Below are 72089 nucleotides of genomic sequence, written 5' to 3'. Positions count from 1 at the left end.
CCTTATCCATTTTCATAATGTCTTTTTACAAGATGCCGTCTAAAGTGGTTAAAGAAATCACCAAGATTCAAGCCAATTTTTTATGGGGAGGGGCGGTTGAAAAAAGAAGCATTCATTGGGTTAGTTGGAATGAGGTGACTTTACCTTACTCTAAGGGAGGTTTGGCTATTAAGGATATAAAAGATTTCAATTCGGCACTTTTGAATAAATGGAAATGGAGGATAGCACAAGAAGGAGGATCATTGTGGCATGAGGTGTTAAAAGCCCGTTATGGAGATGTGTGTATGCATGCTTTTACCGGTGGAGATGTTTTCAAGCCTACTTCTTCTTCTTTTTGGTGGTGCGACTTACTAAAGGTTGGTATTTCTACTCCGTTCCAAAAGGACCCTTTCTCTTCCAATTGTAGTTTTGTCGTGGGAAATGGTTTTACTACACCTTTTTGGGAAGTATTTTGGTTAAATAATATTTCTTTGAAGGATAATTTTCCGGATCTTTTTGAGCTTTCGTCTCTTAAAAAAGTGTCCGTTGCGGCTATGGGAGGTTGGAGAGAGGAGGAATGGTTTTGGGGTGATCTAGGAATTTCGGAGGAGGAAGTGGTGGAAGCCGGTTTAGAGTCGGACTTGGGAGTGCTCCGGTCCCTCCTTGAGGTTTATGGGGGGTTGAAAGGTGGTAGAGATTCCGTGTGTTGGAGTCTTGAGTCGGAAAAAATGTTTTCGGTAGCTTCGTGTTACCACCGGTATGTTTCTTTTCGTACTCCGTTTGGCCCATCCAAAAGGTTTGAGGAGGCTTTGGAAATTGTTTGGAAATTGGAGGTCCCTTATAAGATTAAAGCTTTTGCTTGGAGGCTTTTTGTGAATAGGCTACCCACTAAAGATCTTTTAGTGTATAGAGGTATTTCTTTTGCTTCTTCTAATTCTAATTTAAATTGCATTTTTTGTAACACACACTTGGAAGAAAAAGATCATATTTTCTTTAAATGTGTTGTGATCAAAGTTGTTTGGAGGGAAATTGGTGTTTGGTTGGATTTTCCGGATTGGAGAGAGGAGGAGGGAATGTCTTCTTTTATGGAATGGTTACTCTTCGGTCGGAGAAAGGGAATTATAGACGGTAAATTGGGGGTGTTTTGGCTTGCCGTTTGTTGGAGTATTTGGTTAACAAGAAACGGTTTTTGTTTTAGGAATGAAAAGTGGAATATAAACAATATAGTTTGGAATATAAAGTTTTTGGTGTGGAGGTGGGCTTCCATTGGCGACATTGCTTATTCCAATTGCAATTTTTACGACTTTTGCAAAGATCCTTTGTATTTTATGTCGTAGGTGGAATTGGTTTGTAATTTTGTCTTTTTGTCGGACTTTTCCGCTCTTGTGTATCAAGGTTTGGAGAACCCTTAGTTCTCCCATATATGAAATTCTTGCTTACACAAAAAAAATATTTGAATAAGTAAATTAAAATTAATTTTTAACATTAACAATATGAAATTAATAATATGAAATTAATGTAAAATAATATATAATTAAAAATAAACTGAAAATCAATTTTTAGCATATAATAATAAAGTGAAATTAATTTTTAATATATAGTATAATTTAAATAGATAAACTGAAATTAATTTTTTGTATATTATGATAAAATGAAATTAATTTATAATATATAGTATATATTTGAATTATTAAACTAAAATTAATTTTTAATATTTTTTTAACTTCATAAATTTTGATTAATTCAAAAAATTTTAATTACAAGCGATCCCAAATGGATCTAGCTACCTACATATCAAAGGGACTTAAAAGAACCAATACTATCAAATGAAACTATTAACCCTCTAGCATTAGAATAGCAATATACTTCCTAATCTTATTATTCCACCCTCTATATACAAGTGTCTATACTTTTCCCCCTATATTCGTGTTATCTGCAACATCTCTAAAAATTTTGTTATTCCTCAGATTCCAAATTGCATACATAGTCTCTGTAATCACCATTTAGGATATCAACTTTTGCACTTTTTCCTTTTGTCTGGTGTGTTAACCATTCCATCTCCTTATGCCAATCTTCAAGACTATGTTGAATTTGAATCCAGTTTAAGATTTTCATCCAAATCTTCCTAGTAGTCAAGCACTCGATGAAGAGATGATTTATTGATTCTATTCCAGAATAGAAACAACATTATGTGTTATCAATCATTCCAAATTTGAATAGACGGTCTTTTGTAGCTAATCTCTCATGGCAGGAACCATAATGTAAAGCATGCACGAGGTTGTGCATTGTTTCCGTATATCAGATGCCTCCAATTAACCTTTGATTCACAGTTTTGCAAAATTGTATAGATTTTCCTTGTATTGAATTTTTCCAACTTTGCAATATCATCCCACTCTTCCCTACAATTCACAACCTCTCTTTGTCCAAGAATTGTCTTCATAATCCAAGTATGCTATTTTTTTACTTCAAGAAGGGTGGCGTGATAAAACCGTCGCTTGTTTGATATTAAAGACTTTATCCAATCATTTAAGCTTTTTTTATCTTTTAAATTGTTGAAGGCGTTAAAAAAAATGATTTACAAAATTGTTGAAGGACTATAAAAAAATTGATTTACAAGGGATCAAACTCATGTCCCGGAGAATAGACGTGTATAACTAATTTGCTATACAACCAAGTTGAATTAATTGTTCATCATTCATCCTTTTAGAGTTTAATATATGTTGCTTTAATTAATTTTTTGGAATATTTTTAGACATGATACATAATTAAGGTCCTATAAATAAGCAACTGGACTTATTTGATTATATGAAAAGGCTTTTTATTTTTATAATGCATATTAACATTTACTAATCTATATGTAAAGTTATTTTAATTATTATTTTAATATTTATTATTACTCATGTGGATGATTTTAAAGATGGTAATAGTAAGTGGAATAAAATTAAAAATTTAACGATTACAATAATTAATGTAATAATAAAAATTAATTTTTAATATTAAAATGCTGATTAAATAAAATTAACAATACAAATAAAATTTTGATTAATTAAAAAAATTGAAAAGCCACATTTGTTAGATTATGCAAAGCACAATGTATGGTAGTGTATACTATATAAGTTTTGTTTATGACAGTCTATATATAAATTTTTATATACACCTCACAAAATGGATGTTCTTTAGGTGATAAGTTTTTTACTTTAATTTAAATAAAAAAAATATATTGAATAATTTTATAATAAATCAAAATTGAAAAGAGAGAAAAAAATTATTCTAAACACATAACAAAAACTTCAGAGAAAAAATTGATCATTTTGATAAATGTCGTTAAAATAGTTTAATGAAAGTTTATTATTAATATCTTTGAAATTTTTTCATATAAAAAACTGCACCCAAAAAAATAAAAATAGAAATTAAGAATTTTGTGCGGTAGAATGAAATATCTTTTTAAAAAATTTATAATTTTAAGCAACAAAAAAATAAAAATACAAGTTTACCAAAATAAAAATTATAAACAAAATTTGGGGCTAAAATAAACAATTTTTTTATTTTTGAGCTTTTCATTTTTAAAATGGTTTTATTTTTTATTGAGGGTGAAAATGATTATTTAATTAATATAAAAAATATTGAATAATATAAGATTTATAAACAACCTTAGGTGAATAGCACCAACCTTTGACATCATCATCAAGCAAGTAAGGTTGTTATATTTTTCGTAGAGTCTCAACTTTTAAGATTGTATGAGAGTAAGTCAAATTGCATATTTTATCTAGTATATGTTACATTAACTTTAAGAACTTTTATTTCTAACTAATTTATGTTTTTGTAGCCTTTTAATCCGTTTCCAAAGAAATATGGAAAATTTTGTTATGTGCCGAAATTGCTATAATTAAAAAATCTTGTTAAAATGACAAGAATGGAGAAGACTTAAACACAAGAATTGGCAGATATTAATAAAAGAATTGGTGGTATTAATAAAAGTGAATAATTTTACTATAAATAACTACTCTAAACTTTTATACTTTACTCCTTTGAACACTTTTATCTCTTCATTCTTCTATCATAAGGGTGGTTTTTGGCATTTTTTAGCTAGAAATCACGCTCAACACCGTTTTTCTTTCTCTTTTTATTTAAATAAGTGGTTATCCTTATAGATTTGCTTCTTCTCTTGTGTGTTTTTAAGTTTTCATCGTCTTGTGCGGTCTTTGTTGGTTTTCCCGTCTTAGTACGGTGTTTGTTGGTTTTCCCGTCTTAGTACGGTGTTTGTTGGTTCAGATTGACACATTTACTTGAAATCATTGCATATCTGAGGAAGGCTTGGGCGTCAATGTTACAGATCCAGAAGTATGAATATTCTAGTGACTTTTATTTTGTCATATTTATAGGCACTTTCATGTTGCTGTTGTATTATATTAACCTAGGTGCTGCAAAATTGTTTGCAGATTCACCTTTTTCAGTTATTAGCGATCTTGAATTTGTAATGATCGATGTATTTTTCAATTTGAATGAATGAATATATTTTTAGTAAAAAAAATAAAAGTGAATAAATTGGCAAATTTCATGATGCTAAATTAACTAGCAAGCTATTAGAAAAAATGTGGTGTACCTTGTGTACCTTGTATAGTAATATAGCGTGTTGTGGGAAATTTTTTGAAGCCACGTAAGCAAAAGCTCCATAACATGGAATATTCGTGTGAGATTGTAATTTTTCTATAAATCAAAGAATACGTTCACTAAGGGATATCACTTTTGAGAGTTTAGAGTCAGGATTTGACGATCATTCATCAAGGAAGTCATCCCTTTCAAATGTAATGTTATTTTTTTTCTTTTTTTCACAATCTCTTGTAGAATGATTGGCTATTTTTTGTAGGTCAGAGACATTTAGATGATTTTGTCCAAGATTTGTGTAAGACATATGATTTGTGATTTGATGAGTACTATTCACTATGATGGCAAACTTTTATGTTATCAAATAGTATTTTTGTTTAACATTTTAAATCGTTGATGGATATTTTAATTATCAATCATGTTTTAAACTAGTCATAGATAACGTGGTTGTAATTAATATTATTTGGAGGTTATTGTTGGAATATGGCCGATATTCTTAGTTGTGACATAAGTTTTTTAACGTTGATTCAAACCTTTATTTTTTTATAGACAATGATATATCAATAAAAAGAGTATAAGGGGTATTCACCCAATAATTTAACAACGGGTAGAAGAGGACTTGGATCATCTTTTTCTTCATTGTGATATTGCTAGAGTGTGGTGGAGTAAGTTGTATTCTTGGCTTCGTCTAGATGTTGCTTCTTCGAACGAAACTATCTTGGAGCGGCTTGCTTGTTTGGATAATTCTTGTAAGTTATCTTTCCGCTTGGATGTAGGTTGGTTCTTTGGTTTGATCTTTTGTTAGGTTGTTTGGAAGTGTAGAAATGAAATCATTTTTAAAGAAACTATTTTGACAAATTTTGATGGGATGGGGTTAATTAAATCCATCATGCGATTTTGGGGCTTAACACTTCTAATGGGTGGATAGACAATGTGGATTTGATAAAAGAAGAAGTAAGGTGTCATTTTGGGAAAATATTTGAGGAAACAATGCCCATGAGACCTTTTTTGGATGGTGTTAATTTTTCTTCTATTTCTCACATGGATGCTATGTCCCTTGAGTTACCGTTTTCGGAGGAGGAGATTAAGGAGATAGTTTGGAAGTGTGATGGTGATAAAAGTCCGGGACCAGATGTTTTTCCATGGCTTTTTACAAGTTTTGTTGGCCTCTTTTGAAAGAGGAGATTTGTGGTTTTGTTAATGAGTTCCATGCCTTTGCCGTTCTTCCCAAAGCGGTCACCGCTTCTTTTTTAGCCTTAATCCCGAAAGTTGATAATCCCGTCATGTTGGATGAGTACCGACCCATTTGTCTCATTGGTAGTATGTATAGGATCTTGGCTAAATTACTTGCTTCTAGGTTGAAAGTGGTGATGGATAAACTTATTTCTCATTGTCAATCCGCTTTTATTCCTAATAGAAATATGCTTGACGGGGTGCTTGTTGTTAATGAATTGCTTGACTTCGCAAATGGAAACAAGAGAAGTTGTATGTTGGTGAAGGTGGATTTTAAGAAGGCCTATGATTGTGTCTCGTGGGAGTTTCTTAGATATCTCTTACGTAGGATGGGGTTTGGTTCGAAGTGGAGAAAGTGGATTGAAGCTTTGGTGTTTAATAGTTCCATGTTCGTCCTTGTTAATGGAAGCCCGACGCAAGATATTTCGGTTACTAGAGGACTAAGGCAAGGAGATCCTTTGTCTCCTTTCCTTTTCTTGTTGGTGGCGGAGGGGTTGACGAGAATGGTGAAGATGGCTTCTTCTTTAGGTGAGTTCAAACGATTTCGTTTGGATGATCATAATCAATTTGAGATTCTTCAATTTGCCGATGACACGATTTTGATTGGTGAGGACTCTTGGAACAATCTTTGGACTTTTAAGGCCATTCTTAGAGGTTTCGAACTTGTTTCCGGATTGCGTGTAAATTTGAATAAGAGTAGGCTTTTTGGTGTGAATCTTGATCCGGAGTTTATCCAAGCTAGAGCTTCTTTCCTAAATTGTGAGATTGGTTTGTCTTCCTTTGTTTTCCTTGGTATACCGGTCGGAACAAATCCTAGAAGATGTGACATGTGGAGACCGCTTGTTTCAAGATTAAGAAGGAGAATTGGAAGTTGGCATAATAGACAACTTTTGATTGGCGAGAGGGTCGTTCTTCTGAATTCCATTTTATATAGCATGCCAATTTTTCTCTTATCCTTTTATAAAGCTCTGAAGACCATCATCAACGAAATCATTGCGATCCAACGGTCCTTTCTTTGAAGCGGTGTTGAAGATAAGAAGAAGGTTAATTGGATTAGTTGGGATATCGTATGTCTTCCAAAAAAAGAAGGAGGGCTTGGTGTGAAACATTGTTGAAAGATCAATAACGCGCTTCTTAGCAAATGGAAGTGGCGCATTTTGAATGTGGAGAATTATTTATGGACTAACATTATTTTTTTTAGGCATGGAGATATTCAAAGAGCAATGCTAAAAGAACCTTTGTATCATTCGCGTGATAAAGTTTCACTTTGGTGGAAGGATCTTTGTTCGGTTGGTTGCGCAGAATTGGATTCACCATCAAATTGGTTCAAATCTTCCATCTCTTACAAACTTGGTAATGGCATTTTGTTGGAATTTTGGTTTGACACTTGGTTAGGCACAACACCTCTTGGAATCTTATTTCCAGATTTACTTTCCTTATTGAATGATCCGCATGCAAAGGTGGCCGATATGGATAGTTGGGATGGAGAAAATTGGAATTGGTCTCTTGGCATTTTTTGTAATTCGGAGGACGGGGCAGCCGCGACAAATTTGGTTGATTTGGTGATTCTTCTCGCGTCGGTTCAGCCACATCATTTGGTGGATGATTCATTTGTGTGGTGGAGAAATCCTTCCGGATTTTAGGTGAGTAATGCTTATGACACCATCTTGTTACTTGAGTCTCCGAGATCTCCTTTGAATAACTCGGTCTCTTTAGCGTTCTCTCGTTTATGGAAGACAAAGGTTCCGAGTCGCATTCATCTTTTTGGTTGGAGATTGATTTGGAATAGACTTGCTTCGAAAGCGGAATTGGCAAAACGTGGAATTTTATTAGATCCTAATTTGTGGATGTGCTCCTTATGTGGTCAATCCCAAGAGGATTTGGAACATCTTTTTCTTCATTGTGATATAGCTAGAGATTGGTGGCGTAAGTTGCTTCTTTGGCTTTGTTTGGATAATATCCCTCCGGTCGGAACTATTTTGGAGTGGATTTCTTGCTTGGAGATTTCTTGTAAGGTACACTTTCGCTTAGATGTGGGTTGGTTTTTTGGTTTAATTTTTTGTTGGGTTATATGGAAGTGTAGGAACGAAGTTATTTTCAAAGGGATTATTGTATCTAATTTTGATGGGATGAAGTTTATCAAATTCATTGCTTGGGAATGGTTCATGTCTTTTTCTAAGTTGAATGACACTTTTCTTTGGTCGGATTGGTGTGTCGATTCGAGACCATTTTTTAGATAGGTGGATTTGGTTGTCCTTAGTCCGGTTGCATCCGGCGGAGGATCCTACCATTCTTTTTTTTCTTTCCTTTCTTTTTGAAAATTTCTTTACCCACCTCCCTATGGGGGTCACCCCCAGCGAAAACCCCACTTTACCCCTGCTTCGGAAATGCATTTCCGAAGTTTTTTTTTTAAATTTTCTCAGACTTCGGAAGTGCATCTCCGAAAACACCAAATGGGGGGTGTTTTCGGAGATGCACTTCCGAAAACACCTTTTTTCAGATTTTGGGGGGTTTCGGAAATGCACTTCCGAATTATGCAGAAACTGTGTTTTTTTTTTATGTTTTTCGAAACAGTCTCGTATTTTTAATTAAAGGAAAACGCCAAATAAAATAAGCTACATATAAAAAGAAAATACTAATATGATAAATCAAATCCAAATAATATATACAAGCCGATCCAAATAGTAATAGTGTGCGAAAGATACAATCCGAAAACAAAAAAAAAAAAAAACCCGGACCCCTACTGGGTATGCCTAACCCTCTTTCCCTAGGACCTCCTCTGTCGCCTGTATGCCGCCGCACGGCCCACATCAGTGACGATCATCTCCATCACGGCGACTGCCTCTGGACCGCCCTGATGAACGACACCTCGATCCAACGCGTCCCACCCAAGCATCTCTATCCGCTGGGAGATCGACATGAGATCAATGGCGTGGTCATCCTCGGCCTGCTGGTTCTCCAGGATCTCCTTGTGTGCTGGCCTAGGAGCGCCGGGAGCGTCGGGTCTCAGCAGAGGATGTGACACCCGATAGAACCATGTGACGTACCCCTCCACACTGTGCCAGTCCTGGGTGACCCGAATGCGATGATACTCATCAGATACCACATGACGCTCCCAATCCTCAAATATGCCAGTGAGCTGCACTCGGGTCACTGTGTCGGGAGCAGCCTCAAAAGGTGACCTGGGTATCATCTGCACATACCCAAACTGTCGCATGCACCGCTCAGGGAGATACCGGACCATGGTGCTGGTCCCGCATGCCAATCAGCCAGAATATAAAGATATGCCGTCAAAGGGGACAACATGAGTGTAATCGCTGAATGGCCTCAATGTGACGTCATCGTGCATCGTGCGGTCGAGGTACCCACGGTATGGTCCCACTGCATTGTTTCCCCTCTGGAGAATGTATCTGGCGGCCCTGGGCATGGCGTCATCGTACTCAAGATCAATGTGGAAGCCGTGGATGCAGGAGAAGTAAGAGATGATCCAGCTCTGAAACACAAACACGATAATGTATTAAAAATAAATACGAAACATAAATAAATACGAAACAATTAAAATGAAACGTACCGTAAGTAGTGTGCAGGATCCGGTCAACTGCCTCATCCTTCAGTTGGAGGCCTCATTCAGCTTCTGGTATAGGTATGCCAGAGTAGCTGCCCCCCAGTTCCACTGGTGAACGGTAGTCAAGTCCACGAAGTAGCGGAGGTAGGTCACGTCGACGTACCTTGCACTCTTGTCCACAAAGATTGCAGCGCCTACCACAAACATGTACCAGCACCGGAGAGCGCAGCCACGGTGATACTGTGTAAATAGGTCGTCACCTGCATCCTCGGCTTCGGCCGCCGCCACTTGGTGGTGCTCGAAATAAGCGCTCAGTGTGGTGAACCGGATATGAGGCCCAGATGTCGTGATGCACTCATAGTCAGCAACTTCGAGCTCCATACCCAAATAGAGCGCCATCCACTGACTGGCTTCGATCCTCTGGATACGGGAGTGGTGCAACAGCGCCCCCCTAATCGGCAGGTGGAGAAGACACTGCACATCATGCAAGGTGATCGTCATCTCCCCAACCGGTAAGTGGAAAGAAGACGTCTCCCTGTGTCACCGCTCCACAAAGGCCCCCTGCATGCCGTGGCTGATGGTGGTATACCCCGTCATGCAGAGCCCACTAAGCCCTGAAGCTCTCACCGCATCGTTAAACCATTCAGCAGTTGGTTTAAACAGACTGAAAACCTTCCGGGAGTGGTTCACCATTTTCAAAGGCTCTCTCTCCTGTTACAAAAAAAACAAATAAAAAAGTATGTTAAATAGGTCGTTAAGAAAATATTGAATAAACGGCTAAATTATTAACGGTTAAATAATATAGTCGGGCAAATTATAAAAAATACCTCTCCCTCCCAGATACGCCGAGCAACGTGCTCGTGGTAGGTAATCAGCACGGAAGTGTCACTGGGCCCTCCCGGATAGCCCTCCTCCTGCTCCTCCTCCTCCCCGTGTGGAAGGTCAACATCCGGTACCTCCTCCGCCTCGTGGTATGTCACTGCCTCCTCCTCCTCTCGCTGGCGGGAAGAAGATACCCGAGTCAGACGACTCCTCGATCCAGATGTAGAGGTACCCTCGTCCATCTGCACGGGAACTCGCATACGTCCCCGGCCCTGCCCCCGTCTCTGCGTCGACGCCAGCTGCGCCGCCCGCTCGCGTCTAGCCGACGCAGTCTAGGTCTCTCTATCCTGTCTGATGCGTGCTTGGTTGCCTGACATGTTCCTGAAAACAATTGAAATCGATTAATATGCGAGACAACAGAAAAACTACAAAAAAATTGCATTTCTGGACAACTTCGGAAGTTCATTTCCGAAACTGGGAATGAAGGTGTTTTCGGAAATGAACTTTCGAAACACCCCTGCGAAGAAGTTTTCTGCAACTTCCATGGCAGACCCCAAAATCCTAAATCAAAACTACTTTTATTCATTCTAAACAACCTAAATAGCAGTACCAACCTACCTTAATGTGATTTTTGCAATTTCTAAACACCCTAATAGAAATATGAATAATGGATCTAAAAATTGAAAAAAATTGATAAACTTACCACTAATAGAGTTTGAGATGATTTAGGTTGAGATTGGAAGAAGATTTTGGTAATCTCTGATACTTCACACTTGCTTTTGCAGAAATTTTGAAGAGAGGCTGAGTTTGGAAGAAGATTAGGGTAAAATGAATGGGGGAGGGGGCTGTTTTACTAAATCTGCAAAACGCGCAGTATTTCGGAAATGAACTTCCGAAATGCTGTTTTTGGAAATGCATTTCCGAAATAAGACAAATTTTGAAAAAAAAAAGGCGCTTTCGGAGATGCATCTCCGAAAACACCTTTTTCTTGCATTTCGGAAATGCATTTCCGAAGTCAGGGGTAGATATGGTTTTTCACCAGAGGTGACCTAGAAGGTTGGGAGGTGGACAAAGAAATTCTCTTCTTTTTTACTCTTGTTTGGGTTAAGCACCCCTAGTGTTTGTTAATATATTCCCTTGCTTATAAAAAAAAGGTGAATGTTAGGTTGTCATGGCCGGATTGGTGTGTCGAATCGAGATCATTGTTTAGGTAAGAGTTATGGATTCAATAAGGATTACCACACAATAATAGGAAAATGATTAGAAGGGGAACCTAATCGATTTTTTCATTAAATTTTCTAAATGTTTAATTTTACATTTATGCAAGTTTACCAATTATTTCAACAATCAATTCATACGTACACATACTCTCCTTGTATGTTAATGCTATTTACTTTTCATGAAAATAAATATAATTTCTTTTATGTTAAGAATATGATGATCTCTGTGAACTCAATATCGTTTTAAGAAAATATTAGTTCACTTTTTCAAAAGAGTCATCATGTTTGACTATCTATTCTTTAGAAGTACTAAACTTCTTCTACCTTACTACTTTTTTCTTAAATATTTTATTTAACTTTTCTATTTTTTTTAATAAGGCAGATATATATATATAGGAAAAGAAAAATACAAAAGGGGGGAACAAGTTAGCCCCAAGATTACGAGAACCTAAAGAAAGGTATGCCTAACCTATTCTTTACAAAATCATTCCTAATCCCCAACGGGATGGAATCAAAAGTAACGGTAGAACCGATGCCGAGCGCGAAATTCGCCAAAAAATCGGCACAAGAATTACCTTCTCTATAGATGTGAGTGAAAGTTAGATGAGAGAAATTAGTGTGAAGAACGCAATAGCGCCAACGAAACCTATAAACAAAGGGAACAAGATTATGGTTGGAGAAAGCTTTGACCACCAAGCTAGAATCGGTTTCAACCTGTAAACTCGGTTTTTTGAGGCGAACTGACTCCTTGCTCTCTTTTTTTTTTTAATTTTTTTTTTGCAAGAGTCGCCACCGACTTTTATTTTATCCAAAAAAGGAAAGGCATAAAAGAACAGGAAAGACCTTTTGACAGATTTTGGGTTCGGGGGGTTGGTTATACAAAGGGAAGGTTTTAAGCACCCTTTGTATCCATGGTTATCCATGGGCTCTTAGTTTTGCTTAGATCACTTTTGCTCTTGTTTGATTTTTAAAATAAGCTCGGCAAGACATTAAGCCTTGTGCCTACATACCTCCTCGGTGCAATGGAGAAGTTAGAGCTAATGTAGTTCCGCTTAAAAGGGAAAACGGTTTAAAAAAAACGAATAAACACTTTATCATCGTCAGAGAGAAATACTCGGCCATTGATCTTGAGCATGAGAACAAATGAGTTCTTTGCATCGCTAATGAAAGAAGGGCTCCAACTCGGATAAAATCAACGAGTATGCCACTAGCTCTCTCACGCAGAAAAGATCTCATTATATCAATCAATTTCAAAATCGTGGGGTATCGCAACTCACTACAATAATTAATCGTGTCTAAACTTTTACAGAAAAGCCACTAAGGGCAAAAGACATTTTTAAGAAAGGTTTTAAAAAAACGTTTTACAAACATAAGAAGATTTTGGAAAAAAGGAAGAAGATTTTGAAAATATAAGAAGTGGAAGAGATGAAGAGGCTAACCTAGTGCATAAAATAAAAGTTTAAGGAGAGAATGATCTGACCAAAATAAGAAACCAACAGTTGACCGACGCATTACCACTTGGGGATCCAGATGAACTTATTATCTTTAGCACCACTTTGCATTAAGCATATTAAAATTTTGATGAAAATCGGGCAGAGTAACGGCTGTTTTCGGGTAAAATCCTTATCTCAATGCCTTGGAATTAACCATCAAGGACTTTCAAGGAAATACCTGCATACGCAAACAGACAACAATCCAATGCCAGACAGAACAACCACAGAGTAATAACAGAATAAGGGTCCAGAGGCACTAAGTCCATAAGTCCGAATCTCCAAAATGCTAGGGATAGTAACCAGTAGTCCAAGAGAGAACCTTAAGCGTTTTTTTTTAGTTTTTTGTTGTTTATTAGTGTTTTAGCATAAAAGTAAAGTATGGTCCAAGTGGACAAAAAGAAAATAGCGGAAACATAAACATAGCGTCCAAATGGACAAAGAGAAAATAGCGGAATATAAACGTCCAAATGGACAAAGAGAAAATAGCGGAAACATAAATAATATGTCCAAGTGGACAAAGAAAAAATAGCGGAAACATAAATAATATGTCCAAATGGACAAAGAAAAAATAGTAGAAATATAAATAATATGTCCAAATGGACAAAGAAAAAATAGCGGAAACATAAATAATATGTCCAAGTGGACAAAGAAAAAATGACAGAAATATAAATAATATGTCCAAGTGGACAAAGAAAAAATAACAGAAACATAAATAATATGTCCAAATGGACAAAGAAAAAATAGCAGAAATATAAATAATATGTCCAAATGGACAAAGAAAAAATGACAGAAACATAAATAATATGTCCAAATGGACAAAGGAAAAATAACAGAAATATAAATAATATGTCCAAGTGGACAAAGAAAAAATGACAGAAACATAAATAATATGTCCAAATGGACAAAGAAAAAATGACAGAAACATAAATAATATGTCCAAATGGACAAAGAAAAAATAACAGAAACATAAATAATAAATAATAAAATAAAGCATGAAGCAAGAAATATAAAGAACAATATAATAAAATGCGGAAATTAAAGTTAATTGTTAGATGTTAAAGATAACCATCTTGAAACTTGTCAAGTATGTTATCAAAGTTAGTAATAAAGATTGATGGTGAGTGAAGGATGTTCTTGGATTTAAATTCAATGGAACTTTATCAGAAGCTTGATAAAATCATAGCGACTACACGATAAAATTCCATAAGTCTTAAATCAACCGCATACAATTCTCTTCCATGTTTGATCTTTTTATATTCCAATTCAAGACAAAGAAAAAGATAAGAAATAATATCAAATAATAAATAAATATAAATATAAAACAAATTAAGCTTAATATTTTTTTTGTGATTTTCTTGGAATTGATTTTTAGTTAATTAACAAACTAATTAAACAAATAATTATACAAATAATTAAACTTAACAAGAAAAATATTATTTTATATGTCAAAAATTAGATTATAAAAAAATATAAACCTAAATCTAAAAGGAAAATATTTTTGGAGTTTTTTGATTGGTTAAAAATAATTAAAAAGCAATATTTACATAATTACTAATTAATTAAGCAATATAAATTAATTGTGAAAAGAAATAAAATATTTTTATGTTAAAAATTAAATAAACATTTTATCAACTTAAAACTAAAATTAAAACATTTTTTTTGGAGAAATTGAAAATATGCATAAATATGGAGTTTTTAATTCATGAACTCCTAACACTACTACATATTAAAAATTACATTGTACTTACTCTATGATGTTCCAAGAGTGGAAAAGAGTGATTGAAATTGATTGAAAGTGGCTATTTGAATGAGCCTTGATTTTTACAAGTTTATTGAAACTTTTGGAAGATATAAAACTTATGCTATGGCTTTGGTGTTTGTTGTTGTGCTCTCCTCTTGTTTCTCCCTTTTTTTCCTCCTCCCTTTAATGAAGAAAATGAAGCTTTATTTATAGGCAAAGAGTTTGATCTAGGAGGCCAAGCAAGTGGAAAAAATAATGATTGATTTTGTGGAAAAAGAATGGAATATTCTTTTATGCTAAGTTAAAAAACTTAACCATGGTTTAATCACTCAATTATTATTCTCTCCAATCTTGCAATCTTATCTTTGATGCTTTGAATATATCATTGCTTGTATCACATGAAGCTTCCTTGCATTATCCTTGAATTATCATTGAATTATCCTTGAATTATCTCACTTTAATTAAACTTTAAATGAATAAAATTTAATTAAAATGAAATAAAAATGTTATGAATCATGGATGGGTCGTGGATTCCCCTTAGACATATGGGAATCAAGATTGAATCACAAAAGAATTGGCCTTTTTGAAAAAAAAATCAAATTTTGGTCATTACTTGTTTCATGCATTTTTCCAAAAAAGGTCAACTTCATCAAGGCATATCTCCCTCAATTTTGATCCTATGAAAGTGTTCTTTAACTTTTTGGAAAGCCCAAGATGTCCTCTACAAGCCACTTTGGAAGCGTTTTTGCATTTGGAGAAGTTATTTTGATGATATGGGCTTTGACAAAAAACTGCTTTTTGTTGACTTTCAAAATGACCCGTAATGTTTTGGCTTATATCTCTTAGGCGGAAGCATTTCTTGACCTTGGTCCCAACATCAAAGTTGTAGAGAATTGAATTTCCTTGAGAATGAGCTTTGTTTGGAATTTTTCTGATAAATTATGAGAGAGCTATGGTCGATCAAAGTTCAGTTGACTTTTAGCTAAAAAACTCTAATTTTGCAATTTTGAGTTTTGTCGATTTCTGAACTTTTCTTGATGAATTATGATCAACCATTGATCACATGATGAATCTTTTGAAAAAATATGGATGTTGACAAAAAATTGCATTTTTGACTGTCTGTTGACTTTTTGGTCAAACTGGTCGTCTGTTGACTGTTTGAGCTGTTGACTGTGCGTCCGAGCGAATTGAAGTTTGAAAATTTGTCTGGTGGTACTTTGAGACATATGAAGATCCATGAAATCCATTTGAGGTCTCAAAAACTCGTTCTCCTGGAAAAAAAACAAAAACCCTAATTTGGCGCTTCTGGCGATCTTGAGAGTTGTCTGCCTTAAACTGAGCCATCCTAGGACTTGAATATTGATTGAAGGAACCTTTGAATCTTGAGAGAATGTTGAACCTCTTGTGGGCCTCAAAACCCTGAATTCTTCAGCTTTCTATTGATCATTCTCCTGTCTTTTTAACACACAAGCAACAAACTTTTTTTCTTTTTATTTTTTGTTAGTAAATAAAAATATGCATGATGATAAATGATAATGATAATGATCATGATACTTAGAAAAATGATGGGATCTCAGAGGTCAAAAATTGGGGTGCAACAGATGCCCCTATTTAAGTTTCTTCTATCCGGAGACACGATGATTGTAAATCTTCGTTTTAACGTGATGGAAGAGACTTAAATATATAAAAAAAACACAATTTTTGAACCTGAGATGCAATGTAATGCTTATGATTATGAATGCATATGATTTCCACGAGATGGAAACAGGACAACACAGGGGAGAAGTAAACAGACTCCGCTAGGGAAAAGGTATACGTCATCTAGGAATAGAATTAGACTTCACACAAGAAAGGAACAGTTGACAAAAGCTTTCAAGATAAAACATGATTGAACTTTGAGAAGAGAATATCTGAGGCATACATGAATGTGGCTACATAAAATGAATATCAAGGTAAAACATGATTGGACAACATCAAATGACAATCAAGGTAAAACATGATTGGGCAACATCGAATGACAATCAAGGTAAAACATGATTGGGTAATCATCAACGGACAATCAAGGTAAAACATGATCACATGTCCATCAAGGTAAAACATGATTGGATGTCATTAAGGATAATCAAGGTAAAACATGATTGGATAATCATCAAATGACAATCAAGGTAAAACATGATTGAAAAATACCAAATGACAATCAAGGTAAAACATGATTAGAGAATACCAAGTGACAATCAAGGTAAAACATGATTAGAGAACACCAAGGTCAATCATGGTAAAACATGATTTGAACTTTAAGAAGAAAATATCAAAAGCGTTTTAAGATAAACCATGAATGCAGCAGCATCAAACGACAATCAAGATAAAACATGATTGAACTCAGAGACATTCAAGAGTGACATTGAATGAGGTAATAACACTTTATTGGGAATTGGGACATCCATAGAAGCTTTGAATAAAAGGTGACAAAGTTCTGAAAAATTGTCAGAACAAACAAGACATATCATGAAGAATATCAGATAGATACAGACAAAACGAATCAAAAGGATAAATTTGTTTGGGTAGGTGCCAAGTAAGTTGGACTTTGATCTCAAGGTAAGATGTTGACAACAACAGGACCTTAGAAGAATGTAAATGAGCATGATTTTGTTTCTATGCATGATGTTAAAGTTTTCTATGCATGATGAATGCTCAATGCAATGTAGTTATTCATGACGACTGGGATTGACTCTTTTGTGAGGCAAGATTGGAGCTTTGATTCCTTAACACGGGAACTCTGAAAACTCTGCTTGGAAAGAAGATGTTTGAACAAACTTCTTGTCACATTGATAACTGTATCAAACAAATGATCCTTTGAGAAGTACTGATAAATTGTGCTTGGGGATTGCTGAAGAAGATTGCCCCAGTATAAGTCTTGCAGAGGATATTCTGATCAACAAATCTTGATTTAAACATCTGAACAACAGGATCTTGAAGGAACGTGCCCCTGATAGGATCATTGATCAAGTTTCTCGACTGTTTGAACTTCCTAGAAGATGAGTGTTTACTTGCAAATAAAATGTTCATTCAAGAATGGTAATTTTAATGCAATGCTCAAAACATATTTTTGAAATCAAAGTCACTTTGTAAAGAAAATGGAATCACTGTTCAAAACATAAAGGTTAAAACAATCAACGTGAAAGATAAAGCAAAGATATGGTATCAACATAAATGATTGGTAAATCTCTTGGGAGTCAGCTTACGCAACCTTGTTGTAGTATGCTTTCAAAATAAACCTTGCTTCAATTAGGGCTTTTGAAGGTTGTAACGTGGTCAGGTTCACGGTTTAAAAAATAAAAGGTATAAGGCTCAAATTTTTTGTAACCCACCCCATCTTCGTGATGATCTTCAGTCCTAAACTCAGTTAATTCAAAATATGCATTCAGGTTCTAAGAGACTTCTGCAATTTTATCTGTTGTAATGATGATAGTTCACAAGCCAAGAAAACTTGGAGATGCCAGTCACTTCTTCCTTTTGATAGTCACAACATTTTGTGGTTCAAGAATTTATTGACTTATCTATCCTTTTTTTTCTTTTGATATCCCTAACTTTTGCCTGAACTGTTGATTTTGAACTTACAGTCAGCGGGATGCCTTAGTTTTTGCCTAAGTCATTTTTTGATTTTGACTTAGCAGGCTTTTCTTTGATTTTCTTTTTTGATACTTTTTTTGAAAGATAGTGACTATCCTGCTTAATGATTATAATGACCCATCATTGGCTTTTGCTTGGCGTCTCCAACATTTCTTTGATGTATGCGGAGGAAAGCTTGTGATTAAAACACTTGTTGAAAGGTGTATTGAATGATTCTCTTAAAATAGAATGCACAACCAAATTAACTGGGAACTACCCTGCCCCGGGTTAAAATGTGGGTTATTTCGTATAGAAAAAAAAACACCAACTTCTAGGCTCAAAGGGGTTGACAAGGGATTAACTTCCTTATTTCTCCAGTGTTTGGGAATTGAAACAATGCCTGTACATCGTCAGCAAAGTTTTATTTGAAAGCATACAGTTCGACAACTTGGGTATTTCGTTGTCATCATCCTCCCTCCAATCTTTGCATAAAACACAAGTTTGATAGAGAAAGCAAAATAGTTTTTTTTTTTTTGTAAAAGAAGCATAAACATAGACATAGTAGATGAAAATGAATTCAAACATATGATGCTCATTTCATTAAAACTAACATTCAGGAATGAAAAAAAAAAGTTTAAAAGCAAACAATACAACTGAGGAAATGCAAACAGTAGGGAAACATCTTTCTAAATCATGGTCTGCTGCCCCTTGATGGAAAGGACAATGAAGATCAGACCTAAAACCTTATGGAAGAGGATTTCGAGGAGGAAGAATCAACTCGATGGTAGACAGATAACTTTGAAGATGGAGACAGACAAGGATAAGTTTCATGGATAACCTGAATGTATGTATGCAAATGATGTAATTGTTGTTTATATTATTTGAGTTTCAAAGAACTTAAGATATTAATTTGCAAACATTCAAGCATTGGATTAAAGCATTGATCAAGTTATCGTCAAAATCAATCATCCATTTTGGTGGATTAGAATTTTCACCCCATCAACACCCAAGATCCATTGAGTTTGATGAAACTTACGATCTTTACAAAAAAAGACCTCTGAGTTCATTGGAAATCAAAGGAAAAGATTTTTATGAATGTATGAATGCATGAATGCCACATATACAGAAATTGTAACACAAACATGGTGCACATAAGGTAGGTTCCAAAGTTCAACGTCACGAGCATGAGGTCAAAGAACCAAATATGGGATAGTACTAGGGTTAATCACCTGCACAACATGTTCTACTGATACGTCAGAGTCTACATTTTTCTTTCGGATATTACCGACTTGCACAACTGAACTTGTGAGCCAGCAATATTCTCAAGAAAAACTCGTCTGAGTGTGGCTCTCCGCATGACAACTAATCCAGGTCTACACCTGAATAGTTTCTGCGCCACAACCTAATAAGGCCAGGATGGGTTGGGGTTCTACGGCCAACTCAGCTTCTACAGTTCAATGAAAGCAATAATGTCTTCGCAACTGAACTTGCTAAACATATACTACCAACAAGGAACCTCCACTGAGCGGAAGGATTCTCATGCCAGCTTTTTAAGGACTGACTCCTTGTATGCCATACATGACTATACCCTCCACCTAATTCTTATGTGTACTTAATCCGGGTTAGGATTTGTCCATAATGTATCTCTTGTAACAGAACCACACATATATCCAGAATAGCAAAAAATAACAAAATAAACAAGTATAAGCAAATATTAAAGTGAACAAAAACTCTAAGGTAACCCCTCTTTTAAAAAGATTTTTCAAATCCCCAGCAGAGTCGCCAGTTCTGTAAACTCGGTTTTTTGAGGCGAACTGACTCCTTGCTCTCTTTTTTTTTTTAATTTTTTTTTTGCAAGAGTCGCCACCGACTTTTATTTTATCCAAAAAAGGAAAGGCATAAAAGAACAGGAAAGACCTTTTGACAGATTTTGGGTTCGGGGGGTTGGTTATACAAAGGGAAGGTTTTAAGCACCCTTTGTATCCATGGTTATCCATGGGCTCTTAGTTTTGCTTAGATCACTTTTGCTCTTGTTTGATTTTTAAAATAAGCTCGGCAAGACATTAAGCCTTGTGCCTACATACCTCCTCGGTGCAATGGAGAAGTCAGAGCTAATGTAGTTCCGCTTAAAAGGGAAAACGGTTTAAAAAAAACGAATAAACACTTTATCATCGTCAGAGAGAAATACTCGGCCATTGATCTTGAGCATGAGAACAAATGAGTTCTTTGCATCGCTAATGAAAGAAGGGCTCCAACTCGGATAAAATCAACGAGTATGCCACTAGCTCTCTCACGCAGAAAAGATCTCATTATATCAATCAATTTCAAAATCGTGGGGTATCGCAACTCACTACAATAATTAATCGTGTCTAAACTTTTACAGAAAAGCCACTAAGGGCAAAAGACATTTTTAAGAAAGGTTTTAAAAAAACGTTTTACAAACATAAGAAGATTTTGGAAAAAAGGAAGAAGATTTTGAAAATATAAGAAGTGGAAGAGATGAAGAGGCTAACCTAGTGCATAAAATAAAAGTTTAAGGAGAGAATGATCTGACCAAAATAAGAAACCAACAGTTGACCGACGCATTACCACTTGGGGATCCAGATGAACTTATTATCTTTAGCACCACTTTGCATTAAGCATATTAAAATTTTGATGAAAATCGGGCAGAGTAACGGCTGTTTTCGGGTAAAATCCTTATCTCAATGCCTTGGAATTAACCATCAAGGACTTTCAAGGAAATACCTGCATACGCAAACAGACAACAATCCAATGCCAGACAGAACAACCACAGAGTAATAACAGAATAAGGGTCCAGAGGCACTAAGTCCATAAGTCCGAATCTCCAAAATGCTAGGGATAGTAACCAGTAGTCCAAGAGAGAACCTTAAGCGTTTTTTTTTAGTTTTTTGTTGTTTATTAGTGTTTTAGCATAAAAGTAAAGTATGGTCCAAGTGGACAAAAAGAAAATAGCGGAAACATAAACATAGCGTCCAAATGGACAAAGAGAAAATAGCGGAATATAAACGTCCAAATGGACAAAGAGAAAATAGCGGAAACATAAATAATATGTCCAAGTGGACAAAGAAAAAATAGCGGAAACATAAATAATATGTCCAAATGGACAAAGAAAAAATAGTAGAAATATAAATAATATGTCCAAATGGACAAAGAAAAAATAGCGGAAACATAAATAATATGTCCAAGTGGACAAAGAAAAAATGACAGAAATATAAATAATATGTCCAAGTGGACAAAGAAAAAATAACAGAAACATAAATAATATGTCCAAATGGACAAAGAAAAAATAGCAGAAATATAAATAATATGTCCAAATGGACAAAGAAAAAATGACAGAAACATAAATAATATGTCCAAATGGACAAAGGAAAAATAACAGAAATATAAATAATATGTCCAAGTGGACAAAGAAAAAATGACAGAAACATAAATAATATGTCCAAATGGACAAAGAAAAAATGACAGAAACATAAATAATATGTCCAAATGGACAAAGAAAAAATAACAGAAACATAAATAATAAATAATAAAATAAAGCATGAAGCAAGAAATATAAAGAACAATATAATAAAATGCGGAAATTAAAGTTAATTGTTAGATGTTAAAGATAACCATCTTGAAACTTGTCAAGTATGTTATCAAAGTTAGTAATAAAGATTGATGGTGAGTGAAGGATGTTCTTGGATTTAAATTCAATGGAACTTTATCAGAAGCTTGATAAAATCATAGCGACTACACGATAAAATTCCATAAGTCTTAAATCAACCGCATACAATTCTCTTCCATGTTTGATCTTTTTATATTCCAATTCAAGACAAAGAAAAAGATAAGAAATAATATCAAATAATAAATAAATATAAATATAAAACAAATTAAGCTTAATATTTTTTTTGTGATTTTCTTGGAATTGATTTTTAGTTAATTAACAAACTAATTAAACAAATAATTATACAAATAATTAAACTTAACAAGAAAAATATTATTTTATATGTCAAAAATTAGATTATAAAAAAATATAAACCTAAATCTAAAAGGAAAATATTTTTGGAGTTTTTTGATTGGTTAAAAATAATTAAAAAGCAATATTTACATAATTACTAATTAATTAAGCAATATAAATTAATTGTGAAAAGAAATAAAATATTTTTATGTTAAAAATTAAATAAACATTTTATCAACTTAAAACTAAAATTAAAACATTTTTTTTGGAGAAATTGAAAATATGCATAAATATGGAGTTTTTAATTCATGAACTCCTAACACTACTACATATTAAAAATTACATTGTACTTACTCTATGATGTTCCAAGAGTGGAAAAGAGTGATTGAAATTGATTGAAAGTGGCTATTTGAATGAGCCTTGATTTTTACAAGTTTATTGAAACTTTTGGAAGATATAAAACTTATGCTATGGCTTTGGTGTTTGTTGTTGTGCTCTCCTCTTGTTTCTCCCTTTTTTTCCTCCTCCCTTTAATGAAGAAAATGAAGCTTTATTTATAGGCAAAGAGTTTGATCTAGGAGGCCAAGCAAGTGGAAAAAATAATGATTGATTTTGTGGAAAAAGAATGGAATATTCTTTTATGCTAAGTTAAAAAACTTAACCATGGTTTAATCACTCAATTATTATTCTCTCCAATCTTGCAATCTTATCTTTGATGCTTTGAATATATCATTGCTTGTATCACATGAAGCTTCCTTGCATTATCCTTGAATTATCATTGAATTATCCTTGAATTATCTCACTTTAATTAAACTTTAAATGAATAAAATTTAATTAAAATGAAATAAAAATGTTATGAATCATGGATGGGTCGTGGATTCCCCTTAGACATATGGGAATCAAGATTGAATCACAAAAGAATTGGCCTTTTTGAAAAAAAAATCAAATTTTGGTCATTACTTGTTTCATGCATTTTTCCAAAAAAGGTCAACTTCATCAAGGCATATCTCCCTCAATTTTGATCCTATGAAAGTGTTCTTTAACTTTTTGGAAAGCCCAAGATGTCCTCTACAAGCCACTTTGGAAGCGTTTTTGCATTTGGAGAAGTTATTTTGATGATATGGGCTTTGACAAAAAACTGCTTTTTGTTGACTTTCAAAATGACCCGTAATGTTTTGGCTTATATCTCTTAGGCGGAAGCATTTCTTGACCTTGGTCCCAACATCAAAGTTGTAGAGAATTGAATTTCCTTGAGAATGAGCTTTGTTTGGAATTTTTCTGATAAATTATGAGAGAGTTATGGTCGATCAAAGTTCAGTTGACTTTTAGCTAAAAAACTCTAATTTTGCAATTTTGAGTTTTGTCGATTTCTGAACTTTTCTTGATGAATTATGATCAACCATTGATCACATGATGAATCTTTTGAAAAAATATGGATGTTGACAAAAAATTGCATTTTTGACTGTCTGTTGACTTTTTGGTCAAACTGGTCGTCTGTTGACTGTTTGAGCTGTTGACTGTGCGTCCGAGCGAATTGAAGTTTGAAAATTTGTCTGGTGGTACTTTGAGACATATGAAGATCCATGAAATCCATTTGAGGTCTCAAAAACTCGTTCTCCTGGAAAAAAAACAAAAACCCTAATTTGGCGCTTCTGGCGATCTTGAGAGTTGTCTGCCTTAAACTGAGCCATCCTAGGACTTGAATATTGATTGAAGGAACCTTTGAATCTTGAGAGAATGTTGAACCTCTTGTGGGCCTCAAAACCCTGAATTCTTCAGCTTTCTATTGATCATTCTCCTGTCTTTTTAACACACAAGCAACAAACTTTTTTTCTTTTTATTTTTTGTTAGTAAATAAAAATATGCATGATGATAAATGATAATGATAATGATCATGATACTTAGAAAAATGATGGGATCTCAGAGGTCAAAAATTGGGGTGCAACACAACCCAAAGCTTATTCCAACCGTTAAGAATGGCTATCTCCATGGCTCGGATGACCGCGCCGAATTCAGCATGAAGAGAAGAGGTGAAACGAATAGGTTCAGCAAAAGCAAGGGTGAAATCTCCGCTGTGATTCCGAAAAATACCTCCACAACCCGCCTTGGAAATGTCGGGAATAAAGGAACCGTCGCAGTTGCATTTGAGCCAACCCAAAGACGGTGGACTCCAAAGAACCTCTTTAATAGTGGGAGACTTAGGAGGAATAATGTTGACTTTGAAATCTTTTATGAAGGAGAAATCTTGCATGCTAATAAAAGAGCCTTTGCTGGACGAGTTACCGGATTTTTGGACTTGCTGCAAGATCCATTCAGTAGCCGATTTGAGAGACGGTTTGCGGTTATCGTACTTAGCAGAATTCCGGATTTGCCAAAGCGAGAACAAGGAATTAACAACAGCTGCACCATGAATTAACGCTACCTGCGGGGAATTAAGACAAAGGTTGCTATCCAACCAATCTGGGACAGTGGAAGGAACATGGTTAGAATGTAATTTCATCCTAAGCCAAGACCAAAGACTTTTGGTGAAATTGCAATCAAACAGCAGGTGCTGGAATGTATCGGAATCAGCAAGACAGATCGGGCAACGGGAAGCTAACGGAATTCCCTTCTTCATGATGAAGTCATCTGTGGGGAGTTTGTGATGAAACATACGCCAAACCGTGATAGACCGACTAGGTGGGATATTCAAGTGCCAGATCACTTTACTCCAAGGGCAGTCCAGGTTGGGTTTTGCAAAAAAAAGGTATGCATCCTTCAGCGCAAGATGGCCCGAGACCGAATGCTTCCAACCCATCTCGTCTTCCAGATCCGAGGAAGGAGCCAAAACATTAGCCAAACGAGAGGACAGAAACGGAAACCAAACAAACCAATCCGGGGGGATGTTCCAATGGCCTTGCGAAGCGAGATTAGAAATGAAGACGTGAGGATTGATACCTTTGAGCGTTAACTCTTCCATAGAAGTGCTGTCAATAAATGGATCACCATTCCAAGCGTCGGTCCAGAAACGGATCATAGAACCAGAGCCCAAATTCTAGCAAGAATTGTTAGCAATCGTGTTACTGTTAGCCTTGATTCCGGTCCAGATGGAGGAGAAGATATGGTACCGAATAAAGCCGTAGGATTTGACCACCCTATTACGCAACAGAATAGCCCAGTCCTCCTTGCTGCTGCGCATCTCAAAAAACAGTTTCAACTTAGCTGCTTCATTTAACCAAAGAATCGATCTAATGCCCAAACCTCCCTTCGAGAATGGTTGACAAACTTTTTTCCAGGAAACCACGCAGCCTTTCCTAACATCAGTGCTTCCAGACCAAAGGAAATTCCTGCAAGCTTTTTCCAGCTCTCTAATACACTCAGTCGGCCAGTTATAGATATTGATGCTATACAGAGTCATACTATAAACGACGGATTTAATCAGGATAAGTCTACCGGCCATGGACAAACAAGAGCCTTTCCAACCTGCCAGCTTCGCGGAAATTTTGTCCATGATTGGATTGAAGTAGAAGCGCTTTGCTCTACCCTTAAAGATGGGAGCACCAAGGTAATAGAAGGGAAATTCACCAAGATTGAACCCTGTAGCTGCCAGAATACGGGATTTCAATCGTAACAACATCTTCCCCAAATAAACAAATGATTTGTCAAGATTGATATGCTGGCCCGACGCTTGAGTATATCTACCGAAGATGTTCTGTAACATGATAAGGTTGGAGCGTTTGCCGGAACAAAATAACAAAATATCGTCCGCGAACATAATGTGAGAGGGTACCAAATTGTGCTTGGAAGCCTTGATCAGAGAAAGACTGCCATTAGACACTGCCTTGCAAATGAGTCTGCTCAAAACGTCTTGGGCCAAGACGAAAAGAAGAGGAGAAAGAGGATCTCCTTGGCGAACCCCTCTTTTGCAACTGAAAAAACCGTGTAATTCCCCATTCAAACAGATAGACATGCGAGCAGAAGAAAATATGGCCAGGATCCAATTACAGAAGATATCTCCGAAACCATATCCACGAAGAACCTGCAAAATGAAGTCCCAGCTGATAGTATCGAAAGCCTTAGAGATGTCATCTTTCATGGCAATGTTACCATAGATGCTCTTGTTATCTAAAACATTTATGGCTTCCGAGGCTAAGCAAATGCAATCTTTAATATTCCGACCCGGGATGAATCCACGCTGCTCCTTAGAAATGAGGGACGGCAAAAAGGAAGACAGTCTGACTGCTATGATCTTGGTGATTATCTTAAATTTGAAATTAGATAGAGCAATAGGCCGAAAGTCTCTAAGAGCCTGGGCGTTTGGAGATTTCGGAATGAGGATGATTTTACTCACATTGTAGTTGGGAATAACGCTGCCGAATTGGAAAAATTGAGTAACCGCCGCACAAACGTCGTCTTTGATGATGCTCCAGTAAGTATGGTAGAAGAAACCCCCAAAACCATCGGGCCCTGGTGCACTATGTTTGTTAAGGCTGAATACAACATGCTGGATCTCTTTTTCTGAAGGCTGAATGGTAAGGAGTACATTCATCTCATCACTAACCAGATTTGGAATGACGTCCTCAATGATATCAGAAGCAGAAGAAGTACCTGCAAAACCAAAAAGATTAGAAAAGTAAGACACAGCCAAATTAGCCATATCCTTTTTGTCCGTTACTGCATTGTTACCATCCATAAGCAAAGAAATAGCATTATTAGATCTTTTTATTTTGGCAATTCTGTGGAAATAAGCTGTGTTACGATCCCCGTCGCTATGCCATTCCAAATTCGCCTTTTCCGCCCAGAAAATTTCTTCCTGCTTAAGGTAAGTTTCCAACACCAGCTGAGCTTCTTTTTCCTGCTCACGAAGAGATGAAGAATCACCAAGGTTGTTAATATTCTCCTGAATACCAACCAGAACATCTTTTTGGTCTTGAATTTTTTGATGAATGTTACCAAAGGTATTCCAGTTCCAGTGCTTAAGATTGTATTTGAGTTGCTGGAGTTTTTTGGAGAGGATCCACATTGGACATCCCACGCAAGGTTGGGCCCAGGAGTCTGCTACCAGCTCTCTGCAAGAATGGTGGAGAGTCCACATACCTAAGAATTTGAATTGGGTTGAAAGTTTAATAGGTGTGAAAGAGAAGTCCACAAGAAGGGGATGGTGATCAGAGCGATATCTAGGGAGAATAGTGGAGGAAGAAGTAAAACACTCCTTGTGCCAATCCTGATTGCAAAGAGCGCGATCTAATTTTCTTTCTATAGAGTTTCTGCCGGTACGCCCATTGTACCAAGTAAAGAAGTTTCCTTTAGAAGGAAGCTCCAAAAGATTATTGTTATCAATCCATGCCTTGAAATCCTTCATAGGAATGCGATTGGGGGTGCAAGAGCCTCTGTGTTCATGAGCCCCGAGGATGGCATTGAAATCGCCAATCAGAATCCAAGGGAAAGCGACAGACATGACTTTAGATAAATCCTCCCAAAGAGCCCTTCTTTTAATATGACAAGTAGAGGCGTAAATAGCAGTAATTCCAAAGAGCTTGTTATCGATTTTGCAAGTAAAAGAGATGAACTGATCAGAAATAAGGTGAATTTGGGGGTCAAGATGATTTTTGCAGATGCACCAAAGGTTTGGAAGGAGAGAATCTCTACTGTTGACAGCAAAAAACTTCATTTTTAGCCGATTCCAGAAAGATGGAGGGAACTGACCATGATTCATCCAAGGTTCGGCAATAAGACAGAAATCCGGATTGTGGGTTTTGATTAGATCCTTCAGAGCTAACTTAGAGGGGGAGTTAGCAATTCCCCTTATGTTCCAGTAAAGGCACTTCATTGGGAGGGCTTTCTAGAACCAACTTTTGTACTGGTATCCGAAATCTCCTTCGATTTAATTTTCTTTCTACTCTTCTTCTTCAGGGATTTAGGGACCACTGCTATGAATTGCCCTTCCTCATCTTCCGAAGAAGCTTCTTTTTGGGACTTAGATGCCAGATTGTCCCAAGATTCATTGAGAAAATTGTTTGTCATATTGTGTTTATCATGTTCGGGATTATTAGTAACGATCAATTGAGTTTCCTCTACACATTCAGAATCTGAACTTGAAAGCTCCAGATGATTGATCGCTGCAGCAACCTTAAGAATCTTTTCCTGCGCACTTTTTTCTACCAAAGATGTGTCAACCATCTCTGTAGAAGGAACTAGAATGGTATTATTATTCGGAACCAACTTGGTTGTGGGGACTATATCTCTGTTGGCATGACTGCTAACAATATGATCCTTTAGAACTCCACTTGTCTCACCCCCAAATGGAGGCGTCTTATCTATCAAAGGCTCCTTGCCCTTATTAACCATAGAGTTTTTATTAAGATCAGGAATATTGGTTGTGGTTTGCTGATCAAGATATTTGGATTTGGGTTGCTGCTCAACTGCTTTCTTTTTCCGGCAAGTATGTATAGTGTGTCCCAGAAATTTGCAATGGTTGCAGAAGTCCGGAATCTTCTCATACTCTAAATCCACAAAGAACGCAAATCCTGTTCTCTCAACAAGGACTTTGTCCCTTAGTTCCTTCATGAGATCGATGTCCACCAACACGCGCACAAAATGTCCGAAAGGACGTTCCAGAAGCGGTTTGTTGGAAGATGAATCAATGCAAATGGGTGTACCTATGCTACTAGCAATGGTAAACAAAATTTTTGGTCGCCAGTATTCCTGGGCAAGGCCATGAGTGCGGACCCAAACTTGGGCAGAACTCTGGTTCATGTTGGATGGCACAAAATCTTTTGACCATGGGAAAAGTTTGAGAATACCCGGATTAAGATTCCAAGCAGGTGAGGATCTGACACGGCGAACATCTTCGAGACTAGAAAAAGAGAACTCGAAAAAGCCCTTTCCAAGAGAAGTGACACCCCATTTCTGAATGGAGCTCCACAACGATAGAAGTTTGGCTTTGAGCTGTTGAACTGTAATGGGGGTGGAGCCTTTCGGCCAAAGAATTCTTCCATGTAAGTTGTGCTTACATGATTCCAGACCCAACAGGTATTCATCTTCAGGTATCAGAATCGATAGATTATCTCCTTTGACACATGGAACTGGCAGCTGGCTCGTAGGAATAACACAGACATTGGAAATGGCTTCCACGAAGGATTTTTTTGGCTTAGATTTGTTTGGATCTGGATCAGAACATAAGGTTGCAACGGGAGCTGCGGCAGGGAAAGGTCGAACCACAGCTGCTGAAACTGCTTCAGGAAAGAGGTCATGGAAACTCATGGCGGAAAGGAAGGAGAAAGATGGCGGAAGGGAAGGAGAAAGGTTAAGAAACCTAGGGAGAAGGCGGAGAGCCTCTCTCTAGAAAAACATTTTTTTTCCACGATGTGTTCTTAACTTTTCTATTGATCCATTAGAAAAATTACTAAATGTAATGAACATGTTGTTCATTATAATGTTCTTTCAATATACTACTATAAAAAAATAAATTTCACATCAGTTACAAGATGTAAAATGTAAATTTTACTTAAATCGGAGAACTAACTTATCTGAAATCTAATATTTGACATCGATTGTCAAAAATAAACTAATGTTAAATTTTATTTTTCTCATCGGTTTTCAGAAGCAATTTATATTATATCTATCTATTTTATTTCATTCAAAATTATTAAGTGCTTACATATGCTAATTATATTAAAAAGACTCAATAGAAATTTAATATTATAAATTTTGTCAGAAGACTAATGCTGATTTAGATATAAATTCAAATTGTATTGACATGACAATAATTTGATGCTATACTAATGTAAAGTAAAAAAAAACACAAATTCATATTGAAACTATATACAACCGACTTGCAGTCTATGACTTTTCTATGGGATGGGAGAGAGGTAAGGGATCAAGTATTGTTGGTAAGTAGGGCATTGTATTCTTGTTTCATGGCTTCAAACCAGTGTGGTTCAGCTAGAGCGTGTTTGACTGTAGTAGGTTTAGTATGTGTTAAAAATACCTTAGACTTTAGATGTTCTGTCTTGCCTCTAGGGATCATAGGACGTTTGTTTGTCACTAAGGGTGTTTCAGGAATGATGTTATGAATAGATAGGGATATTGAAGGTTCAGAGGAAGGAGAAATTGTGGGACTGATGTGAAGATCAGAAGCAGACTCTTATTCAGAGCTACTTTGTCCTATTGTGTTCTCATGTTCAGACTGTAGAGAAAAGTTATTATGCTCATTGGATATATCCAAGAGTTGGTGATCAGACTTAGACAAGGACTGCTGGGTAACAATAGGTGTGGTGTTAATATTGATAGTGACCTGTCTTGGAGGGATGTCAGTCTGATTAATAGGTGACACGGGTTGGTGGGGACTGATAAAGGTGTTATGTTGGCTCACATTATTAGAACATTGTCCTGTGGTATGTTGAGGGTGTAGTAATCAAGGTGCAGGTATGGATTTAGAGGTATTTATTAAATCAGTTTGGATTGTGTTACCAATGACACCAGAATAAGGAAACTTAGTTTCATTAAACACAACATCTTTGGATATGTATATTTTTCCTTCCTTACTCAAACATTTGTGGCCTTTGTGATGGGGAGATATTCCTAAGTATGTACATTCAGAACTTCTAAGTTGTAACTTGTTTTTATTGAATGGTTTGAGGTGTGGAAAGCAAGAACACCCAAAAGTCCTAAGGCTTTGATAATCAGGCATTTGCTTGAATATACCTTGATAAGGGAAATGAATTTGGGGAAATTAGAAATAGGTAGTCTGTTTAGGAGATAGACAGATGAGGTGAAGTTATGGTCCCAAAGTTCAATAGGCAAATTGGCATGATCTAACTAAGTTAAGCCTGTTTCTACTATGCTCCTATGTTTTCTCTCCACAATTCCATTTTGATGAGATGTGTGAGGACAAGCTAACTTGTGTACTATACCCAAGTCATTCAAATATTTTGTGAAGGGCCTAAATTCACCCCCAAAATCAGACTGTACAGATTTAACAACGACTTTGAACTGTAATTGAACATGCACTAGAAATTGTTTAAAGATGCCTAAGGCTTCAGATTTCTATTTTAGGAAATACAACCAAGTATATTTAGTGTAAGTGTCAAGAATAGCTATATACTAAGAGCATCCCTGACTGGAGGGGTTGGAAGAATGGCACCACAAGTCAACATGAACAAGTTCGAAGGAGTAGTGTAAGAAGTTTGAGATAAAGGAGCATGTAATCTATGAGATTTACCAACACTACATGAGTTACAGAATTCAATGCACTCTTTAGTTGGTAAGGAAATATTACAAAGTATTAATACAAATTTAAGGGTAACAACATTAGTATGACATAGTCTATTATGCCAAAGAGAAATCTTATTAGAACAAGTACTTGGAAATTGTGTGACCTAATCTTTGGGAGACAGACTAACAGTGTTAGTAGCAAGGTGAGAGGTAGATTCCATTGGCAGAGTTGAAAAACAATATAGTCCACTAGTATCCAGAAATCCTTCTAAAAGAACCTCCTTAGATACCTGAGATTTGACAAAGCAATAATCATAGTGGAACTCAAAAAAGACATTGTTATCTTTGACAAACTTAGATACAGACATGAGATTTCTAGTGATACTAGGTACATGGAGAAAATGATTCAAAGACATAGTAGTTTTAGATGCTATAGGTGGTTTAATCTTAGTTGACCCAACTGGCTTAAGCCTTGACCATTACCAATGAGGATTGTATTAGAACCTGTGTAATTTTGTGTGTGTTGAAGGTATGAATTGTTAGGAGTAAGGTGATGAGAAGCACCTGAATCAGTAAACCATGCTTGAGATTCCGAGTTAGATGGAATTTGAAGATCATACTGATGAGCCAAGAGAGCTGAGCCTTGTGTAGAGTTGATCTCATGTTTCTTCTGTTCTTCCTCAGGTTGAGTAGCTTGAGTAGTCATCTAATTCTTTGATGGAGTTGGCTCAAAATTCTCATCATAGCAATGCCAGTAATCCGTGACAGAGTGACCATATTTGCCACATAGTTGACATGTTGGCCTATTCCCAGTGGTGTATTGTGCTTGTGCTCGTCCTCTACCACGGACCCTTCCCATGAAGCTGCCTCTGCCTCTATGAGATTCAGAACCACCTCTGGTGGTTTTTCCATTATAGCAGTCATCAGAGTGAGCCCGATTTGTTGTGGCATTAGCTAGGGACAGTTCTTAACGATATTTGTCAAGTTGTGCTTCTTGCACATACAATAAAGCTTCAATTTCATAAAGTGTAGGGGGTTCGAGTTTACCATAAACCATCATAATGAACAGGTTGTATTCCTTAGGAATCCCTTGCAAGAAGGCATCTATTTTCTCTCGTTCGGAAATTGATTCTCCTACTATAAGAAGTGCATATAATATTGCACGATTTCGAAGCACAAATACAGAGATTGAGCGATTTGCTTTCTTTGTTACCTTCAACTCAGCTCTAAGCTGATGCACCCTAGCTCCCATGACGGCACTGAAGTATTTGTGAATTTGATCCCAGATTTAGTACGAATGGTTGCAAGAAAGAACTCTAGGAAGCACCGATTCAGAGATCGTGGAAAAAAGCCAGGTGAATAACGCTTGATCTTGAACAATCCAAGATTCATATTCTTCAGAACGGATATTGGCTATGTGATATTCTTCAGTCTTGAACATCGCAGGAATTTGTGGATTCACAGCAAATTGGTGAAGTTTGTGCGCAAGAATTATACCTTCAACTTGTTGATTCCATAGTAGGAAGTTATTCTCCTATAGTTTGATGGAAAGCTTTGGTCCAAACACAGTGTGGTTGGATACGTTTAAGAATTGTGAGGTTTGCGATGCCATGAATTGTGGCTGTAAATCTGAATCTTGAGGTGACACATCCATGGATGAAGCTTCTTTGAAGCTTGCACCTGATTTCTTGATAACAGAAAATGCACGGTAAGGTGATGAACTTTGTTTTCAAAGTTCAGAGGGATCAAGAAGATGACGAAATGGTTGGCGGAAGGTGGAGTGGATCGTAGAGAATTGATACCAATAGAGTGTAAAGTGCTATGCACTTTCATTCATTCAACTGTAGTGTATACATTTTCTATTATGGAAACAATTTACAACTTCATCTATATACTACAATAGCTCTTATGACCATAAGTCTATCTAATGGAACATTAAAAAAATATAAGCTAAAGACCATTACAAAATGAAAGCCCAATGACACTAAGGTCCAATACATAAATATATACTAATAATCTTCTACACCAATAATACTAAACTTGATTATTGGAATAACAAACATGGTGCTATGGCTCGATGAAATGAAATGCTTATATTTGTTGATAAAAGTCATTCTAGATTCTTCAGTTCCATTAACAAAAATAATAAATCTCTCAAAATGCAAGCATGTTATAGTTCATTAATTATAACTTGGCATAAGATTGGATATGAAAAAATACCAAAAATTAATGCAATAATGCACCTCACATAACACTCCTCCTGCATGTGTCTAGAGCTGTCAGTATGGACTACCCAACTTTAAACAGACTGGCTTTGGCGTATCTTGGACTTTTTAGAACTGGGTCAAAAAAACCCCGTGTAATATGGGCTCGAGATTTACTACTCGAACCCGGCCCTAGATAGACTTCAGACTACTCGACACTAAATAGATTTTTTATTTACAAAAATTAAAATAAAAACTCCATAATATTTATTATAGATAAAACTAAAAATTATTTTATTTTAAACATAATACTACATTATCTCTTATAAATACTATAATGTATTTCTAAATACAATATATGTCTAAATTGTATAAAATAATACTTGAATATTTATTATAAGAAAAAACTAATATAATACGATGAAAAAATGTTAATTATATTAATTTATAATACTATTTAATATAGAAAGATTATAAAATAGAGATAAAATTTAGTGAAGTGAGAAAAATCAATATGCCATTTTGGACTAAGATAATATAAATGTTAATATTTTTTTTAAAATTTATAATTATGCGGGTCTAATGGACTACCCACGGCCCATATGAATTATCCCTAATGGATAGCAGGCTTTTCAAACCTGGACTAAAAAGGTCCTGAAAAATATGGACTTTAATTTTAAGGTCCAAGTCCTATAATTTTTTAGGCTTGACGGGCCGGTCCATATGAACTAGCCATTATAACACAGCTCTACATGTACCTATTACCTACATCAGGTCCTCGGCCATACACCTGCCTTGGATCATGGCTGGACAAAACAATATCAAGAAGTTCCCTAAAACTAATTAGTCGTGGATCATACTCAACCTGCATTATATTACCAAACCATAAGAACAACAAGCTCAACTAACTCATTGTATCAGTAAATATGTTGTATTACATTATATGATGTGATATAGTGAAAGTTTATTTTGAGCCAAACTCACCACCCGTTGAATCTTATGAACAATTATCACTATGTACTAGTCTACGTGGATTCCAGAATCTATGCATTTTGGTCAAGCATGTTGCATTGTACCGTTATTGATTTAATAATAAAATGAACCTGGTCTTTTCATGGACAAAAAATCCCAAATTTCTCAACATATATTATAGTCCTTACCATCCATGATTTGTACTGCCAAGTGCCAAACATAAATTCTCATAAAACTTGAACATTAGGAATTTTTGTATTTCAGTCCAGGTGATATAAGACACTAGTCTAGTCATGGACTTTTGGAGATTCCTAAGAAACATGTAAAACTTCTCCAAACAATGCCTAAAAATGACATCCTTTATGAAGCCATTAATTAACTTTGTTAGGGCATGGGATTCTTTAGAAACAACAAACTTTAAGTTGTTAATTATCTAGGTTACTTTAGATATTTAGTCTGTTTCAATGACCAAATTTAGTGTTCTTTATTTTAAAAATAAAACTAAAAGTTGCTAAACTAACGAATCAAACGCATGACCTCAGGAAATTTCTTTAAGGCCTTACCAATAGACCACTTAATATCATTTGGTATATTCTATAATTAATATATATACCTATAATAAAGAAATAAAATTTTGGCAAAATACCCTTTTTGGTCCCTTAAGTATACTCCAAGGTCCATTCTGGTCCCTTATCTCTAAAAAGTGTCAAAGTGATCCTTTAATTGTCCAAAAAGGACCACGTTTGTCCTTTCTGTCAGCTCCGTTAGTCAAAGTCAAAGGAAAGGCATGGGTGGCATACATGTGGCATTTACGTTTTTATCTTTATTGCCAGGTGGTTTATTTTAATTGCCAGATGTGTAAATCATCAATTGACATAAAATAGAAAGGAAAATGAAATACAAACCTCATTGTCTCTTCGTTGGTTCTTGAAGGAAACCCTAGCGCAGCTGCCATTGACGAAACTCTAATCTCTAGTTGATGCGAACGAGAACGAAGACGACATTCAAGGTGAAAGCAAAGACGAAGACGACATCAGAGGTAAGTTTCTGCATCTCTATGCCTGGTACTCTATTATGGTTTTAATTCCATGTTTCTGAAGTTTATATCGTGCGCTTCTATTTAGGGTTTTGTTTGAAATGGACGAGTATCTAATCATTACAATCCACCATAGTGGTGAATTTGCGAGTGAGGACTTGAGCGTTTACGTAGGAGGTCAGATTGCTAAACTGAGGGTAGATGCTGATAAGTGGAGTTTTTTTGAGCTGTTAGGTAGTATCAAGGAACTAGGTTATCGAGCCATAGAAAACATATATTATAAGGATCCAACTGGTGGGATGAATATATTGGTAGATGACAGAGGGGCATTAGAGATTGCTGATTTATATAGGGTTCATCTTAGTGTTGAGGTCTTTATTAAGCACGCATTGTCCCAGGCTGTTTTTGCTGATGAAGCTGAAGTTGTGTTAGATGATATTCCACTTAATGAAATGCCACCTAATGAGATAGTAGATGAGGTAGCAGTAGAGATTGAGGAAATATTGAAGGAATTTGATGAGAGGGCCAATGATGTAGCACAGGATGATGTGAGGACTACTGATGTAACACAAGATGGTGAGAGGGTCAATGATGTAGCACATGATGATGTGAGGACTAATGATGTAACACAAGATGATGAGAGGGCCAATGATGTAGCAGATGATGATGTGAGGACTAATGATGTAACACAAGATGATGAGAGGGCCAGAGATGTAGCACAAGAAGATGTAACTGCAGTTGGAGCTGATAATGGACCTGTGGGTGGTGAAGTTGATGATGATTTAAGACTGACTGATGATAGTTCTGATGATAGCAACTTCGAGTATGATAGTGCAATGGAGATAGTATTTGATGATGATTCTGATGAGTATAGTACTGAACTGGAAGAGGAGGATGGAATGGACTGTGATATTGAAGATAATGAACAAATGAAAAGTAAAAAGGGAAAACAAATGTCTGATGAAAACAAAGAAGATAGTAAAGGGAGTGATAATGATAGTGAGGATCTTGGAAGTGATTGTGATAGTGATGATAGCAGTAGGGCTAGGAGAAAGAAGTATCCAATTTTTAAGCTTTTAAAGGATATGTCCAATTACAGTTGGGAAGTGGGAACATATTTTACTACAAAGGAAGATTTCAAGGAGGCAATTGTTACTTATGCAGTCCATTCTGGCAGAGATTTAAGGTTCACTAAGAATGACAAGATAAGGGTTAGGGTCAGGTGTAAGGATGGATGTGAATGGGAATCTTACTGTGCTAAGTTGCCTACTGAGGATTCATGGCAACTAAGGAAAGTAGTTGACACCCATAGCTGTAGTAGAGAGTATCATGTAAAGTTACTAAAGACAAAATGGTTGAGCAAGAGGTTACAGAATTCACTTAAAACAAACCCTAGACTGAAGCTGAAGGACATTAAGGAAAAGGTTCAGAAGAAATGGAATGTTGGGGTCAACAAAACCAAGGCTATAAGGGCTAGGTTTGCAGCCAGAGACATGGTTGATGGGTCATTTCTAGGGGATTATACAAGGGTGTATGACTATGCACATGAGTTGCTAAGATCTAACCCAGGTTCAACTGTTAAGGTTTGTGTCCAGCCTGCACAAGAAGGTTCAACTGTTGAGAATTTACATTTCAAGAGGTTGTACATATGCTTGGCAGCTTGTAAGGAGAGCTTCAAGTGGAGCAGACATTTCATAGGACTTGATGGATGTTTTTTGAAAGGCTTATGTGGAGGTCAAATACTTGCAGCTATTGGCAGAGATCCCAATGATCAAATGCTACCAATAGCATTTGCAGTTGTTGAAAGTGAAAACAAGGATAGCTGGACATGGTTCTTGGAACTTCTTATTGATGATCTTGGTGGGAGGGAAGAGTGCCTCACATATACCTTCATTTCTGATCAACAAAAGGTATGACATTTTCATTTTTCATTTTTCATTTTCATTTCTGATCAAGAAAAATGTATGACACTTTCATTTTTTATGACTTAGGGTTTATTGCCTGCAATGGAGGAACTTCTTCCAAGAGTTGAACAGAGATTTTGTGTTAGGCATCTATACAACAATTTTAGGAAGAGGTTTGCTGGAAAAAAACTAAAGGAGATTATATGGAAAGCAGCCAAGTCAACTTACTACCAAGCTTGGGAGAGAGAGATGAAAGTAATGAAAGAGGTCAATGTAGAAGCATACAAGCACATGATGAGCACTCCTCCAAGATTTTGGAGTAGATCATACTTCAAAACTCATAACAAGTGTGATGCTGTACTGAACAATATGTCAGAAGCCTTTAATAGTGTCATATTGGAGTCAAGGGCAAAACCATTGATCACCATGGTGGAAGAGATTAGGGTATACATGATGGAAAGGTGGGCAACAAACAGGATGAGGTTTCAAAAATTAGAAGATGTTGATGTGTTACCAAACATTAAAAAGAAGATTGAAAAAACAAGTTCATACACAAATATGTGGCTTGTAAGGTAAATTCTGATTTGAATCCTGATTTGTTAAATTCTGAGTTGTTAAATTCTGATTTGTTAAATTCTGATTTGTTAAAGTCTGATTTGTTAAAGTCTGATTTCAATCCTGTTTGTTAATACTGACATAAATGCTGACATTATTCTGATATAAATTCTGATTTTTAGGATGTCTGATGAGTTTATATTTGAAGTGAGGAATTTGGAAAACAATGCTGAAAAATTTACAGTCAATCTGAAAGATAGGACTTGTTCATGTAGAAGGTGGGAGTTGACAGGCCTCCCTTGTGTTCATTCACTATCAGCAATCAAAAGCAGGAACCAAAAGATTGATGATTATGTCCCTGAGTATTACAGGAAATCAAGATATATGCAAGTGTACCAGCCAGTTATTTTTCCAGTCAATGGCTCAAACCTATGGGAGAGGACAGAGTACCCTGATGTTCTGCCACCCAAATTTAGGAAAATGCCAGGAAGACCCAAAAAAAGGAGGAATTTGGAACAAGGTGAACTGGATGGCACAGATAGAAAGATGAGAAGAACTGGCTTCATTGTGAAGTGCAGTAGATGCAAGAAACAAGGACACAACAAACTTACTTGCAAGGTACCATCAACTACTGCACAAGCAGCTCCATCACAAGCAGCTCCATCACAAGCAGCTTCTGTACAAGTATCCCAAACAGCTCCTTCAGCTCCATCACAGTCATCTCAAGAAGCTCCTTCACAATCATCTCAAGCAGCTCCATCACAATCATCCCAAGCTCAGAAGACTACTCCAAAATCAGCCAAGAAGACTACTCCTAAAGCAAAGAAGTTGGCAGTTAGAAGGCCAAATGCCCCTTTTATCCCACCTGGTCCAACCACAAGGCTGACTGCTGCAAAAATAGCTATAGGTCCAACAACAAGGAGGACAACACCTACTAAAAGGGCCACACCAAAATGGAAACCATAGTCTCTTTATTTTATGTAGTGTTTTGGATTTTTAGACATGTGTTTGAATATTTTGTAATGTGTCTGAATATTTTGTGTTTTTAGAACCTGGTATGCAGTATTTTGGCCAAGTAATTTTGTGCTTTTGAACATGTGATTTCTGATGGCAAGGTTAATGTAATGCAGTATTTTGGCCTATAATTTTTGCCTTTTTCTGTCATATGAATATTAGTGGTTTGTGTCCTTTAGCAAAAGTCAATACATACTTAGCAGTGTGTAACAAATCATAACATTACAACACTAAACCATAACATAATTTTTGCCATTGATCACTTTAAAACATTACAACACTAAACCATAACATTACAAATGACCAACACTAAAATTCAATACATGAATAAATATCAAATTCAGTACATACTAATTCATAACCTTACAACATACTAATACAGACTTTTCCAAATGACCAACACTAAAATAACACAGAAAAGCCTTTTCCAATTTTTCTCAGAATTCATCATCTTCTTCAACTCTCTTGTCTTTTGTTTTAGTCTGTCATTTGTTGCCCTAAGAGTTACCAACTCCATTTTTGCTGCATCAAGTTCAATTTGAATCTTCTCCATCCTACTATTCTGCATCTTCATATACTGGTCTTTCTCATCCATCACATCATCAAAGAACCATTGAAAATAGCCACACCCTGTTTGGGTTGAACCCTGTGAAATTCAAAATACCAATCATTCGAACCCTGCCAAGGCAATAAATGACATGAACAAACAAGTGAAGTTCGTACTTACCTTGTAGTTACGACAGCCCCAGAATTGCTTCCCGAAATTCGTGCTTGTTGAAGCCCTACGAAGCAAAGCTATCTCTCCACACCCACATACGGGTCTCCATCTCAAGTTTGCAGCAAAACCATCATTCTTCGTGTTAGATTCGTATGAACATGGCCCTGCGATTGATGATGATGTCTGCTTCATTGGAAACTGATGAACCCTAGAATTTGGGGAAGAAAGGAGGCCAACGATGAACCCTAGAATTTGGGGAAAGGAGGCAACGATGAACCCTAGAATTTGGGGAAGAAATTCTGGGAACGATGAAGAAGAGAACGTTGAAGAACGATGAAGAAGAGAACGTTTATATCATTCCACGTCACTTGCCACGTATACAGACCTAACGTCCGTTTGTGCCATTTGGACAGAAAGGACAAACGTGGTCCTTTTTGGACAATTAAAGGATCACTTTGACACTTTTTAGAGATAAGGGACCAGAATGGACCTTGGGGTATACTTAAGGGACCAAAAAGGGTATTTTGCCTAAAATTTTCTATAATCTTTTAAATAGTAATTAAAAAATCACTAATTATTATTTAAATATCTGATGTAATGAAAATAAAATTTAATTATATCATGCAATTTCATTATGCACATATAAAAGTTGTATAATAAAAATAAATTTCACTTTTATCCAAATTTAAAATATGAAATGACATAACTTTTTTTTTATATATAAATATATGCTTTATTTGTTAAGACAATAAAAAGATAAAACTTTTACTAAAAATAAAAAATTGAAAAAGAATTATAATATTAAAAAAGTTTGGATGAGAAATAGTAAATAATAAAGAGGATTAAAAAATAGAAGAAAAAAAATTAGTGACTAAAATTTCGGTCTCTAAATTTTTTATATAAATTAAATTATATATAAAAATGCTTTTTCAAGACCGAATAGGCGGTAATACAATTTTAATCGCTAAATCGGTGGTTAATTTTATTTAGTGACCAATTTAGTAACTTCTAAAAATTTATCTTTAAATATTAAATTTTGGTGGCTAATTTGGTGTCAACTGTGACCGAAATTTTTCGGTCACTAAATCGATCATTAAAAATGAATTTTCTAGTCTATCAAAAAAAAATGAATTTTTTAGTAGTATACAATCCAAGAACGGGAAAACCAAATTTTCTAAAATACACCTAGGTTATAAAGTATATAGAGAAAAATTAGATAAATTCTTCCAAATAAATTTTTTTATGCTGTTAATTGACTTTGAGTTCTTTCATGTTTGTTGACCGTTGTCTTTGAGTACTTCATGTTTGTTGGCAGTTGAGTACTTCAAGTATGTAGATAGTTGACTTTGAGTACTTCACGTCTGTAGATGTGTTGTTGTCATCAAAATTTGGTTGTTAACTGCAAGTACATAAATCTTCTACTTTGGTCTATAAAATATTTTCTTCAAAATATTTTCTTATTTCCTTCTTTATATTCTTTTTTTTATGCCAAAAGAGAGTAGAAATAAGTATTTAAACATCTAAAACTGATAGGTTAAAAATTTTATTGCTTAATATCTAAAGATTTTGTTTTTATACTTTAATGATAAATTTAATTAATCTGACTTAGGGGAGGCTTACAAACCTCATCCTTAGAACTATCAAACTCAGGGGAAGCTTACAAGTCGTAGACTCTGAAGTCAATTGGTTAATTAAATCAACAATCATTGTTCTTAAATACTTGTAATTGTCATCATAAAAAATGGAGAGATTGTTGGAACAAAATTGATTTTTACCATATCCCTTGGATTTTGATAATAATAAAGTATTTAAAGAACCATTAGGTATTTTAATGTTTGTTCAAGTGTGCAGGAACAATAATCAAAATTTTGATTCCAAGTCAGTTATAATATTGCATTGACCATTCAAAGAGAATAGCCGTAAGATGCCGATTCTAAAGACTAAACAATGAAGAATGAGCTTTTGAAGAAGTCAACTTCTAAAGAAAAGTCTGAAGAAAGTCGATCTTTTGAAGGATGAGAACCTAAAGACTCAAGATCTAAACATTATCAAGAGTTGCCTCCAAACAAACACTTGGACCAAACATAAGGGCAAAGTCTATAGCAGCTCCGCTGCTCCGGTCCTTACCCACTTAACATTATCTATGACCCAAACTCAACACATAGCCACGTCCGGAATCGAACAAAATTAATAAAAATTCTAATAATTGAAAAGCACCGGGAAACAGTGTTCGATTCTACCCTTATTAAGAATCAATGGAGTATGCATAATCTGTCCATTTGGCATAAGGATAAGGCACACGACGAAAAAATAGACCCTTAAAAAATTGGAAAATAAAACAAAAGATGGATTTCATTTTCAGAATTATCTTTCATGACGTAAGATTAAATTTTATTCAAACCAATAATGAAAAAGGGATATGATATTATGAACAAGTGCATGGATACAATAATCTACTAGCAAAAAAGGCTCACACTTTTTTATGTGTATTATATATTGCCATAACAAAGTGAATAGGAGAAGCCTGTATATTCCCACTACTCTGGGTATGAACCATGTGAAAAAGCTGTTTCAGGTGGCTCCTACACAAGATTTATTAAATGTAATTTCCTTATAGGTAGGACACATTTTTAATACAAAAGAATTATCAAAGTATGATTGCTAAAAGGGACGAAAAAGTTGAAGACAAGATCAGGTTTACTTTTAATTTTTTGATCACTGATGATGTAAGAAATTCTGTGGATATGTAGTTTAATGCATGGATTGCGTTAAAAAAAAGATAATGGATTTTTAAAGTAATCCACACGAACCTGAATTTTGTCATATAAGTTCAGGATAAGAAAGGCTTTGTCTATCTTAATTTAATTACTTGAGACAAGAAAATTTGACTATTTTAATAGTTTATAATAAATTTCTTTTAATGACAAATAAAAAATAATATAAGAAAAAAATGAAGGTTAATAATAAATGGTGAACTTGGAATATTAGGATTATTATTTCTGTTTGGTTGGAATAGGGGTGGGAATAGGCTAGGCTAGGCTTTATAAGGCCTGGGCCTGGCCTACGATAAACTTACAAGGCCTGAGCCTGGCCTATGGCCTACTATAGGCTCATTTTTTCAGTCTGGCCTGACCTTTTTAAAAGCCTGGCCTGGCTTGAAAGCCTATTTAAAAGCCTCTTTCTTATTAATGTTTTCAATTAATTCATATTACTTAAGAAGTCTTATAAGTCGCATATATATGAACATTTAGACCGACCTATTTAGCATTTTTTTCTAATATATATGCATATATAGATCAATTTATTTAATTCTTTTTTCTAATATATATGCATATATAGGCCAACCTATTTAGACCAATTTTAATATATATGAAAATATAGGCCGGCCTACAAGGCTTTATAGGCTTTTTTAATAGCCTAGGCCTGACCTATTTTATTAAATAGGCTTTTAAAAAAGCCTAAGCTCGGCCTTTTTATCAAATAGGCCTGGCCTGGCCTGGCCTTAAGTAGGCTAGGCTATAGGCCCCTGTAAGCCGGCCTGGCCTATTCTCACCCCTAGGTAGGAATTTAGATTCCTAAGAATAATAATAAAATTTGTTAAATTTTAAGTTATAAAAAAATAAAAAATTATAATAATCATGAGTGATACTTAGAAGTTAGAGTTGATTTAACTCATTCTCATGGGAATATTGCATTTCCATAGTCATGTTTCCTAGAATATTTTTTGTAACCTTGAAAGAAACACACCCAAAGTATAACAAAACAAATTTTTAAGTACAATATGTGTCAGAAGACGGCAAAAATAGAGAAAATTGAACAGCAAAAAGAAGAAGAAAAATAAATAGATAACAAAACAATCAAAACTAACATTAATGTCAAAGAGATCCTCTCGAGAAAAGTCCAAGATACTAACAAATTTTACCTCATTGACAATATGTTAGATTTCAATTAGTCAGATTCATCATCAACAAATTAGATTCCTTCATAAGAACACACACGTGTCTATCAAAGTGACCGAAGTCGTGTGAAAGTATGAGAGTGACTTCCAATATATTAAGGCAACTCACACACGCGCACACACAAACACACACGTGTGCGCGGACACACACATACTTAAAGGTATTTAAAAACCTCCTTTTATCAATATAATCAAAATACCTAAAAAATTTTTTAAGCCATAGCTGCTTGTTTAGGAAACTATCAGCTTCTTGAAATGAATTTTTTGGACTACCTAATCGATTAGATCCTAAGGCTAATTGATTAGAAGAAGCAACACGAATTATTTAATCGATTATGACAGTTTCTTAATGATTGTAATGACTCTCTATCCAAATTTTATAAAATGGTCACAAATAATTGATTGTTTTTGGTACCTAATATATTAGACTTAGGACCTAATCAATTAGGTGAGTTATTTGACTCACATATCGTTTGTTTTTTTAGCCAATTCTTTTCCTATATAAAGGAGACGCCTCCTATCCTCATTACCACTATTGCAAAATGAACAATATAATTTTAAAATTTACACCCGATATAATAAAAACGGGTGTAAATAAGAAACACGATGGCACTTTTGTAAATAAAGTGTCAGTTTATGATTGATCAAGTGAAAATATACACCCTATTTTTTAAAAACGGGTGTAAATTAAAAATATTATTATATTTAAATCTCTATTACTCCCGTTAAATTAAAAATCGGGTGTAAATTTAAATAGACTTAAAAAAAATATTTATTTTTATAACCCAAAATATTATTAACTAGTTAAGTGAATATTAATGAGGGAGTATTAATGAATAAAATATTAACCAAACCCAGCGAATAAAATATTGATGTGCATGTTAAAATATTAATGAATAAAACATTTTTCAATAAACCATTTTTCTCTCTGAACAAAATATTAACCAAACCCAATGAAACCCATTATGCATGCATTTCACGGAACTCAGCGAAACCCATTTTTCAATCCACTCTGAACAATCAACGAAACCCAACGAAACTCAGCAATGGTGACGACAACGAAGCTCTCAGTTCCTTTCACGAAGCTAATGCTTGTACTCAACTTCCTGTGACGACATTGATAGAGAAACGAAGCTCTCTTCTTCTCCAACACCGCACCGCTTTCTCACTCTCATTTCTTCGAAACTGAGAGGACATTAGTAAGGAAGAATTAGGGGTTTTATACTTTGAGCGACATTGGTAGCTAAAGAATTAGGGTTTTATATTTTGTTGATTTTGTTACGCTATATTTCAGGTTGATTTTGTTGATTTTGAAAGTGTAGACTCATAATGGATAGTTGATTTTGTTGTGCTATATTTCAGGTTGATTTTGTTGATTTCATGTTGATTTTGTTGTGCTATATTTCAGGTTGATTTCAGGTTGATTTTGTTGATTTCAGGTTGATTTTGTTGTGCTATATTTCAAGTTGATTTTGTTGATTTCAGGTTGATTTTGTTGTGCTATATTTCAGGTTGGCTTTGTTGATTTCAGGTTGTTTTTCTCGTAGCTGTTATTTGTTTCCCTTGAACTACTTTACTGAGTTGCAAGGCGTGTTTAGATTGGAAAATTACTGATCCTAGTTATTTCCTTTTGTTTCTATGGCTTATGGCAGTTGGTACCATTTTATGTGCTTCTTATTGGTTTGCTTGGACTGCGAGAGAAGCTGTTATTGAGCAAGACAAGCTTTTAAACGTTACCGAGTTTTCTCTGTAAAGGAATATTTGTGCTCATATTTATGAATTCGTTAACTCGGTTACTAATATATGGATGACTTTTGAGCTTGCCGGATGCTTCAGAAGAATATACTGCAGAAAGTGTTGGTTCTCGTGGTTACGTGGAAATCAGTACCACAACAGCGATTTTATTCGTTGTGCTTGCTTCTTGTTTCTTGGTTATGCTGTACAAACTAACGCCGTTCTGGTTTGTTGAAGTTCTGGTGGTTCTATTTTGCATTGGTGGGATAGAGGTGAGTTATTCTCATCTCGCTTTGTTCGTGTCGACTAGAGTTCATCCCTTACTCTAATCTTTGTATTTTCATATGCTTTCAAGGACTGCAAACTTGTTTGGTGGCTCTATTATCATGGTAAGTCTTTTATCGTTGAAGTTTATCGTTGTAGAGTACATGGTTTTTCGTATTATATTGTATCCATGTTGAATTAACAGAAAAATTATTATAGTTTCAGATGGTTTCAACATCCAGCGCAAACATATGTGAAAATACCGTTCTTGGGATGCACTGCTCTGCTGGATGCGATGCTGTCATTCTTAAACAAACTCTAACCGTGAACAAAAAAGGTTAATATTCTTTCTGTCACTTTGAGAAAGAAAAAACATGTCAGAATCTGAGGAAGAAAATCAAGATTTTCCTCCTAAAACAAAAACATCCTTAGAAGAACATGTTTGTGCTATGGATTTTGATCTGGATTTAGAAACTTCATGGCCTTTGGATCACATGTCCTTTATTTCAAACCCTATGTCACCTATCCTGTTTTCCACCATCTCTGATCAACCTTCATCTCCTCTATGGGTTTTTAGTGATGGAGAAGATGACAAACATGCCAAACTTGCAGCTTCAGCTTTCTCTGATTGCCACAAGATCTTCTCTTGTATGTTATGTTTTGTTTTGTTTGGTTTGGTTTGGTTACTTTCTGATTGGTTTTCTGTTGACTTCAATTTTGAAATTTTTATCATCTTTTGAACTTGCTTAATCCCAAGTTGACTATAAATTGAACTGATGCAACAATTTTTTCTTTGTTTGATTTGAAAATGTAATATGAACTAGAATTTATGATTATTTTTCAGTATTAGGTGTTTTCATTTGCATAATATTACTTGTGACTTTGGGTGTGCTAAACATGTGTTTTTTGAAGTCGGTGCTGCTAAACATGTGTTTTTTGAAGTTTATAGGAGCTGAATTTCTTCTAGCTAAAGCTTCTACTATTCAGGTGATTTGAATTCAGTAACCGAGAAGCCGAATGAGAACGATGGCAACAAAACGTTTTTGCCACCGCTGGTGCCACCAATAGAAAATTTAGATGGATATTGTGCAATCAAGGAAAATATGACACAGGCGCTTCGCTATTTCAAAGAATGGACTGAACTGAATATTCTGGCTCAGGTTTGGGCACCGGTGAGGAATGGTAACCGGTATGAACTTACAACTTCTGTCAACCCTTTGTGCTTGATCTGCATAGTAATGGACTTAACCAGTATAGAACGGCTTCCCTGATGTATAAGTTTTCGGTGGATGGAAAGAACGATGGAACTCAAGGAATTTATCAAATTCAACTTTTTTTCTTTGATGAATGAATTCTATTTTGAGGTAATTGGAATGAAGTTTGAGAATGGAGTTATGATTATTCAAGGGCTTGTTGATTATTTTTATACTGAATTAGGAGCATTTGATTTGATTCATGAATTGGTTAGTTAAGGAAGTTTAGTAGGGTTTGAGGTTTTGATTTCATTGTTGAATGTTGAGGTTGGATGAGGAACTGTGTTGAGTTTGTTTAGAATTAGGATTAGGATTTTAGTTGCAAGAAGCTATGAATTGGCTTAGGATATGTTTCGTTTCGCGTATTAGTCTTCAATCTCATGTCTTAGACTCTTGGGCTGTTTTCACCGAGATTTAATTGAAGCTTGAAAACTAAGCTTTGGTGTCTATGTGGTTTTTCACTGTGATTTTGGCGAACGCCCCTGAAGAAATAGTCTTTTTCTGTTTTATCTTTTCCTCACATGGTGCAATCCGAAACGTTTGACTGTTAATTTCTAACACACATTACTATTTTGCAGGTTTTTAAAAGTGGTCCACTTTTCATATCTTCCAAAGGTTGGTATCCGTAGCTCATCCCCGGCCTTTATTTTTTTATGAAGCTTTCATCACGGTCTTAGTTGCGGTTGCATTCTGAGCTTTGTGTCACGGCCATAATTATGGCTAATAACCATTTATTAGAACCTGATTCTGTCAATGTTATAATATAGGAATTCATCAATTTTTTCCTATTTTGTAGGAATAGGCTGGAAGTCATGGAAGAAGAGGTGGTTTATACTCACGCGCACATCATTGGTTTTCTTCAAAAATGATCCTGTTAGTATCACTCAGATCTTTCCCACCATTCTTAAGATATTTTCTTCGGTATTTTTTGTTTCTTATGTTGTTCTGAATGTTGCATCTCTCTAATTAAATGAGAAAAGCATACAATGTTAAGTGATTGGTTAAGCATATATGAACATTTTATAGAGATATTTGGTGATGATTTGTTTTTGAAAACTAGCATGTGAGGACCATTTTATAGAGATTGCATTTAGTTGATGTTTTCTTTTTTATTGTTTATGGTTCTGTTAGAGCCCAAAGTTTGGTTCTATATCATGCAGAAAACAAGCCTAAAATGTGGTTTGTGTACTCTTGGAGAAAGAACAAAATAGATCTGATTGGATTAGTAATGTAGAACTCAAATGGTAGGATTGTTTTGTAGTACTTTTTTGATGTTCAATAGGGATGCCATATGATAGAAAGGTCATTGGGTAATTATTTAATTGATATAGTGTTGTTATTTTCAACCATATAAATTAAATGGAGGATTTCTCGTGTCAGCCGAAGAATTTTTTCCTCATAGGAGAGCCTTGGCTCTAAGGTTAATAGGGAACATAGTCTACCATATATGCTGTGTGTTTGGGTACTCAGAATTCACAGAGGTATACTTTTTTCTTGTTAATTCTTGATTTAAAATATCTAAAGTTTGAGAAAGGAAAACCAAAACTTTAGTCATTTGTCATCATTCATTAGTTTGGTTGTGATTTGAAAATGATTTTAGTTGTGAATAGTTTTGTGCTTCCTTCCCTTCTAGCTAGTAATAAATGTTGTTTCATTACAAGTTTATCTACTTTGTATCTAATAGATTAAAATGTGCATGTTTTGCTTTTTGGTCTTTTATCTTTTACAGGGAACGAAGTCTATTAAAGGGTTGGCTTTGAAGTTACCCAAAGCTAAGGCAAAATGTTTTAGTACTAAAGCATTTAAGAAGATGACGAAACTAAGATTACTTCAACTTGCTGGAGTTAAACTTGGTGGAGATTTTGAATATCTTTCAAAAAATCTGAGATGGCTGTCTTGGAATGGATTTCCCTTAACACATATTCCTACGAACTTTTGTCGAGAATATTTGGTTTTCATTGAGTTAGAGAACAGCAATGTCCAACGTATGTGGAAAGCTATGGCTACCATTAATGGGAACACTGATGCTTCTCAACCCATTGTTGCTCCTACAAAACACTCTCTTCCTCCTAAAACCGTCGATTCTAAATCCGTTCTCAAAAGGTTTCACATTCACTTCTTAATTCTTACTTTTACTTGATTTTCTGTCAATATTTGTAGAGTTGATCCATTTAAGAAGAGTTTTTAGTTTAGTAGCTGGATTGGTTAAAAAAGTGTTTGTAATGAGTTATTGAGCAAGTGACTATACTCGAAGTTACTCTAACAGTAACTTGATCCCTCTATTTTGGTTATTATTAATCTATTTATGTTGTTTCTGTTGAGCCTTTGGTCAGTAGTTTCTGATATCAAACTTTGGTTTTATGGTGTTAGTTGCTTTGGATTATCTATATTGTCACGTGTGAACATAAATCTTAATGAATTAAGTTTACAAACAAAGTTGAAATTTGAGAATTGAGTAGTACATCATGCCTCAATATGGCATGGCCATTCCCTGCATAATTTTAAATTGTGCATTTCATATGTTACTAGATTTTCTTTCATAATAACAATGCACATACTCTAGCATAATCTGTGTCATTTTGATTCTGAATAGTGTGCGGTGTGTTCGTGTCTATCATATTTTCCCCCTTTTTGGCGCAACAATTTCAAATACTTATACTACACCCAAATGATACTCATCAAATGATACCCAAGTGATAAACGGCGGCGGTATGGTTAGCATTGATATATGTGGCTCTTTCTTGTATTAACACTTTAATTTCTTGTGTCTTGTTTTTTTTGCATACATAAAATAATTGCTTCTCCAGGGCGTGGTATTTTGGCTATGGATGAATCAAATGCTACATGTGGAAAGCGGTTGGATTTAATTGGACTAGAGAACACCGAAGCTACCCGTCAAACATGGCGTAAAATTATATATGAAGAAAGTGTTATGACTTAGTTAAAATATAATTTTTATGTGTATGATTTTATAATACTTGAAATATTACGACTGTACATGATTTTCTATACTTTTTGGTTAATATTAATAATATTTTGACTTAGTTAAAATATGATTTTTATGTGTATGATTTTAGTATTTGCAATATTATGACTGAAAATGAAATATAACTAAATGGTGTATATGAAATAGGGTGTAAATAGATTTAAATATAATATAATTGTTCATTCATAAATGACGTATTTACACCCGATTTTTATTAAAATAGGATGCAATTAAGAACGTATCTACACCCGATTTTAATTAAAACAAGGTGTAATTAAAACGTAATTACGCCCAATTACACCAGATTTTTATTAAAACAGGGTGTAATTAAAAACGTATTTACGCCCAGTTACACCCGATTTTTATTAAAACAGGGTGTAATTAAAAACGTAATTACACCCGATTTTTATTAAAACAGGGTGTGATTAAAAACGTAATTACACCCGATTTTTATTAAAACAGGGTGTAATTAAAAACGTAATTACACCCGATTTTTGTTAAAATAGGGTGTAACGTAGAACGTATTTACACCCGATATTCTTAAAATAGGGAGTAATTACGAACATATTAACACCCGTTTTAAACGGGTGTAAATGCGTTAGACATTTCTCACCCTGTGGATATACACCCGATTTTTATTAAAAATAATGGGTGTAAATTTAATAAAAAACGGGTGTAAATTAATATTTTTGTACTAGTGTACACATCAGAATTTAGGATTTGTCTTATTCTTAGAAATTTATCTCTCCTTTCTCTCTCTCTCTCTAAATAAATATTTTCATTTCACCAAAGTTGTCATAGCGCCATGTGAGTGAAAACCACTTGTGTGGAAAGATTTGTATCATTGTCACATCATTGTTGATACTTTCAAGAGTGTGACACTCTTGAAAAATAGAGTTTCATTTTTTAGATTAACCAATATTAAAATCTCTGTTTGGTTTTAGAATTTAGCGTGAAAAAATTTTGTTTGGTTATTGAGAGCAGCATGTAAGATCTATAATCGGTTCGTTAGCTAAGCTCGTGGAAAATATTTTGTTTGGTTGGGGATAAGCTAGTGTAAAATCTCTAAATCTTCTTGTGCCAAAGGTTTGTGCGCGTAACCTACAAAAGCTCAATTTTATAGTCAAATCTCAAAAAGATCTTTTGGGGAAAAGAGTAGCCCAATGTTGAGCCGAACTTGGATAATTCTCTAGTGCCATCTCTCTATCCCTTATCCTTTTCCCTGTATTTACCTTACCGCTTTTACTTTATGTTTTGTATTACTCTGAACTTAAAAATATTAACACAACTTGCTTCTTAAGTAACAAATAATTAAAATTAATCGTGAAATTTGAATACCACAATTCACCACCTTCTCGTGCTTGGAATCACTTATCCAAAATTTTCCAACAGTCACATGAACTTGACCTATCTCTTATCTCAATTTTTTTTATCGAATTGAACACAATGGTCACACAATCAACATACAAAAGCATTTTACCATAAGTTTGTAAAATTCCTAACCAAATCAAACTCATATCGCACTACAGGATTTTGAGGTCTTTCAAGATTGTAATGAGGCTTATGTCAGGGTAGGATAAAATTTAGGATAGTAGGTTTAAACCATTGAAGATAGGTACCAATTTTCCTTGTATTACCTTGTTCCTTATATAACAGCTCTTTTTCTGATCAAAAGTACTCGAGAGTAACAATTTGTTGGTTCTTATCATCCACATTCCTATTTTTAAGTAGCTAATTTTAACATCTTTATTTTATACAAAAAAAAATTATAACCTATTTTTTTAGTACTCTAACCCCAAACATAAATACCTCTGGCAACTCCACACTTAATTTTTTGCATTAGACAAGGAAACTAAAATTTCCACCTAACTCCAAAGAGGGTAGAAATATTAATCTTTCAAATCAAATGAGCTACATATTAGGCTATGTAACCAAAGAAAATACTCAGGCTCAAAGGGTTTAATCAATGGATAAAAACATTTCATAACATGGTGGCTTTAAAAGGTTCAGAGTTTTTGCAACAAGTGCATTAGTGTGTAACCATTAGACAAAAAAACTTAATTAGGAAGAAAGAAAATTACATAAAATAACATCTGTACATATACTCTCTTAATGCGAAAAGTTAAACAATGAATTATTTAGCTCAAAACTTACTTCTTGAGGTATGTGGAGCTTGAGTTCAATTCAGTTAGATACCTCTCATCTTCTTTAACTGTCTATTTGCATTTGGAACTTCTGTCATTATCAACTCATTTATTTCATTTTTTAAGATTATTTCTTTCATGTTGCTTTTTAAATATTCATTGTTAAGGTATAAAATCACTAACTAAAAATATAACAACAACAACAACAAACTCATTCATTAAATAAAGAAGAAATAGAGTTCACAAAACAAGAAAGCAAAAAGACCAAACAAAAAAACTAAATGACACCAATAAAGGATTGTCTCCCACGCAACACTTATTTAAGGTCCTTAGCTTAGTATTTTTATTATATTATCAGGTGCTTTCTCCGGACTTGTGTTAATGTGTCCAAATAGTTTGAAATCAAGTTTGATCTTAAGCATGAAGTTAATCAGATTTTTCCCCTCAAATCAAATGTTTTCCATCTATGTTCTCCTTTATTCTTTCTCAAGACTATTGTAGGCTTTTCTTTCTCTGAACTGGATAAAATACTAAGAATTATATTCGATAGTATTAGTTGTTTTCTGAAGAGAACATGCTTTAGACGTAGAGGGGGCTCTTTTTCCCCAAGGATATTAGATTTTTTGAGGTTTTATTAACAATAAAACAATTGATTCAATAGTACTTTAAACCTCACTTTTTCTTAGTACCTTCTCACTATGAAAGGTTTCTACTTGACACTAATATTTATTTACTTCTTTTATCTTATCCTTCTTCAACCGTGTCAATATAAATTACCATAACATATTTAATAGGCAACAAAGGGGAATCTTTTTAGGCACATTAAAAATCACCTTCTCATATTGAAATCTCAATATAAGTTCACCTAATTCCACATCAATAAAAGCTCTACTTGTTGCCAAGAAAAGTCTTCAAGAATAAAAGGTAATTTTGCATCTTCCTACATGTCTAGAATAACAAAATCAATTGGGAATAGCAAATCATCAACTTTAACCAACACATATTTAAGCACAACATAAGGATAAGCAATGGATTGATCTATGATCGCGACTTTATGAGTCTATCGGGTTACTAAATGCAAGTGCACAATCTAATCGCGTAATTTTAAAAGATATCGAACCCACAAGGAATGATAATCAACTAGTGCTATCTAATGTTACTATGTGAACTAAAGCTAATGATTTTTCGGTTAAGAAGGAAACGGGAATTAAATTTAGTTTAAGTTAAATTTTCAAAGGTAAGACACCGGTATGCAATACGTCGGACTTCGGGGATTCAATAAGCCATTGTCATAGCTTTTAATTATTAAAAACACTTTTCAGTATAGACTATTAATTTATAAATTTTTATCTCATACTCTCGTGTTTATTGATTCAGACTATATTCTTAAATCTAAATGCATGCTCTCGCTGTCTCATTTAAAATCTAAAAATACTTTTTGAAAATAAATAAAATCTAGTTAGTCCTAAAGTGCTCTCGCTGTGTTTATTATTAATGTTTAGTAACCGATATCTGGTTAAAATCTAAAACTCTCGTTGTTGATTTTAACCTTCGTTTGTCTTTTACTCTCGTAACAAAACAGTTTTAATATTAATTTTGGAAACCAAAACCAGAAAAGTATTTTGTAAGTATTTGTTCCAATTTATTACCAAACCTCTTCGGGTCTATGACTTTACATACCGATATCGTAAGTGATTAGCCGGACATCCTTAGAAACGTAAACATACAATAACATAAATAAAGCATAGATTCAAGCATGGTTACTAATTGTAAAGACAGTAAATATAAATTAAAGTGGAACCTGGAATTAATAAAGGAAACTGGAAATTAATATTAGACTTCAAGTATTAATTGCAATCCTCCACAGAATGTCGGCAGGATTTGCTTCTCAAAAATGTAAATTGAATGGAAAAGAAATCCTAAAACTATGGTTGCAATAGCTTCATGGTGTCAGAAACTATCATTGTTTATTAGGTAATTAAACTGCTTAAGAAAAACTAAAAAACAAAAGCTCTGCACTAAAAATTGGAAAAACAAAGGAACCCGTTCTTCTGTGATTTTCCTTCTTTATATAGCCTTTCTCTGTAACGTCTTTTTGAGTGAAAATAGGGATCTTGGCTTTATGGAGAGATCCTCGAGAGACTTGGTTGATTTGAGAAAATATAGGAAGTGGGGTTCGTTGGTTACTTGCAGACGTGGAGAGAGTGGAGAAAATATAAAACTGAATACTGGAATTGATAATGTCGCGAGGGGTACACAATGTTAAGCCATGGTGAGGGGCACAGAGGCTGTGACGAGGGTGACAACCTTCTGTGTTGAATTTTCTATGTAGAATCCAGTTTCTTCTGGTTTTCTTCATCAATTCTTCTTCCTTTCACATACAGGCCTACTGGAATCATAATACCTGAAACATGAAGAAACGAAAAACATGAGAAAGGGGGTTTGAATTGTGGTTTTCAAAAATTAAAACAAATGACAAGTTTGGTTATCCTGGTTCGTTGGAACTCAAACTACTCCAGTCCACCCTACTAAGGTGGTTTCGCCTCTCTCTTACGAGGTCTTAATCCACTAATAAAAAACTTTGATTACAACACACGAAGACAACCGCTAACGTCTTCTTGAGATCAAACCACAATCTGGTTTTCTCAAGGAATAACAATTACAAGATAATAACTTAGTGTGTTAACAAATTGCTTCTAGAAAGCTATATCACAACTGTGACGTATACATAAAATTTTTGCACAGTATAAAAATAAGAGATAAAAAATTAAGGAGATTATGAGTGCTCTTAGGTTTTCGTGCGTGAGAGTTGTAGACTGATTTTTCTTCATTGTCTCCTTTATATATAGTTAACTTGGAGATTCGTTAAGAGACACTTTTGCTTGATTTGGAAGGTTAATAAAATGTGATTTAAATGCTCTTTCCAATCATAGAGATTCTGTCTGCAGAGTTAAAGTTCTAGCCATTACTTTGCTTGATCCTGAATTAATGTCTTTAATGTACAATGGGTCTTCTGATTATCAGAGTATTATATCCATTTGAATGAAGTATTCAGAAACTTCTTATTAGAGTATATATTGAAGCTTTGTTCTTCGGTGCTTGTGAAGCGTCTTAGTATTGGAACTTCTTGTTCTTGTAAACTTCTCTCAACCTTCAGAACTTCTTGTTCTTGTAAACTTATCTCAATCTTCATAACTTCTTGTTCTTGTAAACTTCTCTCAGTCTTCAGAACTTCTTGTTCTTGTAAACTTCTCTCAATGCAGCCATCTGTCTATGAGAAATCACTTTCATAGCTATGTTTCCTCTTAGAGTGCTTCAGAACTTCTATCATGTTTCTGCATATATGATTTAAACGATTAGAATGCATATTTGTTCTTATTAAAAATTATATATTTGTTATCATCAAAAATATTACAAGGATATAGAACCAAACTATGTTCTAATAAAACAAACTTAAAGTACCAACATAATATAACAATATTAACTGAAAACGGTAACATACTTAAACTATGATCCAATGTAATTTCATGTTATCAAACTCCTCTACACTTGAACCTTTGCTTGTCTGTAGTGGTGAAATTTATGAGACTAAAGCCATTGATTGACTTAGCTCATATGTTTTAACAAAGTCTCCACCGCGCTTTATTGTTTCCAAAGGAAATGGGAGAAAGAGCGAATAAAATCCACGGAAGTTTTTAAAATCAAAACTATTAAAATTATCACAGATTTGGGTACGGGGGGTTGTTATGCCAGGAGAAGATTTTTAGAACCCCTCACATCTATGATACTCCATAGGAACCTCTTTGAAAATATTATTATTGTTGTTGTTTATAAAATACTTTTTTGTGTTTTTGTTTAAATAGAGTGGGGGATGGGAAAAGGAGATTTTAAAAGTGAGCTTGGTAAGATATTGCATCCTACGCCTACATACCCTTTAAGTGCAATAGGGAAGTCAGAGCTTTTGTAGTTCCTCTTAAAAGGAAAATAAAAGGCCAAGTGATCTACATGATGAATAAATTCATGAGACTATAGGGCTTTTGATATACATGATGAATAAATTCATGAGACTATAGGGCTTTTGATCCCCACATGATTCTAAACACAATGGTTTCGAGCTTTATTGAAAATGATACCCCTATCACTGAGTTTAAGTTTGATTTTTTTACCTCTTGAAGCGGGAAATCGAATCCTTAGTTAGAGGTGTTACAAAGTTGTTTTAATGATCCAAATAGCGTCCTGGCACCTTATAGAAGCTAAATTAATGCTTACTTGAGTTTGAGCATACCTGGAATGATCAACCCGACTGTACCTGCAAAACAGAAAAATTGAAAATGAAAAACTATGTTCCAAGTGTTATAGAAGTTGGTTAATGATTTGGATATCTTTTATATGATATATAGAAGGTATCTGGGGTGAAAGTTTGGACAATGCTTGAGCCAAGTGTGAGCTTTGTGTTTAAGGTTCAAGAATGCTCTTTAATGAAGGTTTGATGGTGATTTTGGTTTTAGGATGTTTCTAAAAGTGGTGAGTATGGTATACAGCTTCCAAATGATGTTTATAAGCTACCTCAATGGTTGTTTGACACTCAGAATTCTCAGAATTTAAAATGGCTATGTAAATGCAAATGACCAAATTTTGGACTTTCAAGTGAGGGGAGAATTGGAGAATTCTGGTGTGTTTGATTTCAGAGGCAATGCTCTCTATTTATAGGCCAAATTTAGGTTTTGTGGATGAAGGAATCAGATCGTTTGGAGTTCTCATGCCCAAGTTGTATCACTTTGCTTGTTTGTGAAGAAAGGAGAAAGTTATGGTCCTTATGGTACATGCTCTTTCTTTAAACATGGTGTAGGGTGATTCTTCTGAGTTCTAGAGTGTTGCTTGTTGGTTTTGGTTTGCTTTTGGTTCAGAACAAACAATTTAGAGGCTCAATGCAAGATTTGTTGGTGATTAAAGTCACTTTACAAGAATGGAAGTCATATCTTTATGCTTGAAATGGAATGATTCAATGGGAAATGATCAAAGCACTTGGATAATAGCTCAAAAGCAAGTGTAATCCTCTGATTATGGTGTTTAGAACAAGCAAGAGTGTCTGCAAGTAATGTTTATGTTGATTTAAATTGGATTTGCACATTTGGTTCTTTATGTTCATGGATTGAATTCAAGTGTCATTGTGCCCTAGTCACATATCCATATCTCTTACCTCAAGCATTTAAATCTTGTGCTAATGGTCTCTTTGAAAGGCCCTTGTAACACTCTTCAACTTCGGTCTTTGGTTCCTTTTCAAATTCATCTTGGATCTTGGTGAAAAAAATCCATAAAGTTAGGAAAAAACTAGGTTCAAACATTTAGAATTTTTCTAAGTCTTTTGTTAAAAACTTCATGATCCCATAACTCTCAAATAATTCATTTTATGGGAAAAAGTTATATGTGACAAAGTTGTTCATGGGATCAAGATCTACAACTTTCATGTTGGGAGCTTTTTCAATTTGTATACTTGAAATTTGAAGTTACTTGCGCATGAAGTTATAGCCTAAATACTTGAAAAATACTTAAAATTTCTAAGTGTTTCAACTTTGACTTTTGTTAACTTTTTTATTCTTGATTTATTTTCTTGATTTTTCTTGATCAAATGACTTCAATAATCATATTTTAGTGATTTTAATCTTCAAAAGTCCATAGTTGACCAAATTCCTTAAAAGTTAAAGACAGTCTTGAACAGTTGACTTTTTTCAAATTAATTGTACTCTTGTGAATTCCAATTGAATCAAACTCTCTTCTTCAAATGAATGACATGAGTGGATTATAATATTGTATTGGAGATCCTTGAATCATGGTTTGAGCTATGGAGCCATGTCCTGATTAAAAGTCAACTCCCCAGATGAATTAATTCAAAAACCCTAATTTGTGCACCAATTGAAATTGGAAGTTGTTAATCTTGAATTGAGTCACTCTTAGACTTGGATTTGGATGGGGATAATAATTTAATAATATGGGAATGCTTGATCTCCTTTGTGAGTCTCAAAACCCTAATCTTACCTGAATCTCCTGATCAACCACCTACCTTGGGAAACAAGCAATAAGCAAAACACAATCTTTTTTTTTTTGTAAATTTGGTTAGCAAATGGTATATGGACAATGATGGTAAGGATGATGATGATCACACTATGCACAAAATGGTGTGGGATCTTATGGTCAAAAATTGGGGTACAACAGGGGGGAGAAACGACAAGAAAATTATGTCGAATCAAATCATAATGTTCCTCTAATTCCCATCACATCAAAGCTCTATTGTGTGAAGTCAAGACTCTCCATCTATTTTGTTTTGATGAAGACAAAGTAATAATCAGATGATTATGGCAAAAGTATGGAAAAATCCTCAAGTGCATTTAATCAAATCAAGTACTCAAGATTCATCATGTGTAAAAGCTAGCATCAAAGAATTCAAGAATTATATTTTGAAGACTAGCATTGATCTTGATTTATTGAGGTATAAGCATGCAATTCATATTAATAAATTAGTGCTCAATATTTTTCATAATTCACTTGCATGCATAAGTCATTTATGTTAAAATTCTCAAATTATCATGCATAAAAATATTTGACTCAAATGCATAAAATGCTTATTTTTTATCATGTATTGTAAAATTTATTTCTCATGTTTGAACCATTTTAAATCACTTTAACATATATTATTTTTCATGTTTGAACCATGTTAAATCACTTTTAAATATAATTTATTGACTAGGATAAATCAAAAGATGTTGCATTAGGTTGGTTCAAATAATTAGACAAATTATCATGCATAAAAATCTTTGATTTAAATGCATAAAATATAAAATAAAATAAAAAACTTTTTTTTTAAAATACTGTCACCACTTGTTAAGTCAGGCCTGGTTAACTGACTTAACAAAACCTGATGTTGTTTGAAATTTGAATAATTATTTGAAATTCAAAATTGCTGCGAACTTTTTAAGTTAGGTATCCGTTGAACACACTTAAATAGTCTTGTACGTTTTTTTAAAAAAAAAACAGCATTTTTTTACACCTTTTCATGAATTCTTCATGAAACCTTTTCATTTTAAATTGACATTTTTTTCATGATATTTTTTCCATGACTTCACCATGGTTCATAAAGGTGTTATGCTCTTATAAATACATTAAATTTTAAATTACAAATCACCCCTTCCATTGCAATTAACATCATTATATTCATTCATTTTCAAAATCAAGTGTTTGATACTTCAACTTTTATTGAGAACTTTTTCTACATGTGTTCTTCATATTATTTCAGAAAAATCTCTCTCTCATTCATAAACACTTGAGTACTAATATATCTTTTTAAATTTCTTGTTTGGAAGAGAAGATCAATCTTAGTGATTGATACATATTCATCAATTTTATTACTCAAATATATTTCCAGATTTTGGTTATTATTGACTTGTTATCCAGGATTGTTGGAAGCAAGGGTTTTTTATTAGCGAGAGGATTGTTCTCATAATCAAGTTAATAAATCCAAGAGGATTGTTCTTGGTGGTTGAAATCTTGTTGTCCAGGATTGTTGGAAACAAGTGAGTCATTAAGGGATGATTGTTCTCTTAGTGTACTTAGTGAAAATCCAAGAGGATTGTTCTTAGTGTTTGGTTTGTCTTGTGTAAGTCACAAACTATAGTAAAATTTCTTTCATGTTGAAAGGGGACTGGAGTACTCTCGGATTGTGAGGGGAACCAGTATACATCACTGTGTTCTTTACTTTTCCGCATTTATCGCTTTCATCACAAATCAATAACCAGAAAAGAAAGAAACACATGTATAAACTCTTCCACCAAACCAGAAAAATAAGAACAAGTATTCTAAAATCGGATAATTTTTTAAAGTCCTAATTTACCCCCCTCTTAGGCGCACTCAATATACTTACATATTGAACAATTGTTAGAGCGAAAAATTGAAGCTCTAATCAGTTTTGAGATGGAGCATCAGCCTCCTCCTGCAAACAGTAGAATAAACCAACAATACAAAACAAAATAGAGAGACAACCATAACACACAAAATCCAACCGGCATGAAGTGAAGTCAGAAGTGAAGAGAAAGTATCAAATCTTACCTCAGAGTTCCTCGTCGGCGTCACAACCACCAGGCTAGCTCCAGTTTCGTGAGTTTCTCCTAGATTTCTCATTTTTCTTGGTACCATAGTGATCTTCTTGATGCACTCATCAATATGTCCTACCTTTTCCTGAGTGTTTGAATACAAGTTGTATAGCTTGGTTATTTGACACTTGTATCCCATAAAATCAATTTCAACACATCGAAACATTTTGCCTTTTGCCTTTTCAATTCAAAATCTTTTCAAAAACGAAAGACTCTTTGTCATTATCCAACGATGCAAACAACGCTTCCACATGAGAATATCAAACGTTTTTTGCTCGAATGTGATGATGGCATAAATCTGCAAATGTTCAATTATCTGTGTTTTGGGAAGCAATGTTTTTCATTAAAATGCGACTTGAGAACCTTTCGCCAAAATTGACCAACCCACAAACATTTGTTATCTAGAACTTCGTAGGAGCGGGATTTTGAAATCTTGTCTGGCACAATAATAAAAATCCAAAAAACATCTTCTTTCTTTTTTATCTTGATAATTAGAAGATCACTAATAACATAAGCTAACACTCTTTCGTGTAACTAACTAAATGGGTTCTATTGAGTATAACGGATGTGAGGGGTGCTAATACATTTTCTTTACATAACCGACTCCCAAACCCGATTTTGGTTACGACGACCATTTTTCTTTTCTTTTATGGATTTTATTTATATTTTCCGTTTCGTTTTGAATTAGATAAATTTCGATAGAAACTTTATTGTATTTTGAGTGTGCGATTCGCTCGAGTATTTTCCGCGCCTCGACACCATCATACAACTAAATGTAGTATTACAATCTAGGATCATTCTCAAGGGTGCAACTCCAGTGCCCCATGTTCTTGTGAAATGGTTGGGGTTAGACGATGCTTCAGCAACACAGAAAGACAGAGAAGATATAAAACTCATGTACTCCAATTTAAACCTTAAGGACAAAGTTTCTTTCTATGGCAAGAGTATTGCTAGGCCACCTAGAACACGAAGGTTCCCACACTAGAATGACTCAGCAAATAGTGAAAAGAATAATTTTGTTGCACATTAGACAATATGTTACAAAGTCTTGATTGTTTTCCTATTAATTGATGATTACCCAATGCTCTTGATGCAGAATTGGGTGGAGCCATTTTTGCTATATACTAGTGATGATGATATTAATGGTAAAAAAAAAAGTTATATATAAACATATCTAGTTATATTTCGATGCTTAAATGACATAAAACAAAACAGAAATTACATATATAGAACAAACTATGCCATAATTGATCGATAATGTTTATGTATATCAATTGACATCTCTACCCCCCATATATTACAATTTTACATGAACTTGTGCAACAATCATGGGAGCATAGAGACATTAAACTTCTCAACCCTCTTTCTGTGGTTGTTCTTCAACCCCTTCCTTTGATTCTGTCTTTTCCTGTTTCTTCTCTTGTTCCTTCTCTTCCTTACTCTCTCCTGTTTCAACATCAACAACGTTTTCATGAGTGATCACTACTATCTGCAGCTGATTGGTGTCATCTTTGTGTTCTGGTAGCTTTTCATCTTTTACAGGCTTGTTCTTTCTGTATATTCCATACAGCACCATCTGAATCATTCCAAATGTTATTCCCACAATGTTTGGAAGCTGTCCAACAAAAAAATAAATATATGTCAGTGACATGTATCAGACATCAGACATGTTTTCTATCAGAAGTGGCGGTGCTGCAAAGGAGTTTAACGGAGTATTTACCGTGACGAAGATGTCTTTGAGGAGAATACCATAAATCAACCACGTGATTGCACTTATTGTGAGGAGAAGTGAAAGAGTGAAAGGCATAAATTCAACACTTTTGGTTCGAACAACCACTCTCTGAAATTTATTATAAAGATTATCCATGCATAAGTATAGTGATTAGTGAGTAATGAGAAAATTATAAGAATAATTAAGGAAATTTTGTAAATAAACTCACAATAACACTTAAAGGTGCTGCAAAAACACTAGTTGAGAGAACCACACAAATCCATCCAAGAAGTTCGATTCGAGCTGTTCGTTCTTTTGCTAGAAGATGTGTTAGAACAATAACCAAGCAAATTCCTCCCAAGTTTAACAAGCAAATCAGCTTCAACGTGAAGTTCTAAAAAGCAAAACAAAAATATGTCAAATTTTTTTTGTTAGTAAACAAAGTGGTAATAACGACTAGAAACCGACACAAGAAATCACGAGTATCAGGGTTTAAACTCTGATGATGACGTCTAATCTAATAAGATCGGTGTCTGCCCGTCGATATATGGTGTGAAAAATATTAAAGGATGAAGGATCTTATAAATAAATATGGGAGGAATAGTTGCATATACTTACCCTAGCTTGTTTTGGGCAGTAAGTGATATAGATGACGAGGTAAATTGTTTCTATCAAACAACCAAATGCATTGATGGTGATGATAAGCATTTCACCAGTTTTGATGTAAGCATAAAATATCCAAAGCATTGCACTGAAGAGTGCAGCCACATATGGACATGACTGGAAACCTTCGGTTGTTTTCTTCCTACAAATTCGATAAAATATTGATCTGCAAAACCATATTTCTGAATATCAGTCCATGTTTTTGCTATACCAAAAAACCATATATATAAATTATAATGTTATTAATGAATTTATGGGCTTAAATTACTTACATGGGAGCAATAAAGCAAAAGAAGGAGCAAATGTTACCTACAACACAATTAAACAATAAAAGTTATGAGAAAATTATTGCTTTTTATGAAGAAAATAAGTGTTAGGGGAAGTAAAGTCGTCTCATATTTTTAGAAATATTTTGTAAATTAGTAGCACTTTAACCTTAACAAAATAAATAGAGGGCAAATTTAATTATGGTTTTTTAAAAATAGTTTAATCATTACAAATTTCAGACTTGTGTGATAGTTTGTTTTGCATGTCTTTAAAGAAATCTTAATAAAAGAGATGACAGAGGAACATATTTATTCTATTTAGGTCTGCTCTGCTAAAACATCCAAAAAATCAAACAGGACAAAGCAGATATAGTTAATGGTGGGAGTCTAAAACTTCAAAATTATAAAATTTTAAGTTAATGCACATCCGAAAATAAAAGACGAGCGAAACAAATATATTAGATGGTGCAAAACTAACATTTTGATGCGTCAAAAAAAAAATAGGACAAGCAAAAGAGATATATTAGATAATACATGACTGAAATGCTTACATGGAAGAATATATATTGATAAATAAATATGTAAAATAATAAGAGATGTGAACTTTTTTGTATAGAAATTAATATATACCTATAATTCCAACCACAAAGATCATGGGATTGTCAGTGTGAGTCATGGTATGAGAATATGTATCAGTATATTCCTTTTGTAGGTTGAATATAGGAGAGAAGACAAGGAAGGTTTTGAAGGGAAGCTAGATAGGTTTTAGCTTAAATAAAAATTGAAATGGAGTGCCTTATATTTATACGGCTGAGATTATGGAAGTTGATTCATGAGTCAAATTAAGAGTATCGAAAACGTAGCAATATGGGGTACACAAAATCTATGAGTTTGCCAACTCAGTACATTATTGTATCTGGTTGGTGTGATGTAGCTCTTTAATTAATGATCTTGGACTGACCCTTCACTTATTTGTATTGTGAAAATGCCTAAACGTTCTCTCCTCACGTGACTATTTCCCATTATTTGCTACCATTTCCCATTGTTATGGTTGAAGATGTGTACCGTCGTCCGTGTTAGTATCTTATTGAACTCATTTAAAAATAAGTGATTTAGTTAAAATCTTGGGAGGAATTTGTTTGGTTAAAAACTAAGTGATTTAACCGATTGTTAGTTCGTCAAGTAGTGTTTGACGTTGGATTTAGTAAGAAGAATTACGGTTCGATCCTCCGCAACTACAATCAAAAGAGGACTAAAACCACTTAAAATTTAACCGTTAAAAAAATTGATCAAACGATCTGAAATAAAATATATAAAGCCTATTTTTCATCTAAAAAAAATTGTGAAGTGAATTTCATCTTTACCATGTAAAATAAAAAATACTAAATTGACATTGATACAAGTAGTATTAATTAGATAATTTAAATATTATAAAGATTTAAAATTATGTTAAAAATCAAAAGAGATCGATTATTTTAAGTTTTTTTTTTCAATAATTAAGTCAGTTTGTTGCAAAGACTAATTTAGACATTATTATAGACAAACAAAAAATATTTATTACTATAATAAAATAAAAATTAACAATTTTGAAATTAGTTAATATTATTATTTTTTACAGGATCAAGTATGTTTGTGGTTGTAAATATCCCATATTTTAATTTTAATCTCTCAAAAAAATATTTAAACAAAGATCCTCATAAAAATTTTATTCACACTTTTGGTCTCTTCTACTCTTTAGCAACGAATTATTACTTAGTGACAGAATTAATGACGGTTTATTATTTAAAAACTGAATTAACTACGGTTTTTGCAGAATAGACCAAAAGTATGGATGAAAATTTTTAAGATGACCACAAACATATGAGATATTTAGGAGGACTACAAAAATATATTTAATTTTTTATATATCTTTATTTAATTTAAAAGTAATAAGATATGAGTTATATTATTTACTAAATATAAAAAGGACTATTTAAAAAATTTGAATTTCTCATTATGAAATTTAAATTAATAATTATATGTAACTATATTTTTTAATCATCATGAAAATTATGATTTCTATTTATAATAATGATAGGAAGTTGCATGTAGTTTATGATAAAATGACGTTTAAAATGTATTTAAAATCATAAACCTATTTTACTGGTCACTACTCTTCTGCGATCACTGGCAAGATTATATATGATAAAAAATATGAATAAGATACATATTCTTACTTTTCTTGCTTCCTTGTTCATTAGAGCATGATAAAATTATTTTTTAAGTATAACTTTTATGAAAATAGAAAAATATACTTGCATTTTATGTCACCATAATGTTTGAGAAAATAAATATTGTAAAGCTTTTAAATACATGTTATAGTTTAATCTTGTGCTACTTTTTAGTTGAATTATCTATAACCGTCCATCATTTAAGCGTGACGTGACTCCTCCTACAACTTAAAAATAGTTATTGTAAATCAAACCTATCTTTTAGTCTAAACATATTTTAATTTTAATTGAGAATCTATTGTTAATAACATGGTAATACAAAAATATTCATAATGTTAATAATAATAAATAATAATGGTCATGCAATTTTTTTTAGGGAAATGCATGTGGCTACTAAAATAAGGTGTCGGTAATTCATGTTAGAAAAAAAATAATTTTTGACTTACTAAAGATTTATGGTTCAATCAAGTATAATAGTCACACTAATACGCGGTGGAATCATGGAGTTGGTAACTCAAATTATTGGGAAGTTTTTGAAGAGGTTGAGGCGTGTTGGAGTCATACTAGCTATTTCACCGACATTTGCAGAAATTATGGATTTTGAAAACTATAGAAGGCACCAAATGTATAGTCATAAGTCATAACTATGACACACCTCAACCCTTTTACGACAAAGTACGTCATTCTAACACCTTTAAAATTAGTATATGTGGTGGAATCATGGAGCCGGTGACTCGAATCACTGAGAAGTTTCGAAGAGGTTGAGGTGTGTTGGAGTCATACTATTTCACCGACAATTATAGAAATTATGTGTATTGAAAATTGGAGAAGATATCAAATGTATAGTCATAACTATGATGTCCTTAACCTTTTTACGACCGTGTACATCATGCTAACACCATAATTGGACATATTTTAAATCAAGCCTACCTTTTAGCCTAAGCATATTTTAATTTTAAATGAGAATCTATAGATATTGTTAATAACTTAATAACAACAAATACTCATAATGTTAATAATTATAAACAATAATGGTCAATGATTTTTTTAAGGAAAACGTATGTGACTACTAAAATAAGGTGTTTGTCATTCGTGTTAGAAAAGAATAACTTTTAACCTACTATAGATTTATGATTCAATCAAGTATAATGGTCACACTAACACGTGGTAGAATCATGGAGTTGGTAACTTAAATTACTAGGAAGTTTTCGAAGAGGTTGAGGCGTGTTGAAGTCATACTATTTTCAGTGACATTTTTAGAAATTATGGATTTTGAAAACTATAGAAAGTATCAAATGTATAGTCATAATTATGACGCACCTCAACCCTTTTTTTGATCAATTATGTCATGCTAACACCTTTAAAATTATAATATTTGATGGAATCATGGAGTCGTTAACTCGAATCACTGAGAAGTTTCGAAGAGGTTAAGGCGTGTTGGAGTCATGCTATTTCACCGACAATTACGGAGATTATGGGTATTGAAAATTAGAGAAAATATCAAATGTATAGTCATAACTATGATGTACATCAACCCTTTTACGACCGTGTACATCATGCTAACACCTTTAAAATTAATATATATAAATTTTTATTAAATCACCATTAGTGATAGTAACGTGTTCATCTTTATCATATAAAATAAAAAAAAAAATACTAAATTGAAACCGATACAAGTAGTGTTAATTAGATAGTTTAAATATATAAAGATTTAATATTATATTAAAAATTAAAAGAGGTAATTTATTTTAATTTTTTTCAATAATTAAGTCATTTTGTTGCAAAGACTAATTTAGACATTATTATAGACAAACAAAAAATATTTATTACTATTATAAAATAAAAATTAACAATTTTGAAATTATTTAATATTATTATTTTTACAGGATCAAATAAGTTTGTGGTTCTAAATATCTCATATTTCAATTTTAATCTTTCAAAAAAGAATTTTAACGGATTAAAACTTAGCAACAAAATTAGTGACGGTTTATTATTTAGAAACTGAACTAGCAACGGTTTTTGTAGAAGAGACCAAAACTGCAAGCTTTAAGATGACCCCAAGCACATGAACTATTTATTTAACAGGACCACAAACATATTTAACTTTTTATATGTTCTTTATTTAATTTAAAAGTAATAAAAGTAATAAGATAAGTTATATTATTTAGTAAATATAAAAAGGACTATTTAATAAATCTGAATTTTGTTCATTATGAAACCAATATTAAATCACTCAATATGATAATTTTAATGGACAAACATTAATATCTTCATTTTTTTAAAAAGTAATTAATATCACTTAAATTAATATAAATATAAAATGTAAAGTATCTGAAAAACCATAATTAACCTTTTGATTACAAACTAAAACTATTCTGATTTTAGAGTTAAAATCTACTAATTGCATGATCCTTGATTTATATTGATTTGACAATAAATGCCGATTAGGTGTCAACACCAAACTTATTTCAATTATTTTTATTTATTTTAAATCGTAATATTATTCTATTGGATGATTAGGATTTCCACTAAATATATTTTATTGTTCCACTAATAATGCATTTGATGCTTTTTTTAAAAATATCTTTTAATTTATTTTAGTTACATCCATTATCACACCAAATAATCAAGGTTTTGGCTCCAAATGAACTCAATAGTCTGCAACCCAATAAATTAATGACACTTGAATACTGCACACAACTTCCCAGAGTTGCTTCTCATTTGTATTCACTTCAGTTTTTTTTCTATTTAACCCTCAAATATGCCAATCAATTCTCCTCTTCATCATTCGCATCCGAAAAAGTTCTTGTTTTCTTTAAGCACGTACATGGTTTTGATCCAACCTTTTTTTGTCTGAATTTGTTGTTGTTGAACTTTGATCGAGGTGGAAAACTATGTTGTGAACTATTTATTTGTGTTGTGATTGAGTGTTGTGTTTTGCTAATGATTTAGAACGGTTGTCGCAGGTTGTTGTTTGGAGTTGATAAAAGACTTGAGATTGGTTCATGTTGTAGTGAAGGAATTATCATGGCTATGAAGGTTTATTGATATAATGCAAGAGGTTGACGTCAAAAATTAATGGCTTGGATTGTTGTTTTCTTTTGTTGTGTAAACAACGCAAGCATACGTGATAAGGAAGATAAACCGTCATCAATATAATTATTAGGGTTTCATTTTCAAATGAAAACTGGACCTACATTTATTTGACCCATACTTTGTATTTTTTTGGTTATTTTTTAATAATTTTTTACTCAAAAGTAAATTGCTGGAAAGTTTCCCATGATAGTTTAGTGTTTATTTAATAGATTAATTTTGTTTAAATAATTATATACTTTTAATCTAATAACCTTTAAAACGTGTTAGCAATTCATGAAGTTAAAGGCTAAAATATGAAAGGTGTAAGTTAAGGCTAAAATATGAAAGTTGCATAGCAACGGCGTAGGCATAAGGATAAAAATAAGGATGAAATTATGGTATAAATTTAAAACGTTAATTATGTACAATCTTTAGATAGTGATTCAACCAATTAACTATTATTTTTTAAAGAGATTTTTTTTTAAAGAATATCATATACTTAATGAAAAATTATACATAATACTTTATTTTTTAATTTACTTCCTAAAATATAAAAAAAATAGTTTTATTTATATAAACAATATTTTTATATGAAATTCTCCGTATTAGTATATAATAATTCAATTAATAATTATTATTTATTTTAGAATCATTATAAATAATTAATACATTATTTAGAAATCAAATATATCTGTAATTATATATCTATGCCTATTGTATATTTTATTTTTTTAATGATAAAATGGTAATATTTATATTATAAATATTTTTTTATTGATAAAAAATGACACAATTATGATTGATGAATATATAACTTTCTTATGAAACACACTAATTTGTCCTATTTTTAAAATTTAAAACATAATCAAAAGATTGTGAATTTCTGAATAGGCTTCCTAATATTATAATTTAATATTTATGATATATTTTAATTTTGTATTAGAAGTGTGCATGTTGTAATTACACACAATGTAAATTATTTAATGATAAAATGAAATTGCACACAATAATATTATGTAGAGTTAAACTTCTATTACGAAATTCTCCTAGACAAAAAATATACAGAAAATATTCATTTAAAATTTAATTTTCAAGATATCATGGAGTGTAGATATTCATTTAGAATTGAAATTTGACGAAGAGTTGTCTTATATTGTAGGTTTGTAAAAATTGTAAATATGATATAAGGAGAAGAATTTAAAACTGATATTTGACGGGAAGTTGTTATAAATTTTAGGTTTGAAAAAATTGACTAATATCAATAAAGTAATGTTATTTGAATTAGAAAAATGATTTTAAGTAAATAGGTAGTTTTAAAATTAAGGGTTAATACCATTTTAACTCCCTGCCATATAGGCGAGTTCTGGATTACCCTCTTGTAAATTTTTTAACCCTTGCCATTTCAAAATTCCATTTGTTTCTAAAAAAGGGTACTTGGGGTAAGATTCGAACACACATGTCTTGCTTTCCAAGGGATCACTTCACCACTAAACCTAGCTGTATTTTATTATAGTTATTCACATGTTAAGAATATGTTTGCCCAGTTACGTATTGTTTTGACATATTATCACATGATTAAATTTTATTTGATATATTAATAAAAAATTAATTTAATATGGATTCAACTGAGTTTTGTTAACTCATATGAATTCCCGGGTAGATGTAAACGTATCTATGAGATACCAGCTGTATACTGTTCATTTTAATGTTCATCTTTTAAATAATTCTCTTGCTTCTCTTTTATATAATTAATGTTAGATACTCGATTGTACGATTTATTGTAATTACGAATCAATATTTAAAAGTTGGTGCATATTACACTACGCCAAATTTAAGCTGTAGCAGCGCAGCTACTAAAGCGCTTTTAGCAAAAGCGCTCTCGTAGGGCTCGCTAAAAACAAAATTAATAAACAAGGAAAAATGATGCAAAAAAAGCGCTCTGGTAGGGGGAGTTATGAGAGCGCTTTTAAAAAGCGCTCTGGTAGGGGGGGTATGAGAGCGCTTTTAAAAAGCGCTCTGGTAGGGGGGTTATGAAAGCGCTTTTAAAAGCGCTCTTATAGGGTGGGTGCTACGAAAGCGCTTTTGGGATAAAAGCGCTCTGGTAGGGGGTGTTATTAAAGCGCTTTTGAAAAGCGCTCTGGTATCCCATTTAAAAAATTATATATTTTACAAACACACGCGTTTTGTTTCAGATCTTTCTTCTTCCTTCGTTGCTCCGCCGTCCTCTCTCCGAAACCCTAGCAACCTCCGCCGTTCTTCTTCCTTTCAGATCCAAAACACACGAGTTTATGGTGAGTTGAGGTTCGTGTTGTTGCTGAGTTCGGTTTCGATTCTGAATCTACAAACCAAAACCGGGTGAGACCTTTCTGAGTTTATTTCTTATTCTCTCTTCCTCTCTCAAATTTCTGAAGGGTTTGTTTGATTAGGAAAGTGATGAACAAATGTTTGGGTTTGATGAATGTTTGTCTGGTTATGTTTGATGATGATTTGTGAATGGTTTTGTTTCTGATGAATGGTTTGCGTGTATGAGAAAGATGAACAATTAGGGTTTTGGTTAGTGTTTGCGGCTGTGTATTGTGATTGTTGTTGGATGAATATGAACAATGTATTTACAGTTTCTGGAGAGGTTTTTCGAAGATGATGAACAGAATTTTTTTTAGGGTTTTTGGTTGTTGGCTCTACGGCTCTACGGCTGATTTTTTTTAGGGTTTTTGGTTGTTGGCTCAATTGACTTGTTCTTTTATCAAAAACTATTTTTATGTGCATGTGGTTGTTAATTGATTTCTTATAAATTGGTTTCTGTTCTGGTATAGCACTATTTTTATTAACTATTTTGTCTTTTGTTCGGAGATGAGGAAATTTTTGGTTGATAGAGAAAATATTGAGAATGTGAATGTTGTGTAAATAATCACGTTTTTCTATTGTAGGTTGAGCTTCAAACAGTGGATGGACTGGTAAAGGATAGAACACAATGTGCCCCTGCCAATTATGTTCCACAGAATATGAATCAAGTAATGTACCCCGAAGTCTTCTGTGGCAGGATCGTTCGGGGTACAGTTATTTGATTCATATTCTGTGACACAATACAACATAGCTCAGGTGACTACTGGTTTTCCACTAAAGCATCAATACAACATAGCTCCAGATAATACAGGAAGCGTACATTGGTTGCATAAGAACTCGGAAGTTGTTTCCCATTTAGTTGTTTTGGTTTAGAAATATGTGAATTGGTTTAGTTGTTTTGGTTTAGAAATATGTATATATGTATTTTGATTTACATTAATGGTATATAATATAATACTTTTTTTGTATATAATCGATATCGATTATAATGGTATATATCGATTTGAAATGATAAATTATAGGTTCATGAAAAAATACTGCCAAAAAATAGTAAATTACAGGTTCTAAAATATTGCTGCCAAAAGTGCAGGTTTAGAAATAATAAAAAGCATAAAAAAAAAAAAAACGCAACATACGAAAGCTCTTTTGAAAAAAGCGCTCTTATAGGGGTGCCTACCAGAGCGCTTTTTCCTGAAAAGCGCTCTTAAAGAGGGGCCTACAAGAGCGCTTTTTCCAGAAAAGCGCTCTTATAGGGGGGGCCTACCAGAGCGCTTTTAAAAGCGCTTTCGTAGCCTATGCCAGCGCTGGCTTTGGCAGCGCTTTAAAGCGCTGTTAAAGGCCAAAAAAAGCGCTTTTAAAAGCCTTGCGCGTTGTAGTGTTATTAACTTATATTTGTAACTATGTCAATGTTAATCAATTGAAAAAAGAATTCAAATAGATAATGGTTAAGTAGAAATGTGATGTCAATCCAGACAGGACCTGTGCAATAGCATAAATTTCTTACTAATTTAT

At 33.9% G+C, this 72089-nt stretch overlaps 3 protein-coding genes across 24 annotated transcripts; 1 reads left to right on the top strand and 2 right to left on the bottom strand.

Moving 5' to 3' along the window:
• Positions 1–24155: 24155 nt before the first annotated feature.
• Positions 24156–25244, bottom strand: LOC131605892 (uncharacterized). The gene has a single exon (XM_058878190.1). It carries the CDS (start codon positions 25242–25244, stop codon positions 24156–24158), a length of 1089 nt encoding a protein of 362 aa, XP_058734173.1.
• A 19440-nt stretch (positions 25245–44684) lies between these two features.
• Positions 44685–50142, top strand: LOC131603601 (disease resistance protein TAO1-like). Of its 22 annotated transcripts, none has more exons than XM_058875980.1 (11): positions 44686–44983; positions 45147–45192; positions 45270–45315; positions 45437–45790; positions 45874–45907; positions 46002–47146; positions 47614–47650; positions 47832–47908; positions 48765–49138; positions 49629–49744; positions 49843–50141. In XM_058875980.1, exons 6-10 carry the CDS (start codon positions 47072–47074, stop codon positions 49705–49707), a joined length of 642 nt encoding a protein of 213 aa, XP_058731963.1. In that variant the 5' UTR covers positions 44686–44983; positions 45147–45192; positions 45270–45315; positions 45437–45790; positions 45874–45907; positions 46002–47071; the 3' UTR covers positions 49708–49744; positions 49843–50141. The 22 variants fall into 22 exon arrangements, 20 of the variants coding, with proteins under 20 accessions (XP_058731963.1, XP_058731967.1, XP_058731965.1 ...); XM_058875984.1 differs by having other exon boundaries at positions 45147–45203; positions 45296–45315; XM_058875982.1 differs by lacking the exon at positions 45147–45192 and adding an exon at positions 45079–45146.
• An 11338-nt stretch (positions 50143–61480) lies between these two features.
• On the bottom strand, positions 61481–63732 carry LOC131608018 (bidirectional sugar transporter N3-like). Its single transcript, XM_058879961.1, has 6 exons — positions 63580–63732; positions 62956–62992; positions 62639–62849; positions 62250–62414; positions 62030–62149; positions 61481–61924 (listed from the first exon to the last, which is right to left on the bottom strand). The coding sequence occupies exons 1-6, from the start codon at positions 63623–63625 to the stop codon at positions 61664–61666; spliced, it is 840 nt and encodes a 279-aa protein (XP_058735944.1). The 5' UTR covers positions 63626–63732; the 3' UTR covers positions 61481–61663.
• Between the last annotated feature and the right edge of the window lie 8357 nt (positions 63733–72089).

Source organism: Vicia villosa, linkage group LG5, assembly GCF_029867415.1.
Source record: "Vicia villosa cultivar HV-30 ecotype Madison, WI linkage group LG5, Vvil1.0, whole genome shotgun sequence".
In the NCBI taxonomy this organism is placed as follows: domain Eukaryota; kingdom Viridiplantae; phylum Streptophyta; class Magnoliopsida; order Fabales; family Fabaceae; genus Vicia; species Vicia villosa.
The sequence above is the reverse complement of the archived record's forward strand: the minus strand, read 5'-3'. Positions and strand labels throughout refer to the sequence as shown.

Coding starts and splice junctions, on each gene's coding strand:
- LOC131605892 (XM_058878190.1), bottom strand. CDS start 25,244: ATGATCCGTTTCTGGACCGACGCTTGGAATGGTGATCCATTTATTGAC.
- LOC131603601 (XM_058875966.1), top strand. CDS start 47,072: ATGGAAAGAACGATGGAACTCAAGGAATTTATCAAATTCAACTTTTTT. Junction 47,147..47,613: donor TGAATGAATTCTATTTTGAG/GTAATTGGAATG, acceptor ACTATTTTGCAG/GTTTTTAAAAGTGGTCCACT. Junction 49,139..49,628: donor TCTAAATCCGTTCTCAAAAG/GTTTCACATTCA, acceptor GATTCTGAATAG/TGTGCGGTGTGTTCGTGTCT.
- LOC131608018 (XM_058879961.1), bottom strand. CDS start 63,625: ATGACTCACACTGACAATCCCATGATCTTTGTGGTTGGAATTATAG. Junction 62,150..62,249: donor CAGCACCTTTAAGTGTTATT/GTGAGTTTATTT, acceptor AATAAATTTCAG/AGAGTGGTTGTTCGAACCAA. Junction 61,925..62,029: donor TCAAAGACATCTTCGTCACG/GTAAATACTCCG, acceptor TTTGTTGGACAG/CTTCCAAACATTGTGGGAAT.